The 53060-nt window shown below is 36.2% G+C and overlaps 2 protein-coding genes across 3 annotated transcripts; one reads left to right on the top strand and one right to left on the bottom strand.

The window, feature by feature from the left end:
* Positions 1–5077: 5077 nt before the first annotated feature.
* GCS2alpha (glucosidase 2 subunit alpha) lies at positions 5078–33441 on the bottom strand. Of its 2 annotated transcripts, XR_015838699.1 has the most exons (19): positions 33262–33441; positions 30124–30351; positions 28315–28442; positions 25654–25879; positions 23856–23976; positions 22054–22198; positions 20091–20340; positions 18670–18809; positions 15766–15953; positions 15359–15501; positions 15060–15247; positions 13636–13801; positions 12351–12487; positions 11605–11717; positions 10545–10696; positions 8809–8922; positions 7648–7757; positions 6274–6646; positions 5078–5688 (listed from the first exon to the last, which is right to left on the bottom strand). XR_015838699.1 is itself a non-coding variant. In XM_088272063.1 (18 exons), exons 2-18 carry the CDS (start codon positions 30349–30351, stop codon positions 6436–6438), a joined length of 2760 nt encoding a protein of 919 aa, XP_088128189.1. In that variant the 5' UTR covers positions 33262–33431; the 3' UTR covers positions 5078–6435. The 2 variants fall into 2 exon arrangements, 1 of the variants encoding a protein (XP_088128189.1); XM_088272063.1 differs by having other exon boundaries at positions 5078–6646; positions 33262–33431.
* A 5717-nt stretch (positions 33442–39158) lies between these two features.
* LOC148302114 (uncharacterized) lies at positions 39159–49968 on the top strand. The gene is made up of 6 exons (XM_088272011.1): positions 39159–39430; positions 43902–44082; positions 44708–46046; positions 46961–47054; positions 48642–48832; positions 49635–49968. The coding sequence occupies exons 1-6, from the start codon at positions 39324–39326 to the stop codon at positions 49805–49807; spliced, it is 2085 nt and encodes a 694-aa protein (XP_088128137.1). The 5' UTR covers positions 39159–39323; the 3' UTR covers positions 49808–49968.
* The last annotated feature ends 3092 nt before the right edge of the window (positions 49969–53060 follow it).

Here is a 53060-nt window from a genome sequence, read left to right as displayed (position 1 = left end):
CCATGTTTCACTTCCATACATTAGAGTTGGAACCAGGACTCTGTGCACTGCCAGTTTAGCTTCCGCTGATAGGTTTTTATTTGCTATAACTGATTTCAGTGCACCATTCACTTTGTTCCCAACATTCACTCTCCTTTCTATGTCTTTATCAATCTTGCCATCCCTAGAAAACATACTACCTAAATACACAAATACACGTAGACTAAATACAGATCTAAATATTTTTTTTGTACTGGGCTCAAGTAACACATCAAAGTTCAAGTAGCCCCGTTCTACGGTATGTAAATATTGATTTTTCACATCAATGTATGTAATATAGTAAAAGTAATGAAAGTATACATACAAATTTAAGTATGTTTGGATTTTATGTTAACACACTCAGGACCGGAAAGGTATTTCTACCCGTTGGGTCGATTGATGCTTAAGGACGGGAAGGGTATTTTTACCTTCTGCGCCGGCCTCATTTCAAAGGTATATGAATAGTATGTACCAATCTCTTTGTTTAGGTCTTAAATATATATGCACATATTATAAAATCCCGTCACCAGCGGTCTGCAGGGGTAAAAAACACCTGTCCTAAGTGTGTTCATCTCAACCTTTTAACTGCGTTAACTTTGTTCCTAAGAGACGCCCGTGCGCGGCGGTATTTTGCCATTTTTTAAATGATTACTTTTATCATGTATTTAGTTAAGAAACGATTTATTTTCCTAAACAAAAACGTTCAATGGGATTCATTGTGCCATTTTGGTACTCTATAATACACGTGTGTCACATTATTCTTGGAATATATCGTAATATAAACAAATTAGATTGTAACATAAGTAAATCAAAGCACGCATCGTGTGTCACTCTTACCCACTGGCGATGCGTAGCATCGAGAGTGAGACAGATATAGGGCATGATTATGGCGCGGACTAATTACCGACCACAAGAAAAATCAGGGATCTGTTCTTTTATTTATCCTTGTGATGTTACAAATTATTGGTCAGATATTTCAACGAATGTCATAAGGCCAAGGATTGACGTATTATTTTATCCAAAGTTCCACACCATGAAAAAATCCCTCCAAGTTGAACTGAGGTTCGAAACTTGGAACAATGTAAAAACACAAACGTTTATGTCAGCCGCGTATGGGACATGTTTTGTTAAAACACATACGGTTATGCGAGCCGCGTGGATCCGGTTAAATATAAATATATAAACGTTTTATGTAATTATCTCGACTGTGAAAATGGATTTGTAATGTTTTGATACAAAATGTCGCATATATTCTTAAAGATCTATACCGAAGGCTTTACACTTATCATTATTTTATTTTTATTGTAGTAATAAGAATACATTTTATTAAATTTTATTATTTTATAGATAGTTAAATGTCGATTTTATAAATTAAATAAATATTTTACAATAAGTCTGTGTTTTATTTTGAGAAAAATATTACAATTTTGCAAGTTTCAGGTTGACCTTCAATGTTTTATCTTCAATCTGGATGTTCGCATTTGATATTGACTGTTTCTGTTTGACTTTGGATGTTTTTACTTGACATTCACTATTACCACTTAACTTTGGACATTTCCGCTTGACACTCCATGTTTCTGCTTGACATTGGTTGTTTTCGCTTGCCATTGACTATCGCCTCCGTAGTGTAATGGTCAGCACACTCGGCTACCATTCTGAAGGTCCCGGGTTCGATTCCCAAATCAAATAAATATAAGTGATATTTCACTCTAATATTTATTCCATATTACCCTGGACTGGTACCTGAAGCGGAGGGCTGATCACCTTTCCTTCATGTGTTAACGATTAAGATAACACCGCGTTTATATGATGCAGTGCCCTATGCATCATTGGGGTGCGGATAAGGGTTTGAAATAAATGAATTTTGATTGACCACTTGACTTTGGATGTTTCTGCTAGACATCGACTATAACCACCTCACTTTTGATGTTTCCACTTGACTTTGGATGTTTATACTTGAACTTTGGTTTATTTTGTTTGATATTGACTATTATCACTTGACTTTGAATGTTTCTGCCAGACATCGACTATAACCACTTCACTTTTGATGTTTCCACTTGACTTTGGACGTTTTTACTTGAGCTTTGGATGATTTCGTTTGATATTGAATATCACTTTGGATATATCTACATGACATAGATGTTTCCGCTTGACATTGACTATTTCCGTTGGACTTCGGATGTTCCTGCTTGGCATTGACTATTACCTCTTGACTTTGGATGTTTCTGCTTGACATTGACTATTATCACTTGACTTTAGATGTTTCCACTCGGCTTCCGACTATTTCGCTTCACCCTGACTGCCTATTTTTACTTGGCAGCTTCACCTTGAATTCGACAGCTCCCATTGGACTCAGCACATCTAATTTATATGCTAAAACAGCCAAATAGGATCTGACTAAACTAAATCAGAGAATCTATACCAAATTTAGGGAAAGGGAATAAACAAACAAGATTTTCGGGGTTTTAAAATTTTATTCCTTAAAAAAAACATCACGTAATTTATAAACATATCAAATAATTAAATTACTGAATACTTTTACATATTGACATACATCTTGGATAAATAAATAATAGTTCCATTAGTTTTTCATTTACAAAATTAACAATTTTTAAAGCGGGTAAATTTTTTTTTTATAGGTTTTTCCTTGTTTGCCAAATAATACAGTAACATAATATCACGTACGCAAGTAAAGGTGTCTGCTATAGGTGCCGAATCGTGCAATTCTTGACCATATATGACCAGCTTACAATTCTTGACCACAGATGACCAATTTACAATTTTTGACCACAGATGACCAACTTACAATTCTTAACAATAGATGACCAACTTACAATTTTTGACCATAGATAACCAACTTACAATTCTTGACCGTAGATGACCAACTTAAAATTCTTGACAATAGATGACCAACTTACAATTCTTGACCATAGATGACCAACTTATAATTCTTGACCACAGATGACCAACTTACAATTCTTGACCGCAGATGACCAACTTACAATTCTTGACCATAGATGACCAACTTACAATTCTTGACCACAGATGACCAACTTACAATTCTTGATTTGCGTATAGTCGAAGACGCTAGTGTGGCTTATACGGTTGATAAAGCATGGCTAAAATAGAATGCCAATGAGGCATATGCAGTTGATAACACATGGCAAAAATACAATGCCAACATGGCATATGCGGTTGATAATGCATGGCTAAAATAGGATGCCAACATGGCGTATGCAGTTGATAATGCATGGCTAAAATAGAATGCCAACATGGCATATGCGGTCGATAATGCATGGCTAAAATAGAATGTCATCATGGCATATGCAGTTGATAACGCATGGCTAAAATAGAATGCCTACATGGCATACGCGGTTGATAACGCATGGCTAAAATAGAATGCCATCATGGCATATGCGGTTGATAACGCATGGCTTAAATAGGATGCCATTGTTGCGTATGCAGTTGATAATACATGGCTAAAATAGAATGCCAACATGGCTTATGCAGCTGATAACGCATGGCAAAAATAGGTCGCCAATGTGACGTATGCGATTCATAATGCATGGTTAAAATAGAATGGCTATGAGGCATATGCAGTTGATAATGCATGGCTTAAAAGGGTGCCTACATGGCATGTGTAGTTGATAACACATGGCCAAAATAAGACGCCTTATTTTAACGTACAAGGTGGTTAAAAATTCAAGTAAATTTTTGCAGCTATGACTTTTGTATTAACATTTTTTGACCACAAAGCTTATCATCCACTGCAGTATGGAGGCAGCCTAAAACTGGTGTAGCGACATACAAAAAAAATATGCTAAAATCGTAACTAATTTTCGTTTCACATTAAATTTTCTCTATTATAAAATTTTATACAATTTCACAGTTCTTTTGATTCATTTCGCTCATAATGACGACTTTTACAGCGATGAGCTACACAGCGTGCTGGACAAAATTTAGCTAAATGCTGCATTCGTGGTACATTTTGAGAACACTACAATTGTAGTGTATGGTTCAATCACATCAAAATTAAGCTATGCGCTGTATTCGTGGCACATTGTGCGAGCGCTGCAAATGTAGTGCACGGTTCAATCACATCAAAGTTTAGCTACATACTACATTTGTGGTACATTTTGTAAGCACTACACAGTCCAATCACATCAAAATTTATCTACGCCCTGTATTCATGGTACATTTGCGAACACTACAATTGTAGTGTATGGTTCAATCACATCAAAGTTTAGCTTCGTGCTACACTTGTGGTACATTTTGCTAGCACTACAATTGTAGTGTATGGTTCAATCACATCAAAGTTTAGCTACGTGCTATATTTGTGGTACATTTTGCTAGCACTACAATTGTAGTGTATGGTTCAATCACATCAAAGTTTAGCTTCGTGCTACACTTGTGGTACATTTTGCTAGCACTACAATTGTAGTGTATGGTTCAATCACATCAAAGTTTAGCTACGTGCTATATTTGTGGTACATTTTGCTAGCACTACAATTGTAGTGTATGGTTCAATCACATCAAAGTTTAGCTTCGTGCTACACTTGTGGTACATTTTGCTAGCACTACAATTGTAGTGTATAGTTCAATCACATCAAAGTTTAGCTACGTGCTACATTTGTGGTACATTTTGCTAGCACTACAATTGTAGTGTATGGTTCAATCACATCAAAGTTTAGCTACGTGCTATATTTGTGGTACATTTTGCTATCACTACAATTGTAGTGTATAGTTCAATCACATCAAAGTTTAGCTACGTACTACATTTGTGGTACATTTTGCTAGCACTACAATTGTAGTGTATGGTTTAATCACATTTATGCTACAATTAAGTTACGCTGAGCGCTGTATTCGTGGCACATTGTGTGAGCACTACAAATGAATTGCACGATTGACAAATGAGATAACATCAAATTTAGCTACGAGCTGTATTCGTGGTACATTGTACGAACACTACAATCGTAGTGCACCTTTGTAACATTTTTTTAGTCTTTCCTTTGCTGCTTTTTTCGCAAAGAACTATACTCCACAACCTCAAACAAAAGTATCAAATACCAAAAATTGTATTTTAAATTCATTTCATATACAATGTCATAAAAACCCTTCTATTAGAATTGTAGCTTAGAGAATAAATATTTACATTCATGGCCGTATTCTATCAATCCGTTGAATTATTTAGTTTTAAAGTAGCAAATGTGTATGTTAATTGTAAATAAATTGAATTGAATTGAATTGAATCCCTTAAATATAAATATATTTTTACTATAACCGTTTATAATTATACCTGAAGATGGAAACATCTGTAGCTTCTGAAACTAGTAACAAAATATAATACTCAAGCGGTAAAAAACTAGTGTTTTATTTGCAATTTATAAATAAATTTGTGTTCATAATCCGTTTCCGTGGTGTAATGGTCAGTACGCTCGGTTACCGTTCTGGAGGTACCGGGTTCGATTCCCAAGGGGGGGTCGAATAAATAATAAGTGATTTTTTCACTCCAATATTTATTCAATATTACCATGGACTGGTACCTGAAGCTCAGGAGTGATCACCTTGCCTCGAGATAACACTGCGTCAATACGATGCAGTTCCCTATGCATTGGGTGCAGAAAGGGTTGAAAGAAGAAGAATACACTTCGAAGAAGAATGAATATTTCGCTCACTCCTTTCAACAACGTCAAATATCAAAAAATTTGAATTATCAGATCGTTTTTAAAATTTAAAAATATGTATAGTAAAATGTATTATATTAAAAATAAATACTAAGCCACTTATTGAACTCTTTACTGTGCAACAGGTCTTTTTAGGTAAAACCTGAATGTTTTTTCTCCATTTGAAAAATATTTAGCTTTTTTTTAAAATTAATTAAACAATACCTTTTCTTCAAAATGCAAAAACAACACATTCTGCCCTGTAGCGGGTAAATATCAAGCTAAAAATATGCCGCTTTTGCTGAGATATAGTAGATTTTCTGGCCATTCCGAAAACATGCACAATTTAAAATGGACAATTTTTGATATATGATGTTGTTGAATCTTTTCAACAACGTCATATATCAAAATCATATCACTCCTGTGAGCGATATATGAAATTATGTGACTCGTTTCGTCTTATTAAGACATTATCACTTCTATTTGCTTACTTCTGGTAGAGCGCTAGAGACTCCAAAAAACATGCACAGCTGAAAATTGTCGATTTTTGATATATGACATTGTTGAAAGGAGTAAGCGATATGTGTATTGCTTCGATACAGGTTGTCTCAGAAAGGTATTCATATAGAGAAAAAAATATATATCAAACATGAAAATATACACAAACAGATTTAAAGAATACGGCCAAAAGACGGCGGTTCCCGACTCACGATAATTTGACTACCATCAATATTTGATTGATTTGTCATCAAGTTTACTCGAAGACAATCTTCCACTGGTGCATCATGGACGCGGCCGGCTTCCTCACCACGAGGACATCGTTGCCCGAGTGGTAGGTCATGGCCAGCGAGTGCTGCGTGGTGGAGTCCGAGTACTCGGAGCGCTTGGGCACGGAGCCCAAACCCGCAATCACAATCCGCTCCAGCCACGATTGGGTGGGATAGGACGCAGAAGGATCCGGAAAACTGGAAAAAGAGACAATTTATTTTATATAATTTATATTTGAAGCACTAACTTTGTGATTTTCCATTTTATAATTAAAATGTAACTTTGTTTTAAAATCACTATAAATATTTTATATTATAAATATATTACGGGGTTCGGGTATAGGTAATAATAACTCGTAATTAGGATGCAATCGGTTTATTCAACAATGACAAGTGTGTGCTGGGGATGCTGCATTCGTCTCATAAGGGATATAACGTAAACATTCCCCGCGTACACCCCGCCCTGCCCCTAGCGGGCGCTTGGGGTCATAGTTCATGTTGCTACAAATATTGCGCCGTAACAAATATATGTACAGGGATTATGTATGACCTGTCATGGGACATGCAATTGAGGCTGAGATTGAGAACAATTCTGAACCCGTATCTATTATAATTTATATTGATAATCTCATTTTGCAAGTCAAGTTGTATTAAATACAGTGAAACCTCCTCCATCTATCGTTCCTCGAATAATCGTTTTCCCGGATGTGTCATTTATTTCTTCTATCCCGACTTAATTTCATACTGAACAAAAGTATTTTTTAAATTCTATTCAGGTTTGTATTTTTTTTTTTAATAAATACATTTCAGCTGTCCAAACTCAAAACACAGTAAGGGACATTTTTTTGTAGTACGTTTTTTTTGCATTTTTGGATTAAGTAGCATCTACTTAGTCCAAAAATACATAAAAACGTACTACAAAAAAATGTTCCTTACTATGTGTTGAGTTTGGACAGCCGATTTGCATCTGAAACATGTATTCTTCTTAGAATTTTAGCCTACGAATGGTTACGCAGACTGGGAGGACGGTATCTTTACTCGGTCGTATCTATTTGCGTATTGACCTCTTAATCCCGCATTCATAGTTTATTTTAATAGGTCCCTTTAAAAACGATAGATAGAGGTTTCACTGTACATATCACCGGGAGGGGAAGGTCAAAATAATGTCAATTATCAGAATAGACAGAATTAAAGCTCACCTGTATGACAGGACATTGTTTTCAAATGTTATCTTGGCGTAGATGTATTGTCCTTGCTTGTAGTCAAAGGATTCTCCGTCGTCAATGTATAGAGAGCCTTCTGCAGATTTCTATAACAACAAAAAAACACAAATTATGAATCGACAAGCAAAGCTATAAAAACGCCATGTCTTAGTTATTATTATGATTTTGTATTTATTTACATAAATTGAATACATTTATTTCAAATAACAATTATAAAACAAATTTAAAAATTCAACAAAGTCATAAATCAAAAAACATGATTTTGCAGGAGATCGTTTTTCAAGTTTAACAATATATTAAAATGTAATAAAAATAAATATCACGCCACTTTTTGAACTTTTTACTGTGCAATAGATCTTTTTAGGTAAATCCTGAATGTTTTTTCTCCATTTGAAAAATATTTAGTATATTTAAAAAAATAATTAAACAATACCTTTTCTTCAAAATGCAAAAACAAAACACTTTCTGCCCTGTAGCGGGTAAATATTAAGCTAAAAATATGCCGTTTTTGCTGGGATTTAGTACATATTCTGGGCATTCCGAAAACATGCACAACTGAAAATTGACGATTTTTGATTTGACGTTGTTGGAAATTCAATTCAATTCAATTCAATTCAATTTATTCAATAATTAATATATACATTACAAACAAACATTTAAGGCGTATACATTAAAAAAACAAATTAAAAATTACACGAGAAGACTCTTGTTAAATGTGTAGAAGAATCTCGCTTCGGAAAACTCCTTCGGACACATGGAACAGATCAATATCCAATGTGATATTGTTCAACATAGCGGTAGCTCTTCCTACAGGCATAACCATCGGCAGGTTGGTCCTGTGTATAGGAATGTGAAACAATCTATGCCGACGCTGTCTTAGGTAACTATCGGGAACATACAGACCAATTCTCTGGATAATTTCAGGATTATCGATCATACCGCGCAACAATCGATAAAAATGCGTAATCAAATACGCATTCCTTCTAGTCTCTAAACTATTGTAGCCAAGCATACCCTGGAGAAACTGGGTCGGGTAGAGCCGAGGATAATAGCCGTACTCTCTCATGTAGAGATACCTTAAAAACTTCTTTTGGACTTTCTCTACCATAAGAGAAAGGGATACTAGTTTGCACTTACGTTTCTATTCAAGGTGATGATCAGTGTGTAGGGGTCGTGTGCCATGAGAGACGACGCACGCCGCATCCTGTCCTTCTTGGGTACTATAGCCCCTCCTCTTTGGTAGATAGGAATCTGAAAGAGAGAAATGATAATAATAAACTATTACTAATGACATTATAATTCACTCATTTATTGTTTCGGCATTAACTTTGTGGTAAGACATGTTACAATGATTAAAGAAAACACTTGTTTTTTACCACTTGAGTTTTATTATAGACTACAACATGTTTCAGAAGTTAAACTTCCATCATTCAGGTCTGTATATAACTACTGTTATTATACAGACCTGAATGATGGAAGTTTAACTTCTGAAACATGTAGTCTATAATAAAACTCAAGTGTTTTCTTTAATCATTATAATTTACTCATTTGATATTTGATTCATTCAAACCCTTATCCGCACCCCACTGGTGCATAGGGCACTGCATCATACAAACGCAGTGTTATCTTGATCGTTAACACATGAAGGAAAGGTGATCAGCCCTCCGCTTCAGGTACCAGTCCAGGGTAATATGGAATAAATATTAGAGTGAAAAAATCACTTGTACATATTAATTTGACCCTCCCTGGGAATCGAACCCGGGACCTCAAGTACGGTAGCCGAGCGTGTTGGCCATTACACTACAGAGGTAGATATAAAGATCAATGATGATAAAATCACTTATATTTGAACCCCCCTGGGAATCGAATCTGGGACCTCCAGAACGGTTCAGAACGGTAGCCGAGCGTGCTGACCATTACACTACGGAGGCGGACGCAATATATGATAGAATAAAGAATATAAGGATAAATTAAATATGTGAGATGGAAGATGCCGTTAGGTGGGGAAGGCAACGAAGGAGACAATGGTATGCACGTCTGGGGAGAATGGAACCATCCAGACTCCCCCACATTGCACTGCACTGGACTCCTGGAAAGACCACCAAAGAGATGGATTGACAGCTGGGAATCGACATCGCAGGAGGCTAATCCCTCTTAAAAACAGGCCACAAGGCCTACACCAGAAAGAAAAAGAAGAACAATATATTTCTAGTTCAATTTTTATGAAAAAAGAACACAAGAAAAATAAAAAGATGATGGATTAACCTTTTAACTGCGTTAACTTTGTTCCTGAGAGACACCCGTGCGCAGCGGTGTTTTGCCGTTTTTTAAATGATTATTTTTATCATGTATTTAGTTAGGAAACAATTTATTTCCCTAAACAAAAACGTTCAATGGGATTCATTGTGCCTTTTTGGTACTCTATAATACACTCGTGTCACATTATTCTTGAAATATATCGTAATATAAACAAATAAGATCGTAACATAAATAAATCAAAGCACGCATCGTGTGTCACTCTTACCCACTGGCGATGCGTAGCGTCGAGAGTGAGACAGATATAGGGCATGATTATGGCGCGGATTAATTACCGACCTCAAGAAAAATCAGGGATCTGTTCTTTTATTTATCTTTGTGATGTTACAAATTATTAGTCAGGTATTTCAACAGATATCATAAGGCCAAGGATTGACGTATTATTTTATCCAAAGTTGCACGCACTTGGAGCAAAGTAAAAACACAAACGCTTATGTCAGCCGCGTATGGGGCAAGTTTTGTTAAAACACATACGGTTATGCGAGCCGCGTGGATCCGGTTAATTTATTCCTCTTCCATGATTTGTATTTCAGAGGATTGAACATTTTCTATTATACCTTGCTGATGGTGACGGCCTGGTTGAGCTTGCCGGGCTTGATGGCTTGATAGGTGTCTACATCGTACCAGATCTGGTCCGCGTTGCCGGGCAGCACGACGCTCACGGAGGTGGCGCCTTCATCGGTCACCGGACATACCAAGAGAGAGTTACCTGTAGATAGACAACTCTGTGAATTCACTCAATTTTCTCCCGTGTAATACACATGGAAATACATATTACAAATGTGGAGGTCCTCACCAAATAGTTTCACATTTCCAATATTGCCCGAAAAATCATTTAAATGCAAATCTGTTTTGCTTACTGTGTTCTATCAAAATCTTAATTGAAGTTGTGACAAAACGTGACCAATCCTGTGTTAAACCAATATGAAGTAATTAAATTGCACCAAAACGTAACAATTTTACAACCTAGCTGATTCCTTAAAATTCATTTATAATGGAAATGTAACGTTTTGGTAAGGACCTTCACATATAGCTCACTCCTTTCAACGTCATAAATCAAAAAACTTGATTTTTCAGGAGATCGTTTTTAAAATTTAAAAATACAATACAATGATTCAAAAATAAATATCAAGCCACTAATTGAACTTTTTACTGTGCAACAGATCTTTTTAGGTAAAACCTGAATGTTTTTTTTTTCCATTTGAAAATAAGAAGTATATTTAAAAAAATTATTAAACAATACATTTTCTTCGAAATGCAAAAACAACACTTTCTGCCCTGTAGCGGGTAAATATTAAGTTAAAAATATGCCGCTTTTGCTCGGATATAGTACATTTTCTGGGCATTCTGAAAACATGCACAACTGAAAATTGACAATTTTTGATTTATGACGTTCTTGAAAGGAGTGAGCGTTATGACATCTTACGGATCTTAGAGGTAGGTGGTAAGGAAAGTTAGGTACTACTTAGTAAGGTAGGGTAGGTACTGGTTGCGTTTTTATATGTCACGCGGGTAAGATAGAATAGGCACTGCTTTTCTGCCTATATGGAGTCCCTGTTAGTTAGATCAAGGAATCCATTGTAACGTTATCGGCAGTACCATAAATTCTCCACTCACCTAGGAGATACTGGGTGTCCAGAGAGAAGAGCTCCTTTTGCTGAGGGAAATGCATGAAAGTTGGCCTCATGACCGGCAGACCGGTGACAGAGTGTTCGTGGAACAGAGTGTACCTGGAATCAACAAGCGTCTCGTAAATTCAACAGTTTGTAACCATCGGAAGAAACTGCAGTTAGAATATTTAAAAACTGAAAGAGTCTATTAAAAATGCTATCCGCAAGTGAAAGGGATCCAAGACCACTGTATACACATATCGCTCACTCCTTTCAAGAACGTCATAAATCAAATATTGACAAATTTCAGTTGTGCATGTTTTCGAAATGCCCAGAAAATGTACTATATCCCAGCAAAAGCGGCATATTTTTAACTTAATATTTACCCGCTACAGGGCAGAAAGTGTTATTTTTTCATTTTGAAGAAAAGGTATTGTTTAATTATTTTTTTAAATATACTTAATATTTTTCAAATGGAGAACCTGGGTTTTTTTTACCTAAAAAGATCTTTTGCACAGTAAAAAGTTCAATAAGTGGCTTGATATTTATTTTTAATAAATTGTATTATATTTTGTCACTTTAAAAACATTCTCTTAAAAAATCAAGTTTTTTGATTTATGACGTTCTTGAAAGGAGTGAGCGATATATTCTATATTTTCTATTTTTCATATAGTCCGTAAAATAGGTAGTTAGTATGGACACGATTGAGCATCATCATTCAGACCGTGTGCGTTCAATTCCTAGAATACTCACCAGAGCGGCAGGTAGGAGTATCGCTTCCTGACAGCGTCCCGGATCAGGGAGGTGGTCGCGGAGTCGTACAGCCAGGGCTCCCTTCGCTTGGTATCGATGTGAGAATGCGCCCTGAAGAAGGGCTGGAAGGCTGCGGCCTACAGAGAGAAAGAGGTGCATGTCAAACATCAGCTCTTAGTGCATGTTTGTTCTGGATTATAGCGCAGGGTACAAGAGACTATTTTTGCCTAGAATTTTCACTCATGAATTACATAAAATTATAGTAACTTTAAATATAAGGCGTAAATCCACTCACGAGTAGGCATAGGATGTAAAACTTAAAAAGTTGAAGGCTGAATAGGGTCATGATAAGCGGTGTTGCACAAGCCGTAGCTAGATAGAGTCACTTGGACAAAAGGCAATAAAAAAAAGCATTTTACGAAAATGGAGCTGTATAAATTATCTTCTTCTTCGTGTGCCGTGTTAAGTCATCCCAACGTTGGCGATCACTATGGCAAAGGCTTTGCGATCCTGCGCCATCTGGAACTCCTCAACTCCTCTTATCCCGGTCCAGTCGCGAATGTTGCCAAGCCACGATGTTCACTTTCTGCCAGCTCCTTGCAGTCCTTCTATTTTCCCCATCATCATTCAAATTATCCAAATTGTCTTCTTCTTCTTCCTTTTGTAGATCCTAGGGATCTGTGCGTGCCTCCACATGTCGCTCTTGGGATGTTGACTCCCAGCTGTCTTTCCATCTTTTCGGAGGTCTGCCTGGGGGTCTGCGTCCTTCAGGGTTTCCTTGAAGGGCGATACGTGGAAGTCTGTCTTCTGAAATTCTGTTTACATGATCATTCCAGTATCGCCTTCGTTGTCGTCCCCACCTTACGATATCCTCCGTCTTACACATGCTCCGGATGTCGGTATTTCTTACTCGGTCTCGCAATGTGTTTCCGGTTATGGATCGGAAAGTCTTCATCTCCGAGGTTCCAAGTCGAGATTTTGTTCTAGAAGTATCTGCTCTTGCCTCAATCCCATAAGTGGCTATTGGTCCAACACATGTTTTGTATATTTTCATTTCACTTTCTATTCTCATGTGTTTGTTCCACCACACCGAGTTTCTGAGGCATCCGGATATAATTACACCTCACCCACACTGAGTCTCACCATATAGATCACCGTAGCTACTGACGTCAACTCCAAAATACTTGGATACGATATCCGATATACGATATCCTCCGTCTTACACATGCTAATTCTAATTATTATTATTATCAGCAGGAAAAACGGCAAGACTCGCCGCACTGACCTGGTACCACCGGGTCATGAGCTCCTTCTCGGGGTACTTGAAGAAGCCGCCGACGTCGGCGCCGCAGAAGCTGATGCCCGCGACGGCGAGGGACAGGCACATGGGCACGGTGACCTTGAGGTGGCTCCACTCCGCCATGTTGTCCCCGGTCCACACAGCCGCGTACCTGCAATGCAATAATTTCATTTGATTGGAATAAATGGGGAATTAGTGGTGGTATTTACCAAGTAAATATAAACAGCAGTATTAACAAAATAAAACATAAATATTGGTATATACCAAGTAAGATATAAATAGTGGTATTTACCTAGTAAAAAATATATAGCGGTATTAACAGAACAAAACATGAATATTGGTACAGTGAAACGTCTATCTATCGTTTTTAAAGGGATCTATTAAAATAAACTATGAATGCGGGAAAAAAATGAATGCGGGATTAAGAGGTAAATACGCAAATAGATACGACCGAGCAAAGATACCGTCTTCCCAATCTGCATTGCCATTCGTAAGCTGAAATTCTAAGAAGAATACATGTTTCAGTTGCAAATGTATTTTTTTAAAAAAAAAAATACAAACCTGAATAGAATTTGAAAAAATACTTTTGTTTGTTAACTGTTTTATTTTCGTAAGTCAAAGTATATTTTCGGCTTTGCAAATTGTATTTTTTCAGCATCGGTTATTGAATGTGCGTTGTAGAAAGTTTTCTTTCAAAGAGTGTGCACGCTTCTGGAAATGCAGGTACAGGCAGCGGCTCCTTTTCATCAATTTCGACCTCTCCTGCTATCGGTTACACAAGCTTATGATAGTTTCTATCCCATACGTTGCCGTTGAATGTAAGAAAATTGGAAAAAACATACAAAATGTATCAAATATGCAGCTTGATTCGAACGATAAATGCGGTAAATGGTGATAGAGAAACGATCAATGCGGTTTAGTTTAGTATGAAATGAATTCGGGATAGAAGAAATAAACGACACATCCGGGAAAACGATTATTCGTGGAACGATAGATAGAGGTTTCACTGTATATGCCAAGTAAGAGGTTAAAAGTGGTATTTACCAAGTAAAAGATAAATAATAGTATTTTCCAACAAAAAGACATTTATCAAGTAAAAGGTAAATAGATACTGTTATTTACAAAATAAAACATAATATGTATTAGTATATTCCAAGTAAGAGATAAATAGTGGCATTTACCAAGTAAAAAAATAAAAATTGGTATTCACCTAGTGAAAGTTTTTTAAAAAAGTGGTATTCAGCAAGTAAAAGATCAGTAACGGTATTTACCAAGTAAAAATCAAATACAAAACGGATATATACTATATATTATATTTGAAGCGCTAACTTTGTGATTTGGCATTTTAATTATATATCAGCACAAAGTGACTGCTGAACAATTAATGGAATCGTAAAATAACAATCTACCTCTGCGTCCCGGCAAAGTGCGATCTGGTGAGCACGAAGGGCCTCACGGCGCCCCCGGAGCGCTCCAGCAGGCCCCGGTGCGTGGCCATGGTGTGCAGCAGGCCGTACGTGTTGTGCACGTGGCGGTGCTCCCAGCCGCCGTGGTGCACGCAGTCCTTGGGCATCGTCACCTCGGGCCCGTTGAACACCTGACAACAAGAGTACACTCAGTCCTCTACTTATGTGATTTCGACATACACAATATTTTTTTAAAAAAAACTTTTTAAAACACTCCAAGGGTTATAATAATGAATACTCACAGATGGTTCGTTCATGTCATTCCAGATCATCACATTGTTGGAGGTCCCGGGGAACTTGTCGAAGCTGTACTTGGAGGCGTAGTAGTCCCGCACTACCGGATTGAAGAAGTCCAGGTAGCTGGATGATCCGGGCCAGCACCAACCTGGGACAGATTTTTAATACAAGTTTTACTCGCTAAATACCACTATTTCTTAAAATCTACTGTGACACGTGTTTCGATGCATTCCGCATCATTTTCAAACACCGTATGTGAAGCTAATTCTAAATTATTACACTTTCAATAACGATATGTTTAGAAGGTTTTATTTTTGTGGTAAAATTCGCGGCGTGCTGGGTACCGCCATATATGTACCTGCCGGCAGTTAAAAGGTTAGCGGTCAATAATGTTGTTTTTTTTCTTACTGACCTTCATAGTCCTTGCCGTCTTTATCCTTGACATAGTAGCCGTTGTCTGTGGCCTCGTCGTGAACGAAATACCCGACCTCTCGCTTGATATGCGGGTCGATAATGACCACCATTTTGCGACCTTTGGCAGTGAGGTTGGCCACCATGTCACTGGGGTGGCCAAACTTTATCGAGTCCCAAGTGAAGTACCTGAAAACAGGGAAGACGGAGTTATTTAGAGGCGGGGAAGAGCACCAATTTAATACAGTGAAACCTCTATCTATCGTTCCTCGAATAATCGTTTTCCCGGATGTGTCGTTTATTTCTTCTACCCCGGATTCATTTCATACGAAAATAGATCGCATTGATCGTTTCTCTATCATCATTTTATCGCATTCATCGTTTGAATTACGCTCCAAATTTGATATTTTTTACTGTAAAAATTTCAAATAGTAATCAATTGTCTTTGTTTTTCTTAAATAAACCATTTTGAATACTTATCGATTGGTTTTATTGTCAATTTGCATGATACCCATTTCCGTTTTTTTGTATTTTTTTTTCTAAAATCAACTATTTTTGTGCAAATATGCAAAAAAGTACACTCGGGTTACTGGTATGTCATACAAATTGTTTTCCCGCATTTATTGTTTTCCCGCATTCATAGTTTATTTCGATAGGTCCCTTGAAAAACGATAGATAGAGGTTTAACTGTATTAATAGATTTATATTATCCACTGACACTTCGTGATGGAATTGCATTTTTAATTTATTATTAGATTAAAACCAATATTTTTAGCTTTTCCACTTTTTTATTTGACCAGCGACCGGGTTTCGTCGTTACCGACATCATCAGACTGGTCAGTGGATCAAATGTAGGTAACGACGAAACCCGGTCGCTGGTCAAATAAAAAAGTGGAAAAGCTAAAAATATTGGTTTTAATCTAATAATAAATTAACTGTATTAACCTTTTTGTTTTGAATATTGAAAGCATTAACTTTGTGGATCATATTGATATATTATTTTGAGAAATAAAAAGGCTGTTTTTTGATCCACTCACATTTTTATTAACCAACTATGTATATAGGCAAATATAGTGTAATGGTCCGCCTCCGTAGTGTAATGGTTAGCACGCTCGGCTACCGTTCTGGAGGTCCCGGGTTCGATTCCCAAGGGGGGTAAAAAAAAATTTAAGTGATTTTTTCACTGTAATATTTATTCAATATTACCATGGACTGGTACCTGAAGCGGAGGGCTGATCACCTTTCCTTCATGTGTAAACGATCAAGATAACACTGCGTTTATATGACACAGTGCCCTATGCACCATTGGGGTGCAGATAAGGGTTTTATTATATTATTATTATTATATATAGGCAAAACATCGCGTTCATTTCACATTAGAATAAAGGAACATATGAAATGTCATGACAATAACAAATTTTTAGAATTCGCTGACCACATCTTGTCAAATAATCATTCATTCAATTTTGAAGATGGGATACAAATTTTACATTTTAATAATATAACTAGTCGAATTAATAATTTGGAAGTTTTAGAAATAAAAAACGCTGTTAATAAATAAATAATACACCAAGTCCGCTCCCTAGGTGGAGCATATGGAGTCCACAAACTGTCTCCAGGCTTTTCTGTCGGCTGCCAGCTCCCTTGCATCCTCCCAAGTCAGATCCGCGTCCCGAAGTTCTGACGAGAACTGCCGACGAATTGTCAGCAGTGGTCGTCCTGGGCGGCGCGAACCTGATGCCTTGTAAAAGAGGCAAGCTTGATTAAGGCTCTCAGGAGGCATGCGGAGTACATGGCCAAGCCAACTGAATCGCCTTTTCTTGACGACAGTTGTGGCCAAGATTTGCTGCGTCCTACGCCTTATCTCTTCATTCCTCACAAAGTCAAACCACCGCACGCCTAAAATTCTCCGCAGACACCGATTCTCAAAGCTTAGTACACGGCTGCTCTGGGCCCTTATAAGTCAAAGTCCCATTTTTAATATTTTTCCCATAAAATCAAACCCAACCTAAACACCGTTATCCCCTTCCTTGCTCCTCTTAAAACACCATTACCCCCACCCCTATCATTATCGAAACCCTATAACTTGTACACTGTTTCTTTTTTATATATATGTTTAGTCGTCAATTAAACCCTGAAGAGGGCAACAGGTTGTTGCCGAAACTAGTTGGTTAATAAAAATGTGAGTGGATCAAAAAACAGAGTCTTTTTATTTCTCAAAATAATATAATTTTAACCTTGTTATCCTAAGGTATTATCCTTGGCTCTACCCGACCGAGTTTCTCCAGGGTACGCATGGCTACAATAGTTTAGAGACTAGAAGGAATGTGTATTTGACGAGGCATTTTTATCCATTGTAAAGGGAAAAATTGATACAATATGACTTTCTCTGGGGAGTGGGTTCTTTTTAAACTAAAAAAAATTATGATAAAATCTATGTATTATGAAGATTGTCCGCCTCCGTAGTGTAATGGTCAGCACGCTCTGCTACCGTTCTGTAGGTCCCGGGTTCGATTCCCAAGGGGGGTAAAATAAATATAAGTGATTGTTTCACTGTTATATTCATTCAATATTACCCTGGACTGGTACCTGAAGCGGAGGGCTGATCACCTTTCCTTCATGCGTAAACGATCAAGATAACACTGCGTTTATATGACACAGTGCCCTATGCACCATTGGGGTGCGGATAAGGGTTTTATTATTATTATTATTATTATGAAGATAGAAACTATGTACAAATAATTTTTTAAAAAAATAAAGCTACCCCTTTGAAATATTTTTAAATTATGACAAAATTATATAAAAATATCCACAGATGTCATTGTTACTCCACAGGGAAAGTCGGACATCAATTTTTGTACTCCCGGAAAGGTTAACATACAACTCAGTCATATGACTTTCTTACTTTTTCTGGTCGGTGTATTCAATGTCCAGCCAGATGACGTCCATCGGGATATCGTGGAGGTCGAATCCGGCATCCACTCCGGCCACGTCCTCCTCATCGTTGTAGTTCCACCTGCTCTGGTGGTACGCCAGGGCGAACAGCTGCGACAAGACAACACCACATCAACCCGCCGGAAACTCAACCGACAATCAAGACGGAAACCGAGGAACTGAAGTCTTTGACAAAAATAAAAATGCAAGATCTTACTAAATAACCAATCATCACACAGCTATCGCAGGGGTAGGCAGAGAGAATAGAATACCACACTAACCTGTCTGCGCAAACAATTTATGCCTCTTTTACATTTGTGGTAGAGTGGGTTTGAACCGAGAAACTCTGACTTAAGAGTCCGCGACACTGACCACGGGACCACAACCCGACGCTATTATCGAAAATGCTTATTTCAGCATTTTTTCAGGCATCCTGAGATGGCTGCAGCTTTGTTTACTTGCCCCATCACTTCGCATCGCAGATCCGTCTGAGCACATAGGTCCACACACAGGTATTTAAACTTTTCCACCTGCTCTACCAAGACGCCGTCCACAGTCACGCTACATCCCACCGGGGTGCGAGAGAACACCATACTCTTGGTCTTTGTAGCAGATATAGCCATATTGAAATTTTGACTATGCTATATGGAAAAACCCTGAGATGAAGATCGGCAGCAAGATCAAGATATACAAAACTTGTGTCCGACCCATCATGACGTATGGAATCCAAAGTAGAGCAGACACCGCTGCCACAAAAAAACGCGCTTAGAGTGTCAGAAATGAAGACTCTGAGAAGCATAACAGGCAAGAGTCTTCGAGATAGATTGAGAAATGCCAAGATCAGGGAAATATGCGAGATCGAAGATGTCGTTAGGTGGGGAAGGCAACGAAGAAGACAATGGTATGCGCATGTGAGGAGAATGGAACCATCCAGACTCCCCCACATCGCATTGTACGGCCAACCCCATGGTAGACGACTCCCGGGCAGACCACCAAAGAGATGGGCCGATAGCTGGGAATCGACGTCGCAGGAGGCTAATCCCTCTTAAAAACAGGCCGTAAGGCCTACAATAAGAAGAAGAAGAAGAAGAAGAAGCTTATTTCAGCCTTTCACTTTTTTCTTATTTCACCATTCGAACATCTATCATACATCGTTTTACAGCATATTGTCGTTATAGCTTTAGTTTAAAGTGGTAGTAGATTATATGTATTAGACTCGGCTAGGTTAGGTTCATTAAAATGAAAAATTTTATTAACATTAAAATTTGAAAGCTTCATTAAAATTCATCAGTCAAAGGGTTAAGACCGCGACGAATTACGCCTCGGCGCCTGCCTATGTCGCTCGTAATTACGTCAAATATTACGCAAGTCATCAATTGAGATCCTTCATACCTGCGGTATGGGCGCGGCGCCCGTGAGCCGCGCGTACTGCCTGACGCAGTCCGTGGGCCCCGGGCCGAGCATGACGTACGCCTCCAGCACGCCCGACTCGGCCATGAAGCGCGCGTGCACGGCCTCCTCGGCCTGCGAACCCGACACAAAGTTGACTATCGAGGACACCACGTTTGTGTCGTGGCTGTTTTCCACGTCCACCCATGTCTCCGCAGCGTTCAGGAAGAAGAGGCCGACGGTGCGTTCCATCCTGGGGAGAAGAAGGATTGAATTGAAATAAAAAAGAATAATGACTATGTATATTAGCCCTTATCACTCAAAAGGTGCCGCTACAGCGCCACATAAAATATTGATTCCACTCGTTAGGCGCCCCAAGGGCACCATGAACTATAGTCATACATTTTATTGTTTACTAAATTCAAGGGTGCACGGACAGATTTCTTCCTCTTCATATATTCAAAAACATAAAAAAGTATACATATTTGCTATCTTTCCAAAAAAAACTGATTTTCTACGAATATTTAAGTTTTTTATCATAATTTTGCTAAAAAATCCTCGAGTTGCTGGAGACCTATATGATTTTTTTCTTGAGTGATAAGGGTAAATACTATTTTTTTACATCTCATCAAAGATGAAGAAGAATATGGAACGTTTTGAATATTGAAAGCATTAACTTTGTGGATCATATTGATATATTATTTTGAGAAATAAAAAGACTTAGTGTTTTGGTCCACTCACATTTTTATTAACCAACTAGTTTCGGCAACAACCTGTTGCCCTCTTCAGGGTTTTTCATAAATTGTAAGTCATAAATTAAACTAAGGTAGCTCTTCCTACAGGCATAACCATTGGCAGGTTGGTCCTGTGTATAGGAATGTGAAACAATCTATGCCGACGCTGTCTTAGGTAACTATCGGGAACATACAGACCAATGCTCCGGATAACTTCAGGATTATCGATCATACCGCTCAACAATGGATAAAAATGCGTAATCAAATACACATTCCTTCTAGTCTTTAAACTATTGTAGCCAAGCATACCCTGGAGAAACTGGGTCGGGTAGAGCCAAGGATAATAGCCGTACTCTCTCATGTTGAGATACCTCAGAAACTTATTTTGTACTTTCTTTACCATAAGAAAGTACTTAAGCTCGTGTGGCCCCCAAATCATCGAGCCACTCTCGAAGGACCCACAAACCTGAGGACGAGGAGAGCTGACCCCAATAGTTGTTATTGTTTCAAATTAACCGGATCCACGCGGCTCGCATAACCGTATGTGTTTTAACAAAACATGCCCCATACGCGGCTGACATAAGCGTATGTGTTTTTACTTTGCTCCAAGTTTCGAACCTCAGTTCAACTTGGAGGGATTTTTTCATGGTGTGCAACTTTGGATAAAATAATACGTCAATCCTTGACCTTATGACATCTGTTGAAATATCTGACTAATAATTTGTAACATCACAAGGATAAATAAAAGAACAGATCCCTGATTTTTCTTGAGGTCGGTAATTAGTCCGCGCCATAATCATGCCCTATATCTGTCTCACTCTCGACGCTACGCATTGCCAGTGCGTAAAAGTGACACACGATGCGTGCTTTGATTTTATTTATGTTACGATCTTATTTGTTTATATTATGATATATTTCAAGAATAATGTGACACACGTGTATTATAGAGTACCAAAAAGGCACAATGAATCCCATTGAACGTTTTTGTTTAGGAAAATAAATCGTTTCTTAACTAAATACATGATAAAAGTAATCATTTAAAAAACGGCAAAATACCGCTGCGCATGGGTGTCTCTCAGGAACAAAGTTGACGCGGTTAAAAGGTTAAAAGCAGCGAAGTCAACAATTTTATTTCTCGTCACAAAAGTGACGGAATTTAGTTAGTTTTATAATATAGTCTACAAAGATGATAAGTTGGTGTGGAGCCAGGATGAAGATAACGTAAAACTCACCCGTGGGCATATATGACGGGAACGGCACCATACAGCGCCATTGTCTCCTGAAGTTCATACTCAAACACGTCCAAGTTGTACAGCCGGAATGGATCCCGGCCTTTGGTGGACCGAAGAGCGAAGCTGTCCGCGTGTTCCGGGATGCCTGTCCAACAAACCATTTTTAAAATAAAACACCAAACACCCAAACCAGCGTTTCCCAGCCTTTTTTGGCTCGCGTACCACTTGGTAGTAAATTATACCACTTTGTAAAAAATATTATACCGTAGTCTTATATCGTAGTTTTTACAAAGACGTGATCGTTGACTATTTGATATCTTACTAGCTTAATATTGCCCTGAAAAAAATCCCAAGGGATTGAACTTGGAAGTATAACTTAATATTGCCCTGAAAAAGCTTAATATTGCCCTGAAAAACTTGCGCTACCCACTGCGCCGCTATTATAGATTTCACAGGTGAATGATTTATTTGTCGAGGGGTTGATGTGCAAATAATTGTGTATTTTTTTATTTTATTGAAATTATTTTGTTGTAAAAAATACATATTAAAATGTACAAAATAGTTATATTATTTATTGATTCGGCATTAACTTTGTGGAATGACATGATTATTTTATTAAAATGTCATCATAGGAGAAAGTGACCAAGTGTATTTTTTACAAAGACGTGATCGTTGACTATTTGATATCTTACTAGCTTAATATTGCCCTGAAAAAAATCCCAAAGGATATTATTGACCTTGGAAGTATAACATATTGACTTGGTAAAAATGACTAACTGCATTCATGTTTATTTTGTTGCCAAGCAAAAGTGACTTAAATGGCCCTCTTGAACATTTTACTTTTTGTTAGTTGGTCATTTTCTCCTGTGTGACTACGATATTTTAAGATTATTATATTTGCTATATTTGCATTTTCAATTTTATAGAGTGACTTTATTTCCCAAAACTCAATTTGTTTAAATTTAAAAAAAAAATACTTAAGGTTTTATTATTTCTGATAAAAATGAGACATTTGACTTTTACATATCGCTCACTCCTTTCAACAACGTCATATTTAAAAGAACTTGATTTTTCAGGACATTTTTAAAGTTTAAGAATATAATAAAATGTATTAAAAATAAATATCAAGCCACTTATTAAACTTTTTACTGTGCGACAGATCTTTTTAGGTGTAACCTGGAGGTTTTTTTCTTCATTTGAAAAATATCAAGTAAATTTAAAAAAATTATTAAACAATACCTTTTATTCAAAATGAAAAAACAACACTTTCCGCCCTGTAGCGGATAAATATTAAGTTAAAATATGCCGCTTTTGCTGGGATATATGTAGTGCATTTTTTGGGCAAACATGCACAACTGAAAATTGATGATTTTTGATATATGACGTTGTTGAAAGGAGTGAGCGATATCACAATGTTTATTTTTAAATAAAAGGTGCCGAAGGTCATTTCTTGTCAACGCTGTGACGACGCAACGCAGCGCATAGCACTAATGGGGCCTCACCCTGTATGTATATGTAATTTTCTTTTTTAATTAATGTTTTACTTAGTAAATACCACTATTTCTTAAAATCTACTGTGACACGTGTTTCGATGCATTCCGCATCATTTTCAAACACCGTATGTGAAGCTAATTCCAAATTTTAGAGTTGGGTCCTTGGGACATTGAAGATTGGTTACTAAGTAGAACATCAATTAAAAATGGATAGATTTTACCACAAAGTGACTGCCGAATCAATTAATGTAATTTTCTTGTTACATACTGTTTTGCTTTATTACTATTTTTTTGTTCAGCCCAACTCACCGTACAAATGCGTAGACTTGGGGAAGGTGACATCGAGGGAGAGGCCTTCTGGTCCTCGGAGCTTGGAGTCGTGGTGGGACTTGTAGTTCTCCTCCCACGCACCGGGATCCATCTCTTCGGGCTGAGGAGAGAATCCAATCAAATCACGAGTTTGATACGTAGGGAAAAATATCTGCCTATTATAATTATTGATAACATTATGCTAATGTGCAAAGCAAAGTTTATCTTCGAGATTCTTAAATGATTTTTCAACTCCAAAATGCAATACTAAGCAATTTCAACAAAACTTCAAATATTTGGGAATTAAATACAGTGAAACCCCTATCTATTGTTTTTAAAGAGACCTATTGAAATAAAGAAAGGAACCTATTGAAATAAGAAGCTAAACTGGCAGTGCACAACGGAGTCCTGGTTCCAACTCTAATGTATGGAAGTGAAACATGGAGTTGGCAAAAGAAGGATGAAAGTAGACTGAATGCAGTCGAAATGCGATCTCTCAGAAGAATGTGCGACAAAACGACGTATGATAGATGTACGAATAGTGAAATAAGGAAGGAATGCAAAGCTGAGATAAGCATTATCGATAAAATTAAGAAAGGTGTGTTGAGATGGTTTGGACATGTAGAACGAATGAATGAGGAAAGAACGGTAAAACTAATTTATGAGGCGAATGTTAGCGGGAAAAGAAGCAGAGGAAGACCGAGAAAAACATGGCACGATCAGGTATGCCAAATACTTGAAAGTGGTCAGGTTAGGAGTCGTAACGATCGGCGGGTATGTATGAGGAGATGCATGAACGTGGAAGAGGCGAAAAATGTTTGCAAGGACAGAGTGGTGTGGCGCTTTATTCTCTCTGCCTACCCCTTCGGGGCAGCGGCGTGATGGTTAGTTAGTTAGTTAGTTAGTTATTGAAATAAACTATGAATGCGGGAAAACAATGAATGCGGGATAAAGAAGTCAATACACAAGGAGATACGATCAAGTAAAGATACCGCCCTTCCAATCTGCATAACCATTAGTAGGTGGAAATATCAAGAATACATGTTTAAGATATTAATAAAAAATAAAAAAATACAAAGTTGAACAGAACCCAAAGATCTTCAGACCTCTTCTGCTGTATCCATCACACAAGCTATCGATAGTCTGTATCCCACACGTTGAAATATTGCCGTTGAATGTAACAAAATTGAGAAAAAATTTAAAAAAAGTAAAAAAAAACAGACAAATTATATCAAATATATAGCATAATTCAAACAATGAATGTGGTAACATGTTGGATAGAAACGATCGATGCGATCTATTTTTGTATGAAACGAATTCGGGGTAGAAGAAAAAAACGACACATCCGGGAAAACGATTATTCGTGTAACGATGGATAGAGGTTTCACTGTATATATATATATATATATATATATATATATACAGTGCTGATCGTGCAAGTCTTTTTCGGCCACCCTCGTTCTGTTCTCCCGCTCTCATTCGCCACATATGCTTTCTTAACATAACTAAAACTAACTAACTGTCACGCCGCTTCTCCGCAGGGGTAGGCAGAGAGAATAGAATGCCACACCACTCTGTCCTTGCAAACATTCTTCCGCTCCTCTACGTTCATGCATCTCCTCATACATACCCGCCGATTGTTTCGACTCCTAACCTGACCGCTTCCAAGTATTTGGCATACCTGATCGTGCCAAGTTTTTGTCGGTCTTCCTCTGCTTCTAACTAATTTACATTACATTTCTTTAAAAAATCACCAAAACCAATGTATTAAAAGTTATTTATGGAATAATCTACTTACTCCTTTCTGTTCCTGAGTGTTCTCCTCATTGTCTGGAATGTCTCCTTTCTTTTCTCGCAGGTGCTCCAGTGTGGTCAGCCCCTTGTCGTTTATAATGGCGGCGAGACCTCCGTTGACGTCGTAGAACTCCACCTTGAAGGGCTTGGCTCGGATGATTGCCGCATTGCCTAGCGTGTTGGCCGCCCGTACGAAGCCCTTCTCGGAATCTTTCTCCAAGATGGTCAGCCTGAAAATATTTGAAGATGCATTTATTTTTGTCAAGGAGTAGTCTTAGGGCTCTTGTTTACTACCCGGAATTCAGTTAGCGTTTTAAAATGACGATTGGCTTGGATTGGCTTGTGCTTTTGTCCATCTTTCTTCGGATCGGAGCTCTTGAGCGGTGCGTGAACACGTTGCGCGGTAATTCGATCGTAAAATCATCATTTTAAAACGCTTACTGACGTGCCGGACGTAAAAATTCTGTGTAGTAGACAAACGCCCTTAGAGGACTACAATATATCAGGAAGAAAATGGAATACATTTAATTCTTATAGTATGATAAAAAATAATATCTGAATAACTAACTAACCATCACGCCGCTTTTCCGCAGGGGTACGCCAAGAGAATAGAACACCACACCGCTCTATGTTTGCAAACACTCTTCACTTCTTCCACATTCTTGCATTTCCTCATACATACCCGCCGATTATTTAGACTCCTAACCTGACCGCTTTCAAGTCTCGGTCTTCCTCTGCTCCTTTTTCCAGCTACATTCGCCTCGTAAATTTGTTTTACCGTTCTTTCATCACTTATTCATTCCACATGTCCAAACCATCTCAACACACCAATCTTAATTTTATCGATAATATATCTGTATAAAAATTTCTATATAAATGAAAATGTAAAAAATGCACCTTCTCTGATAACTTTTTGGAAATGTCTGAGACATTTATATCTATCATTAGAATCCTAACTGTCAAACCTCATTCCTTAGTTTTTCTTCTACCTCCTCCTTAAACTCCCTTTTTCCTTTGCCTTCCTTAGGTATTACCATGTTTTGTAATTTATGTTTTTTTTATGTTAAATTGTAATTTATGTTTTTTTTTATGTTAAATTGTAATTTATGTTTTTTATTTAAATGTTCAAGTACTATCTACCCTCTGATTGCAAACAGCTATATATGGTATCAAACGTTTTGATCAATATCACTGGTCTGTTTTTGGTTGGTTAGAAAATATTGCTTTTTATCAATAAGCCCGCAAATGTACTTATTTATTTTCTGTACATGAGGTTTAAATAAATAAAATAGAGGCTTTGCGGGTTATCTCTTTTTTTAAAAAAGCCAAAAATAATCTAATAATATTGGTCCCATTACTATATCTTGATGTTACTGTTCTGAATGTACTCAAAAACATATAATCTTTTTGTTATTGTTAATATGTATATAATTTTGTGGACTCAATATGTATGACTTGATATGCATGACTTAATTACTTTAGATAAAATATATTTTTTAATCATAATGATTAAAAACAATTGCGTTTCTTTGCGACAATAACAATTTTTTATCATCATTGATCTCTAGGGAGTTTTTTTAGAGGTATACAAATTCAATTCCCGTAGTAGATCGATGGTGGCACCCACCGTATGGCATGTAGCTCCATCTTGTTGAAACCACACCTATGTCACATCAATGCCATTCAACTGAGGTACGAAGAAGTCAGTAATCATGGTTCTGTAGCTCTCTCCATTGACCGTAACATTCTGGCTGGCATCGTCTCAATAAAAATATGGGCCAATGATTCCACCTGCCCATAAAGCACACCTAAGGGCGTTTGTCCACTACACGAAATCACACAGAATTTTACCATCCAGCACGTCAGTTAGCGTTTTAAAACGATGATTGGCTTGTGCTTTTGTCCATCTTTCTTCGGATCGGAGCTCTTGATTGGTGCGTGAACACGCTGCGCGTAAATTCGATCATGCTTAACTGTCGTAGTCGCTCTCATTTCACAAAACCGGACTGCCGGATGGTCAAATTCCGGGTAGTGGACAATCGCCCTAACAGTGACTTTAATGAATGCAAGGGCGTCTCGACAAAGGCTTCTGGGTTTTCTCCACTCCGAATTCGGCAATTTCGCCTATTGACATAGCCATTTAAACAAAAATGTACCTCATCGGTGAACAAAATTGTAGCATGTATGTCTGGGGATAGATGGACGAAGTGCGGTGCTTGACTGGAGGCCTAGAAGCGTGGGTAGGCCCCAGACAAGATGGTCCGATGACATTAGGAAAGTAGCGGGCCTGCACTGAAAGAGAGTCTCATCCAACAGACAACTGTGCAAGTCCAAGAGGGAGGACTTTGTTCAATACTGGACACAAGAAGGCTGAAGACAGTAATTTAATAGAAATAAGATGAAATGTGGAGATCCTCACCAAATGTTACATTTCCAATATGGCACAAAAAAATCCTTTAAATGCAAATCTGTCCAGTTTACTGTATTCTATCAAAATCTTAATTAAAGTTGCGACAAAACGTGGCCAATCCCGTGATAAACCAATATGAAATCATTAAATCGCACCAAAACGTAACAATTTTACAAGCTAGAATTCCTGATTACTTAAAGTCATTCATAATGGAAATGTAACATTTCGGTGAGGACGTCTACATTTGAGACTTACACATCAGTTTTAGGCTCTCCGTTGAGGACGTGCTCCACACGGTATCTGGGCTTTAGCGGTTGCTTCTCATCGACGAGGAGTCGGAAGGTGCTATCGGCCAAAGCCGTCAGCTTCAAGATGAAGGAAACCTTCAAAAAAAAAAGCATGCCATTGATATAAACAAATGAGTTTGGAAACCTTTATTTATTCTACCGGACACTTCAATTTTAATTTTAAATACAATTTTACTTGGTAAATACCACTTTTCTTAACTTAAGTGGAATAACATGCTGAATATTAAAAATAAAATAAGTTTTTTAAAAGACTATATCAAAAATAGACGTCGTATCGCCATCGCCAAAAGTGCCATGTCTAAGCTAGACAAAATCTGGAAAGACCGGGGTGTGAGTAACAACACCAAGATGAAGATTGTCAGGAGTTTGGTCCACTCCATTTTTCTCTATGCTGCTGAAACATGGACTATAAAAGCAGCAGAAAGAAGAAAAATTGATGCCTTCGAAATGTGGTGTTGGAGGCGCATGCTCCGAATTCCATGGACAGCTAGACGCACCAATGAGTCCATTCGCCAGGAACTACGCTTGGATGGCTTGACTCTGGCCAATATCTGTACCCGACGGATTCTCCAGTTCTTTGGACACGTTGCGCGTGGCAACGAGGATAGCCTGGAACGACTAGTTGTGATCGGTAGCCTGGAGGGAAAGAGAAGGAGAGGAAGATCCCCCACACGATGGACCGATCAAATTAAGGCAGCAGCAGGCACCTCAGTGGTTGGAGCGCTACGTGCAGCGCAGTCAAGGGATAACTGGAGAAGAGTCATTGCTTCTGCAAGGGTCACAACCCTCAGCAATGAGGATTAAGACGGAGAAGAAGAAGAATCAAAAATGATAATCAAACATTTTTATTTAATTAGGGACAGGCTTGTTTTTGAAAAATCAGTTTTCTTTTCTGGACACAGAATTTTAACGACACTCTCCAAACATTCCTTAACCATTTCGCAATCCGAACATTGGTTCCATTTTTTTGCTAGTATCAGGGCTATTGCGTAACTAGCTTTTACAATGTATTTTGGCTCTTGAATCACTCTAGTCAGTCGGTTAAAGTAGCATCAATGTGTGTTTAAAAGTCTATCGCAAAATGTTGTGATTGTTTGTTAAAACGAATATACCATAGAAGAAATTGTCGCGATAATGAGATATCACTCACTCCTTTCAAGTACGTCATAAATCAAAAAACTTGATTTTTCAGGAGAACGTTTTTAAAGTTTAAAAATATAATACAATTTTTGAAAAATAAATATCAAGCCACTTTTTGAACTTTTTACTGAGCAACAGATCTTTTTAAGTAAAACTTGAAGGTTTTTTCTCAATTTGAAAAATATTAGGTATATTTAAAAAAAAATTAAACAATACCTTTTCTTCAAAATGCAAAAACAATACTTTTTGCCCTGAAGCGGGTAAATATTAAGTTAAAAATATGTCTCTTTTGCTGGGATATAGCATATTTTCTGAGCATTCCAAAAACATGTACAACTGAAAATTGACGAATTTAGATTTATGACGTTCTTGAAAGGAGTGAGCGATATTTCCATATATGGATAGGATACGAACTACATACGATGGAATGTAGTTTTGGTAGTTTTATGAACAATTTAAAAAAATGTGTGATATGCTCCGCGGGCCACAAGAAGACACCCGGCGTGCCGCATGCGGCCCGCGGGCCGCGGGTTGTCTGCCCTTGATTTAGACACTCAAAATTATGCGACAACTGAATTTTTAGGTAACACCGCCTTCATTATCCGTTCCAATTTACCTCGTACTCTCTGTTAATCAGTTCCGCCTGCAGGGTATGCTTGTTCTCCAGGCTGATGGAACTGAAGAGAAGTTCGTACGGAGAGTTATCCGGAGTCATCTTCCTCAGCCTGCGGCAGAAGCTGCTCTGTTCACATGTCTTGAAGTTGTTGTGGTCGACGGAGAAGCACTCTTTCAGAAGACATAGGGTTGCCAGCGCCAGGAGAAATGCCAGACGCAAAGACGCCATCTTGAAAAAGAAAAAGATTTTATACTTAAAATACTTTGTAATTAATGTTTTACTTAGTAAATACCACTATTTCTTAAAATCTACTGTGACACGTGTTTCGATGCATTCCGCATCATTTTCAAACACCATACGGTGTTTGAAAATGATGCGGAATGCATCAAAACACGTGTCACAGTAGATTTTAAGAAATAGTGGTATTTACTAAGTAAAACATTAATTAAAAATGGATAGATTTTACCACAAAGTGACTGTCGAATCAATTAATGAAATTAAAATACTTTGTTTTGAATTCACTATAAATATTTTATTACAACCTAATTATAATGTCTACCGGTTTCCAAGCTAACCGCTTCTTTTTTAAGACTGATTAATACTAAAACACTATCTACTTAACAAAATTCAAAATATTTTGGCCGCTAGGCAAAAGAGCTTGGGTAGATCTTAAGTGGCTTTATTTTTTGTGTTGATTAGCAGTCACAGTCAAAAGGGATCAGGGATGTTGAGTGATTGGAAACATATTTAATGACAGACCTTTAGAAAAATCGCTTACTTGTGTATTTATAAGCTGTAAATTATTATTAACTGCATTTTTAATTTCTAATATTTCTAAGAAATCAAATTAAAGTCCTCTGTTGCATGTTTGTAGATGATTATATTTATTTACACATTCCAACTAATTAACTAACTGACCATCACGCTGGTTCTCCGCAGGGGTGGGCAGAGAGAATAGAATGCCACACCACTCTGTCTTTGCACAGAATCTTCACTTCTTCCACATTCATGCTTACACGCTGATTATTCCGACTCCTGACCTGACCACTTTCAGGTATTTGAAATATTTGACCGTGACAAGTTTTCCTCGGTCTTCCTCTGATTTTATTACCAACCACATTCGCCTCATAATTCTTTTTAACTATCCTTTCTTGACTCGTTCTTTGACACATCTTCCTTAATTTTATCGATAATGCTTATCTCAGCCTTGCGTTCTTTCCTTCATTTACACATTCTAACTAATTAACTCCATTTATCACTCAATTTTGGGTGATTTGCCAATAAAAAAAAAAAAACTAATTAACTAACTAACCATGATACTACTTCCCTGCGGAGGTAGGCAGAGAGAATAGAATGCCACACCACTATGTCTTTGCAACCTTTTTCGCCTGCTCCACATTTATGCATCTCGCCCTTGCGGTAGTATTTTAGTTTTTTATTGCTAGTATGGCTGAAAGCGCCATTGAGGTAGTATTTTACGAAAATGTAGTATTTTACGCTGTACAAATTATCCAAATTATTATTATTGACGATTATTTGATAGTATAAAATAATGGAGTTTAGCCGGTATTTTTATATTTGCCGGTAATTTGGTAATGGAATTAAGGCACATTTTCTTGTCATTTGGTAATGGAATTTACCATATTTGCTGATAATTTAATAATGGAATTGGCCCATATTTGCCGGTAATTTGGTAATGGTATTTAGACATATTTTCTTGTAATTTGGTAATGGTATTTAGGCACATTTGTCTGTAATTTGATAATGGAATTTAGCCATTTTTGTCAGTAATTTGAAAATGGAATTAAGCTATATTTATCTGCAATTTGGTAATAGAATTTAGGCATATTTATCTGTAATTTGGTAATGGAATTTAGCAATATTTGCTGATAATTTAATAATGGAATTCCCCCATATTTGCTAGTAATTTGGTGATAGTAGGTAGGCATATCTGATTTTTGCTTTGCAAATTTGTCTGTAATTTGGTAATGGAATTTAGCAATATTTGCTGATAATTTAATAATGAAATTCACCCATATTTGCTAGTAATCAGATATGCCTACCTACTATTACCAAATAGTAGGTAGGCATATCTGATTTTTGCTTTGCAAATTTGAAGGTAATTTGGTAATGGAATTTAGCCATATTTGCTGATACATGGATCATGTTACAAATGGTCCTACACTGATTTAAACAAACCTATAAAATCTTAAATTATATTTAAAATAAATCATCAATAAAAACCTCTATATTTATTTTATACTCGTAAATGATACATATTTCTATAAATAAATGATACTCGTATCTATATTTATTTTATACTCGTATATTTTGTCCGCCTTCGTAGTGTAATGGTCAGCACGCTCGGCTACCGTTCTGGAGGTCCCGGGCTCAAATAAATATAAGTGATTTTTTCAATGTAATATTTATTCAATATTACCCTGGACTAGTACCTGAAGCGGAGGGCTGATCACCTTTCCTTCGTGTGTAAACGATCAAGATAACACTGTGTTCATATGAAGCAGTGCCCTATGCACCATTGGGGTGCGGATGAGGGTTTTATTATTATTATTATAAAATGATAAACACTGATCACCAATTTATAAAAATAATTTAACCAATTTTGTAACAGTTAGTAGGAAAAAACACATTTATATAAACTGTTGGAAGGCTACTGATAAGCGCTGATATAAAATCGAGATTGGAAATTAATTATGGCGTAATGTTAAAAAAAATCTGGATATTTCAAAGAAAAATATTTTTAAGTAAATTTTACGTGATTTTTAAAAATAAAATAATTAAATGCGTATTACATAAGTTCTAAATGTATACTTGGCACAAATTTGTGAAAATACAGAAATTTGATATGAATGATACCCGGAAAATAAAAATCAATTCCCGAAATATTTAGAATGTCACGATACTTTCGGGTTATTGTTACAAACAAAAATAATACGTAAAAATACATTCCAGACATAAAGGAATATTTATTTACCAAATAGAAAAGAACGGCCGATCGATCAATTAAGTAAATAAATATACTTTAGAGTGTAAATATTTGTAAAAAATATACAAAATCACTGTGTCTAAATGCCGGCGAAACGTGAAGGCATTTGAAAATATTACAAATAAACATACCTTTAAAGATTAAAACGCCAACCGAATCGATTTATTATATTCACCGATGTTTAAACTACTACTCAAACACCGTTTTACTTAAGAAATTAAGCATTTAATAAGGAAAATGCACAATTTTCCGAATTATAAATGCTCAATGACACGCTGGAGATTTATACGTTTTAGAGTTTTGTAATATTCGGAATTTGTCAGAAGTACTAGAAATATTTATGTTAAAATTCAAGGAAAAATTATTTTTCTTTAATACTAATCTTTAGTACGAAAGGCTATTTTTGCATGTAGATTTTGGATGACGTTAAAAAAGCGACCCGGTTAGTACTGTTTATTTGGCATATTTTTTATGGTTACAACATTGCTTTTAGAAACGACCCAAGTAGACTTATATAGGTCGTTTGTGAGTGACCCGTTCATTCATTTACATAGATCATGATAATGGATCCTATTTTAGGTATAAATCTTGTTCATCAACGTGAATTATATACATGCGAGTGTTTTTGCCTAGAATTTTCACTAATGAATTACATGAAATTATAGTGACTTTAAACACAAAGAGTAAATCCACTCACAAGTAGGCATAGGCTATGAAACTTATAAAATTGAAGCCTGAGTAGGAACATGATAAACGGTGTTGCATAAGCCGTAGCTAGATTTCAGAGTCGCTTGGACGTTAGGTAATTAAAAAAAAGAATTATATACATGCTAGTGTTTTTGCCTAGAATTTTCACTCATGAAATTATAGTAACTTTGAACATAAAGAGTAAATCCACTCACGAGTAGGCATAGGCTTTGAAACTTATAAAGTTGAAGCCTGAGTAGGGAATGAAAAATGGTGTTGCATAAGCCATAGTTAGATTTCAGAGTCGCTTGGACGTAAGGTAATTTTTAAAAAAATATATATTTACATGAAATTATGGTAACTTTAAACATAAAGAGTAAATCCATTCACGAGTAGGCATAGGCTATAAAACTTTAAAAAGTTGAACCCTTAGTAGGGTCACGATAAGCTGTACATAAGCCGTAGCTAGATTTCAGAGTCACTTGGACGTTAGGTAATTTAAAAAGAATTTCCATTCATTGGTTTCTTAATCACTGATTCATCAATAATTCACTGAAATATTGTGAACAAAATTTTTATAATCAGTGGGTCGTCGATAATTTTACTTTTTTGTCCAACAATTCGATCACAACTGATTTTCAGAATGACCGGATACTATCCACCTCCAGACCGTAGGCTCCCAATCTTTTTTGATCTAGCATTTTTTATCAAAGTTTCTCATTGGCTATGCGAAAGAAATTATAAGAATGTCCTGTTTAACAGGGGGAGGGAATAAAAATACATTCACTAAAGCCTCTCTTATATCTCCTAAGTCATCAAGCACTCCCAAGGAAACCTCTCCAGAGCCTGCTTAGGGGTAAATTTTGTTCTAGACCAAGAATCATTGAGACTTTAAAAAATAATCTAACTAACTAACAAACTAACAAACTAACTATCACATCGCTTCTCCGCAGGGGTAGGCGTAGAGAATAGAACGCCACACCACTCTGTCCTTGCAAACATTCTTCACCTCTTCCACATTTATGCATCTTCTCATACATACTCGCCGATTATTTGGACTCATGCCTAACCGCTTTCAATTATTTTAAAAATCTCAATCGTACATATAAATTTATAATTGAAATCGGGTTGAGGTATAAACAACTATTTTTGTTTAATTTATATATTTCTTAGTCATAAGTGACCATAAACCAAAGTGACCAATTGCATTTTTTTACAAAAATATGATCATTGACTACTTAATATTTTACTAGCTTAATATTGCCCTGAAAAAAATCCCGAAGGATTTTAAACTTTTAATTTTGAAAGTATAGAAAATACTACTTGCATTGATGTTTATTTTCTGGACTAAAATGACCCTCCTGAACATTTTACGTTTTATTAGTGGGTGACTTTTTCCTGTATGACTACGATTTATTTGAAGAGCAAAATTGCACTTTGGATTACGTTTCTTCCGTTAGGTAAGTACTTGTATGATCGATTCGTTTTTATAACGACTCACTTCAATACTTCTTTCCATTGCAAATTTCTATGGTTTCTTTGGTTTGTCTATTTCCGTGCCCGCCGCGCCTCCGTTCGTTTTGTCCAGGGGGGGTCGACTCGTAAACGTCAGATTGTTCAAAAAACGACCAGAAATGACGAGACACGCTAATACACTAACAAAAACACCGAAACGGGAACGAAAAATACGAGATACCAACAAGTTGTTTGAGAAACCAATACGAGATACCAACAAGTTGTTTTAGAGAATTGTATCTGTAATATACTTGTTTGTAAATTGTTATATATTTTTTGTTTAAAAGGGCAGAAGGAACATTTAATAAATTGTGTGTTTTTCTGGAATTTTTGTCTGAAATATAGTCATTTGAAAATTCTCTTTTTTGTTTTTATTTAAAAGCATTGTATCGATTGCGATGTATCACACAAGTTTGAGTGTGTAATATTTAGTGAATATATAAAAAAATATGTATAAATGTATATATGTTTTTATAAAATATTTATTAATATATACATATATATATATAAAAAAAATAAATATATATATATATATATATATATATATATATATATATATATATATATATATATATATATATAAATATATATATATATATATATATATATATATATATATTTACATATATATATATATATAGATATATATATATATATATATATATAAATGTATATATATATAAATATATATATATATATATATATATATATATATATATATATATATAAATATATATATATATATATATATTTATATAAATATATATATATATATATAAATATATATATATATATATATATATATATATATATATATATATATATATATATATATATATATATATATATATATATATATATATATATATATATATATATATATATATATATATATATATATATATATATATATATGTATATATATATATATGTATATATATATATATGTATATATATATATATGTATATATATATATATATATATATATATATATATATATATATATATATATATATATATATATATATTATATATTTATATATATATATATATATATATATATATATATATATATATATATATATATATATATATATATATATATATATATATATATATATATATATATATATATATATATATATATATATATATATATATATATATATATATATATATATATATAAATATATATTATTTTACATTAAAAAAAGCTAATAAGTCTGATTATTTGAACAGAAGCCTCAATAAGAAAGACCGTAGAATAAAAAAAAAGAAAAATATTTTAGCAATTCGGCGAGTGACGAATAAGTAAAAAGGGTTCGAATGTAATTTATCATTCAGCGGCTGAGTTTAGAAACTACTAATTGCCTGAACTCTTTTCATAAATGTCGCGTTTTAGCCGTGACCTCTATATTTTTGTTTACAATGAAATAAATAAATGTTGGTTATAAAATTCCTTTTTTTAATATTGATATTATAATTATGTTAATATGTAATAAAACAAATTTTAATATAAATATCATTTGGCCTGAAAAATTAATGGTAAAAATTTCGCCGGGTGGATCCGGCCGCGCCCAGCCGGGAGCTAAGTACCTTCAGCCGGGAGCATCGATTACGGTTTTATTATGTTGCTTGCAATATTTTTTTATATTTTTACTGTTGCCATGATATTGTTAGGAAATCGATTTCGCTTTGAGATTTGCTCTATTCCTCTACATACATCTGCTTTGATTAATTTTTATTTTCTATTTTTATATGTTTTATACGTCTATTTTTATTTTCAATGCCTTAAACATCTTTATTAATCTTTTTCGGTCTGCCGGAATTCATTAGGATTTTTTAAAGATAAAATTATTGATCCGTGTCTGCATATGCTTTTATAAATTTTTAACACTACACTACACTTTTCTCTATGTATGTATTTACGTACCCACTACCTACTTACCTGTAAGTATTTATGCGATGGATTTCCTTCTACAAATAAAAATTATTGCGAAATACACAATAAAACACCTTTTTTAATTTTAAATAAAACATGTAACTTAAATTTTTTTTTTTCTTACTTAAAAAAATTAAAGAGATCCTTGAGCGTCATGAGATTGCGCCAATTTCGTTTTATTTGGTTAAAGTTTATCTCCTCTTCGGGTTATTTGTAATCAATTTCGCGTTTTTTTTTAATATATGCATTACTGCACTAAAACCTTTCTCTTCTAAATATGAAGATAGAAAGGCTATTATAGGTAATTTCAATTCTTCCCACAGAATTAGGTATTGATGACGAAAACGTACCCAAAAATCAATATAAACACATTGATTACATATTATTTTGGTTTATTTATTGACTTGGCGTTTAATTTGTAGAACTCCATTTTAATTTATGTATTAATTTTAAATCAAACACAGATTTTTTGAGTCTACTAAGTTGTATTTTATTAATAAAAAACACATAAAAAATTATACTGTGACAATTGTTTCGCCTTGTTAGGGCATTATCAAACGAATGACCATTCGTTATCCATGAATTATCATTCGTTTGATAATGCCCTAACAAGGCGAAACAATTGTCACAGTATAATTTTTATGTGTTTTTTATTAATAAAATACAACTTAGTAGACTCAAAAAATCTGTGTTTGATTTAAAATTAATACATAAAATATTATTTTTGCTTCACAGTCATTTTGCAGATCAATAAATTACTCTTTTAAATTTGGACTAACACTTTCTACGTCTGATAAAAATGGATTGATTAACCAAGCTGATATCAAAAGTTCCTGTTAGTCTTTGAACCGTATTATCATATAGATTTATATTATCCACTGACACTTCGTGATGGAATTGCATTTTTAATTTATTATTAGATTAAAACCAATATTTTTAGCTTTTCCACTTTTTTATTTGACCAGCGACCGGGTTTCGTCGTTACCGACATCATCAGACTGGATCTGATGATGTCGGTAACGACGAAACCCGGTCGCTGGTCAAATAAAAAAGTGGAAAAGCTAAAAATATTGGTTTTAATCTAATAATGTATTATCATATCTTCGATAAGGGCATTAATGTGGCTATGATACTATATGTCTTTTTTAATGGGCCCTTGTTTTATATGAAGAACTTGATAATATTGAGTATTATGCCAAAGTTAAAGTTAAATTTTGCGTATGAAAGTGTAGTTTTTCTTTATTGACACAACGTTCCCTTGAACCTCCCGCTCCCTTCTGCAGCACCCCCCAAATGCGAAAATTTTAAAAACGCCTAGCCAGACTTCCAAAACGTCCAGAAAGGGGCGCTGGCACCCCCGATAAGAAACATAACTTCAGGAAGTGGTGGACACTCCTTCTGTCCTTTTAAAATATTGTGTTTTCTGGAATTTTATATATTGTATATTATAGTAAGTCAAAAAAATTACCATTACCATTTACCGTTGTACGGCTGAGTTGAGTAACCATTATTAAACTGAACTTTTGAACTCAACTAAACGCCTAAACTCTTTTTATAAATGTCGCGTTTTAGCCGTGACCTTTCTATTTTTGTTTACACTGAAATAAATAAATTTAGATAGTGAAATATCTTCTTTGTAATATTAATATTATAATTTTGAAAATATGTAATACAACAAATTTCAATATCAATACCATTTAACCTGAAAAATTAATGACAAATATTTCGGCGGGTGGATTCGACATTCAGCCGCGGCGAAGTCACGCCCAGCCGGGAGCTTAGTACTAGTAGCCGTTTACGTCACTTCCGGCCGCTGGCGAATATCACTTCCAGCCATAAAAAATCGAGGTAGTTGGCGGTCTTTATATAAATAGTTAGTCTGTGGTTTTGTCGCGACGACCTGGTGGTCCGCCGGTTTTCGTGTAGTGTCATCTGTGTTGTGTTTTTTACCATGCGTAAAAAAGTGAAGTCGCCTATAAATACTTTGAATTATCGAAAAAACTCTAAAAAGAGTTTTGAGTCACTCCATCACGTAATCTTCGGCGAATATGGCACAAAAAATCGACCAAAAAACATATTTACAGAAATATCTCAGCGGGCCCTCTAAAGGTGACAAAAAGAAGAAGAAGAAACATGGCAAAATCAAGGGAACGGGGTAAAGATTTTTAATTACTAAATTAAAATAAATTGAATGCATGATGTAGTATATTAGATATAGAAAGAGCATTACCCTGGTCTGTACTATATGTTTATATTTACATATGGTACAGACCACTTGGGTCACACTTCGGCGTCCGTTCAAATCAAGTCAATGCGCATGAAGTTAAAATAAGCCGGTAAATTCTAACAGCATTTGAACTAAGAAACTTTTGAGAAATTCAACTATATTACTGTGATTTATGTTCGTGAATTGTGCAAAACATTCCACGTATGAGAGGCAGCAGGCTGGTAAAACAAGTTTGATCAGGTTCGGTATTCAAGATGGCGTTGTGGGACATGTAAAATTCGTCTCGGTATACAAAACAATGCACGTGCGCTACGTACAATGATAATATTATAATAAAAATCTTAGTTTAATTTATTATGCAATATGCTCCCACAGGAAATATTATACTTAGCTGGAAACAAATTGTAAATCTGTAAAAAAATAAATAAAAACAAAATAATGGTTTAAAAATCAGAAGCACCAGTGCGTCGTAATTAACCTATTTACTGGGCGGGACGTATAAATATCGCTCACTCCTTTCAACAACGTCAAAAATAAAATAAAAACTTGATTTTCAGGATATCTTTATAATGTTTGGGAATACAATAAAATGTAATAAAAAAAAATATCAAGCCACTTATGGAACTTTTTACTGTGCAACAGATGTTTTTAAGTAAAACCTGTATGTTTTTTTCTCCATTTGAAAAATATTTAGTACATTAAAAAAATAATTAAACAATACATTTTCTTCAAAATACATAAACAACACTTTCTGTCCTGTAGCGGGTAAATATTAAGCTAAAAATATGCCGTGTTTGCTGGGATATAGTACATTTTCTGGGCATTCCGAAAACATGCGCAAGTGAAAATTGACGATTTTTTATATTTATGACGTTGAAAGGAGTGAGCGAACGTTTTCAATATCGGGTACGGGTAGGGGACGTGTGAATACGTCATTGAAATATTTGTTGCGGACCTTTTTTCAAATAACAAAGTTGATCAAAGGTCATCCATACATGTTTCGACATGATTTTAAGACGCGGAGGGAATAAACATCATTTCGCTATTGAGAGTGGCGGACGTGTTCTGAGTGAGCTGTGACGGTCACGTACGTACACCTACCTACCTATTTTCTTATTACAATATATTATTTAGTAATATTTCTTATATTTCCAACCTTTTTATTTTAGAATACATTTTTTTTAACCTTCCAGCGGGCGCGTTGAAAAATTTCCCTTTGTCATACATTTTATGTCATCAAGTTTTCTGTATGTAAATTGGGTTTTCTTTATATAAATGTTATGAAATTGCTGTTATGCAATAAAAATTATAAATTTCCGTACACGCGGACCTAATCTTTCGCACATTCGCGTTTCGCACAATTCGCTATTTCGCACATAATTTTTTTTGTGGTTGCAATAATGCCAGAATTTCCATGCATTCCATGTTTCCCTTCTACACTTTGAAATGCATATGAACCGGGTCCGTACTGTGAAAAATGTCAATGAGATGACCGTATTATGGGAGAATGTGGTCAGGATGGAGAATGCATATCGCTCACTTCTTTCAACCACGTCATATATAAAAAAAACTTGATTTTTCAGGAGATCATTTTTCTAACTAACTAACTAACTAACCATCACGCCGCTTCACCGCAGGGGTAGGCAGAGAGAATCGAACACCACACCACTCTGTCTTTGCAAACATTCTTCGCCTCTTCCACATTCATGCATCTCCTCATACATACCCGACGATTATTACGACTCCTGACCCGGCCGCTTTCAAGTATTTGACATACCTGATTGTGCCAGGTTTTCCTCGGTCGTCCTCTGCTTCTTTTTCCAACTACATTAGAGTGGGAAAAGAAGCAGTTTGATTTAAAATTTAATACATAAATGCTACCTACTCTGGCACTGGTATTTACTGCACCTAGTAAGGATAGACAGTGTCTAATAATAAAACATAAAAAAAAACATGTAATAAAAAGATAAAAATACATGAATTTCCATATTTTGTTGTTGTAATTTCTCATTCGTACAGTGGGGGGGGGGGGGGGTTATGTGTTTTTCACTTATGAATTACATGAAATTATAGTAACTTTAAACATAAAGAGTAAATCCACTGACGAGTAGGCATAGACAATGAAACTTGAAAATTTGAAGCCTGAGTAGGGTCATGATAAGCGGTGTTGCATAAGCCGTAGCTAGATTTCAGTCACTTGGACATTAGGTAATTAAAAATTAATAAAATTGACTGCCACGGCAATTTTCAGAATTCCGGTCTAAAAAGCCAATTTCCTTTCATATAATATTATGAAAAACTATAATTATTGTACATAATCATATTCTCTGTTCATTTATTTATCAATTTTGTGTTCATGTAAACCAGCATTGATTTTTCGTTCTCTTCCCGGAAGCCATCTAACTATATTAGCACTGATATACTAGGAATTTTATCATAGCTGTAGGAATATGGCGAGTAAACACAGTACGAGATAACTCCTAGTCGGCTTCTTGTCAAAAACCGCAATCTATGTGTTATCTCGTGTTAATGGTATTAATTATTATTACCGCCATTGTGTAGTGAAATTTTGAAGCGTAAATATTAGTTGTTTTTTTCTTATCCTTCCCCTTGCTGTGCCAAAAGTCAACGCGTTCCGGTGCTGTGTAGTCAATGCACACGTAAAAATTAATTATTTATAATAATGAAAAAAACATTTGTATATAATCACCTAAATTTATTATATTTCGTATTATTTTTTGACATCTTATCAAAGATGAAGAAGAATATGGAAGTCTGGGCTTTTACGGGGCGACGGCCGTCATAGGCTGGTTTAAGTGATCACTTTACACACGTGTAACATTCACCAATTCTACCCATTATTGACAACCACATTACTCAAATTCTTGGAAGTTCTATATATCGTTGTCGTACAGGAGAAAGTGACCAACTACCAAAACGTAAAAGGTTCAAGAGGGCCATTTAACTCACTTTTGCTTGGCAAGAAATTATACGTCATTTTTACCAAGTCAATATGTTATATTTCCAAGGTCAATATCCTTTGGGATTTTTTTCAGGGCAATATTAAGCTAGTAAGATATCAAATAGTCAACGATCACGTCTTTGTAAAAAATGCACTTGGTCACTTTCTCCTGTATGACTAGGATATAATAATTTTTACAAAGTGGTTATTTTTAATGAGTCAATATATTATACTTTCAAGTTTAAAATCTCATGGGATTATTTTAGGGCAATATTAAGCATGAAAGATATCAAATAGTCAATAATTACATTTTTGTAAAAAAAAATGCACTTGGTCACTTTCTCCTGTATGACTACAAAAAAAATATAAGAAAATAACTCCTGTAATTGGAGATAATCCAGATTTTGTGAACAAGTATTTGGACGCACTCAAAATGTTGCATTATATTTCAAGTCGAAAGTGATTTTATAGCTGAAAACATGAACAAAATCATCGACTCACATTCACAAATGAGCGACAAAACCACCTCGGTTGTCTGGACCTATTTACAAAACTTGCTATAACACTATACATGCGGACAAATCATTTATTTTTATGTTTTATATTATTTTTTTTTGTAATGATTAAAGAAAACACTTGTTTTTTACCACTTGAGTTTTATTAAAGACTACATGTTTCAGAAGTCAAACTTCCATCATTCAGGTCTGTATAATAACTGTTATTATACAGACCTGAATGATGGAAGTTTAACTTCTGAAACATGTAGTCTATAATAAAACTCAAGTGGTATAAAACAAGTGTTCTCTTTAATCATTGTAACATGTCTTACCACAAAGTTAATGCCGAAACAATATATATATAAAACCCTTCTTCTTCTCCGTCTTAATCCTCATTGCTGAGGGTTGTGACCCTTGCAGAAGCAATGACTCTTCTCCAGTTATCCCTTGACTGCGCTGCACGTAGCGCTCCAACCACTGAGGTGCCTGCTGCTGCCTTAATTTGATCGGTCCATCGTGTGGGGGATCTTCCTCTCCCTCTCTTTCCCTCCAGGCTACCGATCACAACTAGTCGTTCCAGGCTATCCTCGTTGCCACGCGCAACGTGTCCAAAGAACTGGAGAATCCGTCGGGTACAGATATTGGCCAGAGACAAGATAAAACCCTTATCCGCACCCAAATGGTGCATAGGGCACTGCGTCATATATTGCGTTATCTGCGTTATCTTGATCGTTTATACATGAAGGAAAGGTGATCAGCCCTCCGCTTCAGGTATTGAATAAATATTACAATGAAAAAATCACTAATTTTTATTTTACCCCCCTTGGGAATCGAACCCGGAACCTCCAGAACGGTAGCCGAGCGTGCTGACCATTACACTACGGAGGCGGACGGAATAATAAATAAAATATTTATTTTTGTGTTTCTTCCCTTTTTTTAGAATCAAAATCATCGATGACGACGTTGATATCAGCAAGTTGCGAGCGCTGGACGACGATGAACTAGACTTGCTCGGGTACAATGAAGATGCTCCGCAAATCGCCGGGATCATTGACGATAGGCCGGAGGAGGTCAAGCGGCTCGAGCAGTTCAGCAAAGAGAAGTGGAAAGTCATTTCTGAGGTGAGAATTCAAAGGTCAAATTTTTATAGATTATTGCAGGACAAGAATCTAAAAAAACCTTACCTTAAATTTGTCATCATCATCAGCCTGTGTCCGTCCACTGTTGAACGTAGGCCTCCCGCATGAGTCTCCATCCTCTTGGATCCTCCGCCTTCCGTATCCAGGTCACTCCCGCTATTCTTCTTATATTGTCAGTCCATCTTGAAGGGGATCGGCCGATGCTTCGTTTGCCAGTTCTTGGGCGCCATTCCAATACCTTTCTTCCCCATCGACCGTCGTCTCTTCGACAGATATGTCCTGCCCATTGCCACTTGAGTGTGCCTATTCGTCGGGTAGCATCCACTACTTGAGTTCTTCTGCGTATTTCCTCGTTTCGGATTCTATCTTTTAGCGACACTCCGAGCATGGATCTCTCCATAGCACGCTGGGTGATTTTTATTTTATGAGTAAGACTTGTTGTTAGATTCCACGTCTCTGCGCCGTAAGTTAATACAGGGAGGATGCATTGGTTAAACGCCTTAGTTTTTAGTTAAACGCCTTAAATTTGTCATCGCTTGCAAAATATGCATGGGATCCATCATTGTGTTTATTTTTCCTCTTTTAATTTAGTATTTTTTGTTCTCAGGATGATGGTTTCACGTCCACACTGTCTGTACAGCAGATTACCAAAAAGATTCCAAATATAGCGAGTAAACAATCAGATAACAGCGACTCTGAATTAAATCCGTCGCGAGAAACTAAAGGCTACGATGTGGATTTAAGTCCGCCTAGAAATAGTAGACTGGACCATCTGGACTCTAGCGAAGCCGCCAAAAGAGCCAATTCGGACTCTGGTCCGCGAAAAGATATGAAAAATAGCAAGTCCGATGACTCGGATTTGAGTCCTCCGAGAAATAGAAGCAAAAGAAATGCGGTTTCTGATTCTAAACGGTCGAGAAAGGCGAATGATGATCGTGACTCCAGTCCGCCCAGAAAAACAAAGCATTATAATTCTGACTTAAGTCCTCCGAGGAGTAGAAACGATGCATCTAAGCCAAAAAATAAAGATAGTAAAAATTATGATTCTGATCTAAGTCCTCCTAGGAGTAGAAACGATGTTCATAAGTCAAAAAATAAAGACAGTAAAAATTATGATTCTGATCTTAGTCCTCCTAGGAGTAGAAACGATGTTCCTAAGTCAAAAAATAAAGACAGTAAAAATTATGATTCTGATCTTAGCCCACCTAGGAGTAGAAATGATGTTTCTAAACCAAAAATTAAAAACAGTAAAAATTATGATTCCGATCTAAGTCCTCCGAGGAGTAGAAACAATGTTCCTAAGTCAAAAAATAAAGATAGTAAAAATTATGATTCTGATCTAAGCCCACCTAGGAGTAAAAATGATGTTTCTAAACCAAAAATTAAAAACAGTAATAATTCCGATTCCGATCTAAGCCCTCCGAGGAGTAGAAAAGACAATTCTAACTCGAGAACGAGTCCTTTACGAAGCAAAAAAGTTTCCGACTCGAGAAAAGATACGAGTAAAAATTATGACTCCGATTTGAGCCCACCGCGAGAGAGTAAGAGGATCGAGTCCAAGCAGAGTCATGTCAACAGGAAGAGGAGTCGATGGGCTGATCCAGACGAAGAACTGGGCGAAAAGATACTCCGGAACATCAACAGGGAGAGAGACGATTCCGGAAGCAGCAGGAGAGATAATACTGACAGACCAAAGTCTGATAGGTACGGGAATAAGAGGTTCATTGGACAGGATGATAGACAACATGACGGCAAGAGGTCTGAAGGGGACGAGAGGATCCCCAGGAGGATGGAGAAGACCTTGGATGGGAAGAAGGCCGGCTTGCAGAACGCCCGGCAGATGGTTGAAGAGAACCTGGAGTTCAAGAGGAGAGAGGCCGAAGTCTTCGACAATCTATCGGAGGAAGTTTCCGGAAGAAATGCTCAGGTCGTCAAGAGGAATTTAGGTAATTATCTTGCATTTTTCATATCTATCTGCCTATCATTTTTCATATCCATCGTGCTTGCAGATAAGCCTCTAATATAGAAGCTTTGTGGGTCATTCTTTTAACCTTTCCGGGAGTATGGACGCAAATGAACGTCGGTGATGTAACTCAGTCAGTTGGTATGATGTAACTTGTATAGCAATGACAAATCGCTGGTTAGATGCCAAAGGGCCGCAACGCAAAAAAAATCAACTCATTGCAAAAATGCTAGAATTATGAGTGTCTTTCGAATATGAAAATATTGACAATTTAGATACCATAGAACGGGGCTACTTGAACTTTGATGTGTTACTTGAGCCCAGTAAAAAAATAAAAAAAAATTTGACCTGTATTTGGTCTACAATAATGAACGTATCGACATGATTCATTGTTTCCCTGACAGGTGACACTTATTGTCACGATACGTTCATTATTGTAGACCAAATACAGATTTAAATCTCTTTTTTGCACTGGGCTCAAGTAACACATCAAAGTTCAAGTAGCCCCGTTCTACGGTACCATATTATTTGAAATAAAGAGTTTTTTTTTTTGTAGCGTTGTGGTTCTTTGGCATTTATAGTTGGATATAATTTTGTCATAAAATAAAACCTAGAGAGTGAGTTTTATTTTATTATTTTTAAATTATTATCTTCATAATACATAGATTTCGTTTAAAAGAAAAAATTTCATGCAAAAAGAACTCACTCCCCAGAGAAAGTCGGACATCAATTTTTGTACTCCCGGAAAGGTATAAAAAAAATCTTTATTTGGTTGCAAACAATTTTATTTTGTTAAATGTGTTATATTTCATGAAAAAGTTTATAAATAATTGTCTGTCAGAAAGTGAAAACATCACAAATGAATTATATATTATATATATTTTTTTGTCTGAATAGGTAAAAAAGAAACAGAAGAAGACAAGCAGAAGAGGATGGAGAAAGAAGTGAAGGATAAGGCGTTGCAAGCTAAATATCACCAGTGGGGGAAAGGGTAAGTCATATTTAAAGTATATTCATTACTACATATCGCTCACTCCCTTCAACAGCGTCATATATCAAAAATCGTCAATTTTCAGTTGTGCATGTTTTCAGAATGCCCAGAAAATGTACTATATCTCAGTAAAAGCGGTATATTTTTAACTTAATATTTACCCGCTACAGGGCAGAAAGTGTTGTTTTTGCATTCTTAAGAAAATGTATTGTTTGATTACTTTTTTAGATATACTATTTTTTTTTTAAATGGAGAAAAAACCTTCATATTTTACCTAAAAAGATCTGTTGCACAGTAAAAAGTTCAAGAAGTCGCTTGATATTTATTTTTAATACATTTTACTATATTCTTAAACTTTAAAAACGATCTCCTGAAAAATCAAGTTTTGTGTTTTGTACTATTTCTGTGAGCCTAAGCGGCTCATTATTAGAAATAGGTATCAAATTGTGGTAGAGTGGGTTCGAACCAAGAAACTCTGACTCAAGAGTCTGCGACACTATCCACAGTACCACAACCCGACACAATATTAACCTCCAAGCTGCTCAATTACGAGTGTCAAACTTTCCGTCCTGTGCTGGATTATTTTACATGACGATATTTTTGACAAAAAAAAACATATTTTTGCCTATTTTCTGTAGTGAAACTTTCGGAAGTCGTTCGGATATCCACTATAGATGTTCACAGTGCACAATTCACTTTACTTATTATGTTTTTATAGTGTATTTACACAAAAATATTGACATTTACGGACTTGCGGCAGAAAATTTGGCGGCCGTATAGAAGACGCGGCTGTCGTATAGTCCAGGGGTTCCCAATCTTTTTCAGCCCGCGGCGCCCTTACAAGTTTAATATTTTGTCACGGCGCCCTACTCGGCTGTCCAAATTTAAAACACAGTAAGGGACATTTTTTTTGTAGTACGTTTTTTTTTGTATTTTTGGACTAAGTAGAGTCTACTTAGTCCATAAATGCAAAAAAAACCTACTACAAAAAAATGTCCCTTACTGTGTTTTAAATTTGGACAGCCGTACTGTAGTAAGCTATTTGGAAAAGACACTGACTATATTTGCATATACATATATTATAGTCGAAAGAAATAGGTAGGTACCTACAATAATAGTAATAGGGTAAAAAGATGCTATATTATTTCGAGAAATAAAATTTTGAGAATTTCTTGAAATAATATATCAAGATGATCCACAAAGTTAATGCTTTCAATATTCAAAACATAAAAAGATGCTAGCTCTCAAAAAAGAAATTGTTGCTTTAAAGGTACCCGAGAATATTTGTGGTTTCGGATAATGATAGAGGATCGACTCACGGCGCCCCTCTTTACTTTCTACGGCGCACCAGGGCGCCGCGGCGCACACTTTGGGAACCCCTGATGTTGTCTATTTGTTGCGTGCGCGCAGTTTTTTTTAAATGCATTATAATAAAAAATGGGTGTAAATCAAAATGAAATTTAGAAAAATGAACGACTCCTTCAAAAGTATGAATCAGTTAATTAATGTATAAGTTTCTTTGTTTTCCCCGTATCATCTCTCATATTTACCCTTCACTCGTCATGCCCCGTCTCCCTCTCTCCCCAGGCTGAAGCAGGCGGAGGAGCAGGAGGCCAACGTCCGCGACTACTTGCACGAGGCGTCCAAGCCCCTGGCGCGCCACAGGGACGACCGCGACCTGGAGAGCGCCCTGCGCCAGAAGGAGAGGGCCGGCGACCCCATGCTGGAGTACATGCGCAGGAAAGAGACGGACAAGGGGGCCCCGGAGGGAGCGCCAGGTAATTATGATTCTCTCGTTTATCGATTCGGCAGTCATTTTGTGGTAAAATCGTCTCATTTTTTATTTTTTGTAACTGCAGACAGTTGGTGGAATTCCATATCGAATTGTTGGGTAGTATATCCAAAATTGAACAAGGTTTATTGGATTTAACCCTTCACTGCATGACTGCATTGACAGTTCGTCTTCGAGAGACAAGTGAAGTTATTATTTTGGCGTTCATAGCGCGTCTTTTGGCTAAATTATGAACTATATACGTGAGTTATGAATGTATCTTATCAGTAACAACAAATAATGGGTGCTTATATTTTTAAAGAACGTTTTAACACTAACTTTTGGGTATGTAACAAATTCGATGCACTATGCAGTGAATGGTTAATTCTACATTTATTTATGTATATGTTGACATTATCAAACACTCCTGTGTTTGATAATGTCTTGATAAGACGAAACTCGTGTTTTTGATAATGTCTTGATAAGACGAAACTCGTCACATATTAACATATACATAAATAAATGTCCCCCTCCGTAGCGCAGTGGTCAGCGCGCTACGGAGGGGGACCCTGGACTGGTTCCTGAAACGCAAGAGTGATCACCTTGCCTTCATGCAAGTAACGATCAAGATAACACTGCGTCGATTAGATGCAGTGCCCTATGCACCATTGGGTGCGGATAAGGGTTATAAGTAAGTAAGTACATAAATTAAAATGGAAATCATTTTTTATTGGATCACCCTGTCTACTTTCAATGTGAGCACCCAGAAAGTGTATATTCCTAATTAGCGTTTTATTTTTTTGGTCCAGTTCGTCCCGTGTACAAGGGGCCGTTCCCCCCGAACCGGTTCAACATCCCGCCGGGCCACCGCTGGGACGGCGTGGACCGCTCCAATGGCCACGAGCGCGCCGTGTTCCAGGCCCGCAGCGCCAAGCAGGCCCTCGACAGCGAGCAGTACAAGTGGAGCACCGAGGATATGTAGAGATGAGTCTGTCCGGTATTTTTCCATTTTGACCGATCCGACGCTGTATTTCTCCGATTTTGAACGGCCATTTGTGTGTAATTTGTATATCGCTCACTCCTTTCAACAACGTCATATATAAAAAATTATCGATTTTCAGTTGTGCATGTTTTCGGAATGCCCAGATTATGTACTATATCCTAGCAAAAGCGGCATATTTTAAATTTAATATTTACCTGCTACAGGGCAGAAAGTGTTGTGTTTGCATTTTGAAGAAAAGCCATTGTTAAATTATTTTTTTAAATAAACTAAATATTTTTCAAATGGAGAAAAAACCTTCAGGTTTTACCTAAAAAGACCTATTGCACAGTAAAAAGTTCAATAAGTGGCTTGATATTAATTTTTAATACATGTAATTTTATTATTCTTCTACGATCTTCAAAAAATCAAGTTTTTTGATATATGACGTTATTGAAAGGAGTGAGCGATATATATTAGGGTGGTGACTGACCAGAGCGTTTCGTCAAAACATCGCTCGCGGCGAGCATCGCCGAGCATCCAAAACTACGGATGGGGCGCTCGGCTCGCTGTGCTGACTATACGAATGCTGGCATCGTAACGTGTTACGTTACGACGAAATGGCTCTGGTCAGTCACCACCCTTAGGGTTTTCCGAATTATCCTAACTAGAACATGTACAGACAAGTTTGTCTGGTATTTTTCCATTTTGACTTGATTCGACGCTGTATTTCTCCGATTTTGAATAGGTTTTTCTGAATTATCGTTACAACTTTACATATTGTCAGGGTTGAAAAATTTAAGGTATTAAAATTTTAACAATATTTCATATATGTAACGCCTTATTGCGTGTATTCACCCGTACGTCGCTTTACGGCCTAGATACGTTCCACGAAACTTGGCCGCAAAGCGAAAAGCCGTATAAGCGTACCCTGTCTTTCAAATTCATAATGTTGCATAAATATGTCAACCGACACCCAAAGTATTTGTTCACACTATGAAACAATTTTTTTTTTCGGAGAAATAAACAAATAAACTGTTGGCCACCGCATTGATCGTATTTCTCGTATTTGAGAAACTGGACTTGCGGTAACACTAGCTTCAATTACGATTTTACAATTTATTACACTAAGATAAGCTAAAAACTAGGAAAGTCATTAATTATAAACTAATAGTTTATTCTTTCATGATGCCTATAGAAGCACGTTAGGTGACAAAGGAACCCATCACACTCGAAACACATTACTCTTGTCATTTTACGTTGCCCTAACTCGGAGCAGATTTTACATCTACGAAATGGAGTAATTTTTTTCCCTGTAGATGAAATCGGTCGGGGCATGTGTTTCAATAACTCGTCTTTTAATGACACTCGGCTTTCCCGGTAGGGAATAGAAACACATTACTCTTGTCATTTTACGTTGCCCTAACTCGGAGCAGATTTTACATCTACGAAATGGAGTAATTTTTTTCCCTGTAGATGAAATTGGTCGGGGCATGTGTTTCAATAACTCGTCTTTTAATGACACTCGGCTTTCCCTTTCACATGACGCGCGTGAAGTTGAGGGAATGCTTTTTGTAAATTGCCAATATTTATTAATAATTTGGCGGATAACATTTAGTTGGAATTCGGCCGAGCCGATATTTTTCGAAGTGACATTTAAATAACGTCTATCCATTTAATAAAAACAAATCGATTACATGAAGTCCAACTTTCTTAAACCACTTGGTGGACTTACGCATACAAGAAAGGTTACTCAGCATCATATCAGTTTTATCTACTGATCTCTCAAGAACTGCTGTTGGCTTGTTAATAGGTTCACCGGTTACCCTGTTCACATTTCTTGTTGCTGCCATCGTGTCAGAATGAAGAGTAGTTGGAATGTGAACTTCACGTCTATCGTGCCATTTTATGGCCAGTAGTGGTCCTTTATGGAAAGCTTGCGAATCGCCTTTTTTTGTTTTTTTTTTAAATTTAGGCATATTTTTTCGGTTGCTCCTTACCGTTCCACAAGCATTCTTGTTTTTTTCTTACGAAAATTGAAACAGAGAAGGGCTCGTGTACCAATTATCGCACCACAGAGTGTGTCCCTTTTCAAAATAATCTTTCATGAGCGTCGTTACAACAGCCCCGGATACACCTAACCATTCACTGTCTGTTATATCTGTACCATCACCGCAGTAAATGATAAAATCTAAAATGTAACCTGTAGCTACGTCACACATCACAAACATTTTAATCCCGAATCTATGTCTTTTTGAAGGTATATATATTGCTTTAAATGCAATCGTCCCTTGAAAACAAAAATGCTTTCATCTATACATATATTGCGGTGCGGCTTCATGGTTGTTACTGTTAAAGTTATAAGTGTGAAAATAACAATATTACACCAATATATCGAAAATTACAAAAACACAAGACAATGCAACACCAAAACAGAGCGAGCGCGGCGTATACACGTTTTGAAAATTATTTAATCTGAGCACACAAAATTTTTCCGTCACCCCTTATATACGATTTTAAAAGAGCTACACGTGGTGGGGACAATATTATAAACAAAATATAAGTCGATGAACTGCGTCTCTTTGTTCTTCTCGCGTACATTTATTAATACATAAATTATTCTGAAAAATACACAGATTTTGGCCGAAACAATGGTATTTTTTAATAAATCACGACAATGATTAATCAATAGTCTTATTTTATGTAACCTGTCACCGTACGCAACATTCTCCACGTCACAGTAATGGAGCATTTACGGGATAATTTCAAAACGATCTCTACTCATGGTTTTTCCAAAAATTGGACTCTTCAGTAAAGGATCTGTGCTCCGATGCTCCTTAATTGTACGGTGATGGTTCCTTGTCATTAATAAATAAACTGCGTAAAATATATACATCTCTTCCGGAACGGTATTGCTCCATTTGTGAATGCGGGATTTTCCTTTGAACTCTTCCCTTCTCATAAGGTAATTGTTTCGTCTAATGGTACTGGAACACTTGTGACGAGGAAGACGGAAACGCGCAAATGAAAGACAATGATTTATTTTCCGATAATTACAAAATTATCAAGGCGAGAAGAACAAAGCGACGCCAATAAATTGAGTGAAGCACGATGTTTCGCTTCTTAACAGTACTGAGTATTAACACAAAGAAGTCACCAAACCGATCAAATAATACTCAGTACTGAAACTCAAAGGACAAAGAGCGAGCGCGACGTATATACGTTTGAATATTAATCTTATCCGAGCACACAAATA

Source organism: Brachycentrus maculatus, unplaced genomic scaffold (assembly GCF_059751285.1).
Source record: "Brachycentrus maculatus isolate JH-2025_06_01 unplaced genomic scaffold, ASM5975128v1 h1tg000475l, whole genome shotgun sequence".
Lineage (NCBI taxonomy): Eukaryota > Metazoa > Arthropoda > Insecta > Trichoptera > Brachycentridae > Brachycentrus > Brachycentrus maculatus.
Note: the sequence above shows the minus strand (reverse complement) of the source record. Positions and strands in the feature narration are given on the sequence as shown.

What these genes read in the sequence shown, in the direction of transcription:
- GCS2alpha (XM_088272063.1), bottom strand. Translation starts at nt 30,351, where the DNA reads ATGGCGTCTTTGCGTCTGGCATTTCTCCTGGCGCTGGCAACCCTATGT. An exon ending in GGAGAGCCTAAAACTGATGT is followed by an intron (nt 25,880 to 28,314) that starts GTAAGTCTCAAA and finishes AAATATTTTCAG; the next exon opens with GCTGACCATCTTGGAGAAAG. An exon ending in TCATGACCCGGTGGTACCAG is followed by an intron (nt 12,488 to 13,635) that starts GTCAGTGCGGCG and finishes TTCTCTCTGTAG; the next exon opens with GCCGCAGCCTTCCAGCCCTT.
- LOC148302114 (XM_088272011.1), top strand. Translation starts at nt 39,324, where the DNA reads ATGGCACAAAAAATCGACCAAAAAACATATTTACAGAAATATCTCAGC. An exon ending in GGCAAAATCAAGGGAACGGG is followed by an intron (nt 39,431 to 43,901) that starts GTAAAGATTTTT and finishes CCCTTTTTTTAG; the next exon opens with AATCAAAATCATCGATGACG. An exon ending in GGCCCCGGAGGGAGCGCCAG is followed by an intron (nt 48,833 to 49,634) that starts GTAATTATGATT and finishes TTTTTGGTCCAG; the next exon opens with TTCGTCCCGTGTACAAGGGG.